The following is a 72,089-nucleotide window of genomic DNA, read 5'->3' on the forward strand; positions in this document are numbered from 1 at the left end:
TTTTCATTTTAGCTATTTATTCCTCTCCTTTTTATGTTTATGTTGTTCTTATTTAAATTAACATTCCATATATGTATATATTTAAACATACAGACCCAGATACACTCAAATAAATACGCATTATAGAAAGGTTTAAACTTGAGCTTTAAAATACAATTAACCCCTCAACATATTATAAGGTGATGCATATGCCATATTGCTTTTACCATTTTAATCTGAACTTCATAAAAGTATGTATGTAAGACTCTAAAGTATTGTGCTGCAACTTGGTATATTTGATACTCTGTGTTGATGGGTTTTGATTTTCTTAGCAATTTTCCACATATCTAAAAAGTATTCACTCATTATTTCAAGAATTCAAAGTCAAATTAGAGAACTTAGGAATTAAATTTAGAGTGACATTGAAGAAAAATACAATCATTGTTGGCATTAAGATTAGGGCTTTATAATGATACAGTGAAGAGCTATCTTATAATATGGTCCAAATGGAATAACTGTAGGGCCCACATATTTGTAGCATTGTACCAATCCTTTGGTTAAAACTTGTATTACTGTAAGTCAGTTTCTCATTACTAACTTAAACATTTAAGGGGAGTAATGGTAGCTTCCCTGAGCAGTGAAATCAGTATACAGACAATCTAGGAAATTCAGGTTAATTAGGAGAAGACAAGTGAAAGGACTGTGTGGGCTGTGAGACCCATAAAGACCTCCATATATTTTTTATTATCACTACTGTAAAAAAATCTATTGACACCCCCATAGTTTATATTTTTATAGAGCATACAAGACACTACATAATGCATTATGAATAAAATATAGTTAGAACCTTATAAAATAAATCAAAATGAAAAAAATTGAATTTTGAATATTACTTCTTATGCCCCCTGGATGGTCTTATATGTGCTCCATAATTTCTCTACTATTAATTTAGACATGCCACTCTGCTACTGAAAGCCCTAAATCTTCTCTGTTGACCTCTATAATGTTCAACTTTAGGGGATAATACCAAACATTTCCCCAAATACTAGTTCCAATTTACATTCCAGTAGTGTATGTACCTTTTATTGCTCCTCATCCTCACCAACACTTGTTAAATTCAGCATTGTGTATTTTGGCATGCTTATATTCTATATGCCACTGTTTTCTTTCTAAAGCATTTTTAATACTAAAGAAAATCAAAATAATATCAACAACAATGAAAGAGCAACCACCAGAGTAGAACCTTTCTGTTCTGAATAGCAAAGTTTCTCAAGGTCTTGTGATTTTAAAGAACAAAGTTTATCAGTTCTCTGTTCCAGATGTTGTTACGCTTCAACGAGTAATGTTTCTTAGTATCATGTCCTTGATAAACAACAGCTCCATGTTGCTGTTTCCGTGAAGGGGGTTTCTTCGTATTACATCCTTGATAAACAGCAGAAGTGATGCCACAATTTTGCAAAGACTCTCACCAGCAGAAACTGATTGTATAGAGTTGCAGTATTGAGAAGGCTTGGCTTTTAAAATTATATCAGAGCCCTTGAGAAAACGTGCTATTGAAAATTGTATCAGACACTACAAGACCAAAATAAATAGACGTGAACCTGGGAAAAATCAAAATGCCTTTATGTTAAAAGAGCCTCAGAAAAAAATGACCAACATTTTCTCTCACTTCCGGTAAAGCTAAAGAAAATTTTGTTTTCCCTGTACTGTATTTCTATCCATTTTTGCATTATTTATACATTATGAGGTTTAATTAATGGGTACATAAAAGTTTACATTTGTCATATCTTGAAAATACTGAACAAATTGCAAAGAAGAAAGGAATAGGAGCAGATGGAACAAAATGACAGCTTTACTTAGAGATTTAGAGGGGAAAGTGAATTGCAGGATATTGCTCATTATGAGAGTGAAATGGGACTAAGAGAACCCCCAATTTAAGCAAACTATCTATCCATCAGCCTGGAGCCCTGTCTGTCTAGTCCGGAAGCAGAGAACGCCTTCAAGTTGTTACTACTTGAGTTTTCTTCACAGGGAAGTAAATATCAGAAGTAGGAAAGGCCAATGTGAATTGTCTGCTTGTGTCCTTTGCCCCATTCTCTCCTCTGTGGTTGATTTCTTTCTTATTGAACAGAAGAACTAATTTAAGGATACTTTTGTTCATCCAATCACGTGCACTGAAAAACATTTCTAAGTCTGTGGTTGATTTTTGACTTTGGCTTATTGTAATTTTGCTATTGATACATGTATTTTTTTCAATTTCAGTGCCGTCAGATTTTGTTTGGGGGCTTTTCTTTAGAATTGACCTAAGAAAGGAAGTATTAGAAGACCTGCAAGGAGAGATGCACAATGTCCCAGGTTCAGATTCAAAATCGTAACGAATTAATTCTATTTAAAATAAGGTATTAATTCACTACAATCCCCCTCAAGACACTTAGCATGGTTGTTCAACGGAGCTTGACTACGAGGTCTTAAATTTACCAGAAATAAAGTACGCGAGAAGGCCTGAAAAAATATGTAATAAATGTTTAAACTGCGTCTTTATTACATGAAAGAGAGATTCGCTGCCTCTTTTTCTTTCTTTTTTTATTCCAGAAGCTCACCCATCCTAGGGTTCTGAATGGGAATTGAACAGACATATGTTGCCATTACATTATAAAGTTCTTTAAAAGGAACATTTCTTTCCTTGAACTGTATTTCGGTTTAACTTGGTGAGTCTCCTCCCTCTAAAGCAGAAAGGACCTCCTGCCTTATCCATCACGCGGGGGCGGGGCGGGGGCGAAGCGTCCTCTAGGAGTCGGAGCCCAGGAGAAGCTGCGCGCGTGGCCGGTCTTCGCGGAGGAACGGCCTTACACACGGACTTCGGAGGCTTCCTTTGAACAGAAGGTTGGAGGTAATGGCTGTCGTAAAATTATTTTCGGGGATTTCTGGACACTTTGGAGTAAGGGTGAGGTAGAGTAGAGACTGCTGCTTTAGAGTAGTGGGAAATGAGTGTCGTTTTGTGAGAGGCATTTCTGTGAGGGAGTTGGTATCTGGATTTTGTACTCCTCCAGGTATTTTAAAAGTCCACATTTTTAAAAGTGGGAGAAGTGGTGATCAGATTACACCTGTGGAAAAAATGCTTCATGAGGTTGCAAAGCGAACTTTTGAATCGGGCATTTTATGTCTGTCAGCTTTGGTAACAGACATAAATGATGCAACACTTGATAAATTAATCTTCCATATTTTGAAAAAAATAAGATTGGGATAATCTCCAATGAAAAATGTAGTTAGTTGGGGGTGTTGGCTTTTATATTACTTAGTTGTGTTGCGTGTCTAACAAATCTTACTGTTTTGATGGAGTTTGTGTAGTAATAATCTGAAGTAATGTGTAACTGAAGATGTAAGTACTTCTGAGAACTGAAGTTTGGTTATTTGTCAGAAGATATTCAATGTCTTAAAAGAATCACTTTTTTATAGGTGTGCGAAGGATGACCTTTGTCTATATCTCTACCTATCAAAAGAATAATATACTCCTGTTTGTACTGTAATATGAAAAATATCTGAAAGATTGTAAGCTAAAGAACAATAGACATATATTAATATAACTAACATAACCAACAATATATCTAATAATAAAGGATGTGTAAGGATGTAAGCTAAAGAACAATAGACATATAGTAATATAACTAACATAACCAACAATATATCTAATAATAAAGGATGTGTAAGGAAAAAAGAGGAAAATTTCTACTTCTTCCACATTTCATTTAGTATAGAATACCTATATCAGCATAAAAATAACTGAGATGAAAACTTTCAAACATGCGGGAAAAAACTACCGTTTCAATAATGTGTAAACGTGTATAAATGTGGAAGAATGTTCAAATATGTGGGTAAGTAAATGTAATTTCAAACACTGTATTCTAATGTGTATGATGACGGAAAATATCAAATGGAGTAGACTCAAATATAAACAGTGAACAACTCAGGGGTTGGAGTATTGATAGTTCCTTACATTTTATGCACCTTTAGATTTTTTTTTAAACCACATAACAGAGATGAAAGGGAAGAATCCATTTTGTTACAGACACTTAGATACCCACACATATTCCATTGTCTTTCACTGGAGGTGAATTTTTCTGTGGATCTGAGAGGGCTAGTTATCTGGCTGCATGTGCTTTTTCTTGCAATTAAAATATTTAGACTATTGTCCACACTTTGGTTTAAGCAGACAATTATTTGTATTTTTATGTCCTCTTGAGAATTCAAAATATGTTTTACACATATTTTGAAATAATCACATTAAGATAGTACATCCATAAAAAGCTGTAGAAAGAACAAGTTAATGCCATAAGCTAAATGCAGGGATAAGAAATGATGTGCAAGTTATATTCCGAAAATAAGCAAATTGAAGATTGGCCTGTATCATATTAGTACAATATATGCAAGAAAAATTTGGAAATATATATGCTACTTTATTGGGGATAGAAGTGTAATTGAAGAGGCAGAACATATCAACCTTCTATGTACATATTACAGTTTTCCATTTTTAAAAATCTTACTTAAAAATCTCATAATTTTCATTACGAGAAAGGTAAAATTTTAGAGATAAAGAAAACTCTTGAAAGTGATTCACAAAAATTATAGAAAATATTTATTGATGCGGAAAAGATATTCAGATATATTCTTGGGAATGATAAAGGTCTGGTTTCAAAATGCATGCACATTTATAAATATTTATAGGAAAAAATTCTGGAAACATATGGAGCAAACCATTACATTTTGACCATTATTGTGGGGACTTGCTTTCTTTTTTGAAAAATCAAAAGATAAACATATACAATATGCATGAGAGATGTTATAACAAGAAACTTTAAAATGAGGAATTATTATCCCATTGATGTGTAACATATGCTCGCAACTCCTAAATTGAGAATGCAAAAAATCTGGAAGCCTTAGACGGTTACTGGCTGGATGGCTGTAGTTCCCACCCTTACCCACTAAGGACCTGGGTGTTGGCAGTTCTGGTTCTAGTCACAAGATGGCACTTGCCAGGTATCCTAAGTCTTCTCCAGGCAACCTTTATCATGAAGTGGACAAAACAATGAAACGTATTTTATACTACATTATGAGAGAGTATGTAGTGTGATTTCAGTTCCTTTGAAAAACTACACGAGTATGACAGAGAAAAAAAAACCACACGAGGACTGATGTGAACATTCAAACAGAAAGCATTACAAAAAATGAACTACACCAAGGGCCCATAGAAGACACAAGGCAATTATTTCCCTTCTTTCCTGTCCCCAAGTTATGAGAGGGATGATTTTAGCATGAACCAAATAGCATAGTAGCAAAGAAAACATTTCAAATAATAAGAACAAAAAGGAAAATAAGCATGGCATCTTTATCATAGATGAGGTTTCATTTCATTGCTGTGTTTCAGAATGACATACCCAGTAAAGTTTTGATAGGGAAGTTTCTTTACTTATTTCCATTTAATTGGTTTGATTTCCTTTCTCCTTTTGGACAACCTAGGTTAATATCAGAGGTGCACATGACCTGGAGAATCTGCATGTGATGCCATTGGAGCCCCCAGAAAGTCCATGTGACCACAGACTCATTGAGCAGGGAGAAAGTTCTCCTGGGCGAGCACTTAAGTGAAAATCAAAACCATCAGATCTGAGGGCCAGACCCTTCGCAATCCACGTGCCATTGGGTAAGTCTTTTCCTATTTCATGAAATATTTCACTTTAAAGACACGTTAAGAATGTGGGGTATAATACATTTTGCTTCCTGCTCTGCAGCCATAGCATTTTAAATTAAAAGCCATATTTCATATTAAAATCATGTTAGGCTGAGAATTTGAGATACAGTTCATTTTGTTCACTGTACTGTAATTAAAAGCCATAGTTTCAGTTTGGGGAGGGAAATCCCATTTGTTAAACCACTATGAAGAAATTGTGCATAGGTTATTCAGGTATCGACCTGACGTTCCAGCCAATGGCCTGACTCTCCAATCCTTGACAGCTATGCTAGATTGTCATCACTATACATTAGACAGCATAGTTACAAAGATGGCTCCTTTTTTCTATTTTCTAACAAAGATCTCTTAAGACCTGCTTGAAGTCTTACAACTTTCCTTAAATAGACATTTGTATACTTTCTTGAGTAATATTTTGTTGTGGTTTAACACATTTAATTCTTTCCCAACAATCCTCACAAGCTCTTAACTCCTAAAGTCATGCTCTTAATGAGGATATTGGTGCTGAACCCCACTATCTGTGTCCATGAGATCTTTGGTTGCTTTGGAGAGGCAGCACTAGCAGCTTAGGAAATGTTGATAGCCCAGCATTCCCTCATGTTAACCCAGTGAGATCCAAAAGGCTCAAAGTATCCAGGAACACAAATAATGTCCTTGACACCGTCAAATCCTTTCCCACATACATTCCTTTCTTATAGTAAGTAGAATTAGTAAAGATAGGTTATTGCACTTATGTTATCATAATACTTCTGTTTTTGTTCCCCTGCCCAAACTATTTATTCTTCTGATTTGTTTCTTGTCTCCATTCTCATTATCCACCTATTTTCTGCTTAGCAAAGTAAACTTCTTATCTGATCCCTTTTCTTTTTGCCATGTTTTAACCTAATCCAGTTGTCACCCATTGAAAACACTTTATTCACGCTATTTTGTGAAGTTTCAGAAGGATAAGAAGAGGCTACAGCAGATGAGAATCGTTCACTAGCCCTAATGCAATAGAGTTAAGAGCTCTTCAGAAAACACTGCTTTATGTAAAACCAGACCAGTGACCTAAGGATTTTTCCAGCATGTTGTGTATCTGTTGATTTCTTGTCTGTATCCAAATGCACTAACTGGGCATGTGCAAATTCACTTTCTTTGTGGTTAAAATAGGACTTCTTTTCCTCCTCTCTCATCCTTCCTGTCTTATCTGTCTCTTGCTATACACATAGACAGGTACTAATCTCTATTTTATTATTGTACCATTAAATATGGTTTAACATATAATATTTAGACAACCTAGGTGACTTATGCATCTTTTTTAACTAGGCTGTCTAGTATGGGGAGACGACAACTTAGCATAGTTGTCAAGGATTTTAAAGTTTTCTCTCCACTGGGCTAATAAAGGTCTCAAACCCACATATTTGAACACTTCAAAACATAACTCTGTCATAATGCCTTCATGACCAACTCTTAAAGGTTAGACATTGGGCTCTGCCAACAGAAATCCACATCACTTCACCAAAGAACCCTGATGTCCTTTATTCAGATTGGACTAATTTTGACCCAGCCTGACCCTTCTGTTAGGTGTCTCTGGAAGAATGATGGCTTCTTCTTTAGACTGTCCAATGCAGACACTTTTCTTTCTCTTCGTTAATTACAGGAAGAGCTGTGTCACACTGCAGCTCTGCTTTTCTAACCTGAATAGTCAGTCAGAGGTGGCAGGAGAGAGGAATCATATTTACTCGTTTACTATGATAATGGGGTTGTGAGGGCCTCACCAACTTTACTTACATCTTATAAATTTTTGTCTTTAAACTTACTATAACATTACCTTAAGAGAACTAACCCTCAGAATGCTCTATTGGCTGTGTGTAGGTTTAAGCCCTTCCTGTGAAACAACACCTCTAAGTTTAAGACAACAGAAGTCTAAATCTAAATCTTAATTTCTTGAATAGTTTATGAGCAAAAAAGCTCAACAGGAGAGGATAGAAAAACTATTTTCCCATATTTAATTAGCAATTGCAAATAACAGAAGCACAAGAACAAGGAGTTGTCGCTTATAAATTAGGATGGAATGAAGTGGGCATTTCTCTGTATAACAAATGATTTTCAGTCTCTGTCCAGGAATAGCCACATCTGAAAGGGAAGGTACAACCAGGCCCTGCAACACAAAGAGACATGTCTTCACTCTACGGCTAAGTGAATGCTATCACACAGGTATGGTCAGTGCAAAAGCATAGTGCTGAAAAACATTTTCTAATTTAAATATAATTTAAATTATTTAATTAACTAATTAAATGATTTAATTTAATAAAGTCCATAGATATGTATGGTAGTTCCTGAAGATGGTTGTAGTTCATGGATGTGTTCACAGCAGGATCGTGAGATTAAACAACACTTACTCTGAGGTTGTATTCACCCATTCACTCACAATTGGAAGGTGAATGACATCATCTTCAGTACCACCAAAGTGACAGGTTTCAAGCCCAGGATGCAATGAGTACTGGTGGAGAAAGAACACAACCTTCTGTCTGGGAGTCAAATGGACTTTGGCTTTTTGTCTTGCCCTCTTCACAGCTTTGTGACTTTGCACATGAGCAAGAGTGCCCATTTCCTCACTACCTCACCAACTATATATTGTATTGTTTCTTTACTACTTTGTAAGTCAAATTAGGGACAAAATTGAGATCTTGTTGCTGTTTATATTTGCATCTCTTTGATTATTAGGGAAGGTGGGCTTTTTTTGTATTGGTCTGTTTTTTTGTTTAGAATGTTTGGGTTTTGAAGAGACCTAGTGAATAACACATCCTTTTCTCCACGGAACAAATTGATACAAAACAAACAAAGGTGCAGTTGGAAGCCAAAAGGTCTGCTTGTACAAGGGGAAGGTAAACTGCGGAATATAGGTTATTGTGAGAGTCAAGTGAGCCTGATAACACCAAATTTAAACTAATCTCCAGAGCAGCCTAGAAGTTTGCAGCTGTACAGGAAGGAAGGAGATACCTGTAGTTGCACCATATGTGTTTACTCACAGAGAAGTAAATATCAGTAGTGGGGAAGAATTATTTCCTTGGAATATTGCAAATTGCCAAATTTATGTCATTTGCTCATTTTTTTACTTCACTGTTTTATTTCTTATTAATTTGTAAGAGCCACTTTAGAGATGCATTTTTAATTGAAAACAGTTTTGTCAAGCTCTGTTTTCATCTTTGGTTTATTGTGTTTTTACTGTAAAGTGTTTTTTTTCAATTTCAGTATAGTCAGATACATATCTCTTTTCTTTAAGGATTTTGGCTGATGCTTAATGTTTAGAAATGACTTTACTTGAAACAGCTAGGAAACGTTCTGAAGGATGAATGAGACCCTGAATAAAAAGACAGACATATCAGCCCCAGGGCCAAAAGAATTAAAATTGTAGACATTTAATTCTCCACAAATAATGTATTAATTCATTGCAAACACACACCAGGGACCCATCGGGAATTTTTAATCGACCTTGACCAGCTGGGTCTTAAAATTTTGTAGACATAAGGTGCCAAAAAAGGCAACAAATATGTAAGAGATAGTCTTAACTGGGTCTTTATTATATGATAAAGGGATTTGATACTTCTTTTCAGGGAATCACCTACCCCTGTTGTTTGAATGGAAATTAAGGAGACACATGTTGCCATTTCGCTTTCAAGTCCTCTAAAAATGAACGTTTTTCCCCTTTAAGCGAATTTCAGTTAACTTAGCGATTCTCCTCCCTCTAATTGAGGGAAAGGCCCCCTGCCTTCCCCATCACAGGGAGGGGGCGGAGCATTCTCCGAGAAGCCGAAGTGAGCGCTGCCAGGCCAGTCCTGGGGGAGGGGCTGCATTTCACGAGGCTGCAGCTGACAAGAAGCTTCAAGGTAATGGCTGTCTTAAAGCTAGTTATTTTCTGGGAATTTCTTTGGGCTGTGGTATTACGGTGAAAAATAGAAAAAGAGATTGTTGCCTGGGAGAGGTGGGAATGGAATATGGTTTTGGAAAAATTGCTGTTATCGCGACAGGATCAATCCCCTGAAAATTTAGTTTCTCCGGATATTTTTTGAAGTCCACAGTGTGGGAATGGGCGATCACATTACAGCTTCTAAATTAAGATTTAGTGAGGCATGCCGTTCTTGTTAATTTTTTACATGGTATTCCATGTTTCTATCTTAGTTATAGGTTGTATTAAATTTCAATTTAGGCATTCATTATGCCACACAAAAAATAACAAAAATGTAAACAAAAGTGATTGTCATATTCAAGCACAAATATAAATGTACACCAGTGTGAAGGGATAAGGATATGCTGTTGAGTGATAATATTTGTAAAAAAAATATGCATTTTCCTTGAGAGAACTAGGCTCTCATGTCAGCAATATCTTTGGAGTGTTCAGATTTCTGGGGATTTCAAAATAAATGTTTAACCAATTTCAGCAATTTGGGAATTGCTTTATTCCATGATCATTTTTATATTTAGAAGAGCAAAATAAAGCTGAAACAGTATACCCATTTGGTTTGGGGCACATAGATATTCATAGACACACACAAATATGCAAACATACCCCCCTTGTCTTTTGCCCATAGTGGAAATTTTCCTGGACCAGATCAATCGCGTAGCCTGGTTTCTGTGTTGGCTACAGCCCTGCATGTGTCCTCCTTGCAACTCATTCTTTCAGACCACAGTTGTGGCTGCTACCAGCAAGACCCATTTTTCTACATCTTTTAAGAGTGAGACAGAGAGAGGGTTTGGTTGATTTCTATTAGTTTTTAAAATATTATTTTGCCTGGTGCATTCATACAATTGAATGTTACATAGCTGACAAATGAAAGTATGAACATGAAGTGATTTGAAAAGATATCTGAGAGGTAGCATTAGGTTAAAAAAGCAAATTGTAGAATGGCAAGCACCATATTATGTCATTTAAAGATAAAGAACTGCATTAATACAGTATGTGTAACAAAATCAGAAAAAATGTAAGGCTACCTTACTAATGGTATTATTTATGTGATTGGCGAGACAGGACAGTCTTTACTATCTCTATTTAAAAATAATTCTTAATAAACAGTTATGTTTTTGACAATTTCAGAAAAAAGTTTGAGGTAAAATGTTACACATTAGAGAGGGGAATTACATTTGAAGTGATTCACAAAAAATCACATTGAAAGTACTTATTGATATGGAAAAACTTTCAAACCATGCACTTGAGCATCGTGAAAAGCTGGTCTGAAGTCATATTAATTCATGTATAGATGTAAAAAGTATATGGAAAGATATTTAGAAAACAATACTAATCATTTTTCCAGAATTATGCCTTCTTTTTATAAATCTTATCTTTTCATTTTCAGTAAGCATGAAAAACTTTTTTGATCAGACCATTGGAAGTAAAGATACTAACATTCCATTATTTTGTGTAATGCATAGCAAAACTCCAAATTTGACCATGGTATATTCTAGAAGCCTGAGAAAACTGCTGGCTTGGCAGGATGTAGTTCCCACCCTTCTAAGAAATAACTGGTAGTAAAAGGATGCAGTTCTGGTATTGGCCACAAGATGACGCCTGCCAGATTTTCCAAATTTTCTCTAGGCAACTGTTGTTAAGGAGTGAGCAAACAAAGCCATGAAACGTATTGTATTAGCAGATTATGAGACAGCATGTAGAGTGTGATTGTAGTGTCATTGGAAAATTACACGTGTCTAAAAGACAGCCCTGCATGAAGGCTTATGTGAGAACTCAAACAGGAAACATTAAAGAAAAAGTAGCGACATAGAATTTGGCCTATAGAGCCCGTAAAGCAGTTATTTCCCTGCTCTCCTGTCCACATCTCTCACTTTTCCTGAGAGATGATTTCAGCATGAACCGAATGACAGCTGTATCACAGAGAGCATTTAAAATAATAAGAACAAAAAGGAAAACAAACATGGCAACTACATTACTACATTACAGGTGAGATTTCAACTCAATCTATGTTTCAGAACGACATGCCTGGTAAGGTTTTGGTAGGGAAGTTTCTGCCATTTCCATTTAATTGATTCCCTGTCTCCTTTTGGACAGCCTGTGTTAATATCAGAGATGCAGATGACCTGGGGAATCTTCATGTGATACCAGTTCTGCCCCAGAAAGGCAGTATAACCATAAATGTGCTGAGCAGGAAGAAAGCTCTGTTGGACAAGCAGCTGGAGTGAGAATCCAGACTCCCAATTCACACGGCCAGACCCTTCACGATCCATGTAACATTGGGTTAGGCTCTTCTTGTTCCATGTTAAAACATGGTTAAGTTGAAAATGTGGAGTAGAGTTTTAAAATTCTGGCTCAGTAGCCATAATATTTTAAATTTAAAACCAGATTCTAGTATTAGGGAAGAACTATGTTAAACTCCTATAAAGAAATTACACAAATAAATATGATGATGTCTACTAATGGAAGGTGTGCAGGTCTCAGCCAACTGCCAGCCTCCCAGGAAAGCCTTGAAAATTGCCCTTTTCCATAGGTAGCCATGACAACCATTCTAAGTATCTGACTCCTGAGCTCATCCTTTTAATGACGTCATTTTGTTTTTGTGTGAGTCCAGGGGTCACAAACCCCAGTATGTGTCTGGCTGCCTTTGGTAGATGGAGCTGTACTGGCAGCTTTAAAAAACTAAGAGAAGATTACTGTAGAATAAACCTCAAGAGGCCCCACAGTATCAAAATATCTAATAACAGAAATGGTGTCCCTGATATACTCCCCAACACATCCCCCACCAACCTCTTACCTTACACACACACACTCATTCCTTATATGCAATAGCTATGATACAGCCTTCATACTGGGGCATTATAGAACTAGTTCTCTTTTCTTTACTTTTTAAATATTTTTCCCCCAACCACAATACATTTCTTTGGTGCCAAGTATTTATTCATCTTTTTGTATATCTTCTCCATTTTCATTGTATACCTTCCTTCCCCTTCAACAGAAGAAATCTCTATAGTTATTCTCTTTCATCTTTGCCTCTTCTTTAAGTGAGTATCCTTTAATATCACCCATTTAAAATTATTTATCCAGGCTTCCTTGCAAGTTTCAGAAGGATGTGTGTAAGAAGCATGGAAGGAAAAAAAACACTATTTAATAGCCCCAAGGCAATAGAGGCCTCTCAGATCACCTTTTTTGTGGTTAAAGGGCAGCCAAACAGACCAATGATCTAAGGATTTTTCTGAATGATTCAGAATTCGCTGATTGATTTCGGGTCTCTACCCAGATGTGCCAATCAAATCATATGCACATTCAGATTGTCAGTGGTTCATTTTGAACTTCTTTTCCCCTTCCTTCTTAGGTTCATATATACTCTTTGCTACACAGTTAGACTGTTATAGAACTTCTAAAAAGTATTTTAACCATGTAATGTATTTTTGATGCTGGCCATCCTAACTGGTATGAGGTGATATCTCATTGTGGTGTTAATTTGCATTTCCCTGACGATTAGTGATGTGGAGCATCTTTTCATGTGTCTGTTGGCCATCTGAATTTCTTCTTTGGAGAACTGTCTCTTCATATCCTCTGCCCATTTTTTAATCGGGCTATTTGCTTTTTGGGTGTTGAGGCATGTAAGTTCTTTATATATTTTGGATGTTAACCCTTGTTCGATATGTCATTTACAAATATATTCTCCCATACTGTAGGATGCCTTTCTGTCCTGTTGATGGTGTCCTTTGCCATACATAAACTTTTTAGTTTGATGTAGTCCCATGAGTTCATTTTTGCTTTTGTTTCCCTTGCTCGAGGAGATGCATTCAGGAAGAAGTTGTTCATGCTTGTATTCAGGAGATTTTTGCCTATGTTGTCTTCTAAGAGTTTTATGGTTTCATGACTTACATTCAGGTCTTTGATCCATTTCGAGTTTACTTTTGTGTATGGGGTTAAACAATAATCCAGGTTCATTCTCTTGCATGTAGCTGTCCAGTTTTGCCAACACCAGCTGTTGAAGTGGCTGTCATTTCCCCATTGTATGTCCATGGCTCCTTTATCATATATTAATTGACCATGTATGGTTAGGTTTATATCAGGGCTCTCTATTCTGTTCCATTGGTCTATGGGTCTGTTCTTGTGCTAGTACCAAATTGTCTTGATTACTATGGCTTTGTAGTAGAGCTTGAATTTGGGGAGCATAATCCCCCCAGCTTTATTCTTCCTTCTCAGGATTGCTTTGGCTATTCGGGGTCTTTTGTGGTTCCATATGAATTTTAGAATGATTTTCTCTAGTTCGTTGAAGAATGCTGTTGGTATTTTGATAGGAATTGCATTGAATCTATAGATTGCTTTAGGCAGGATGGCCATTTTGACAGTATTAATTCTTCCTATCCATGAGCACGGGATGTGTTTCCATTTATTGGTATCTTATTTAATTTCTCTCATGAGTGTCTTGTAGTTTTCAGAGTACAGGTCTTTCATTTCCTTGGTTAGGTTTATTCCTAGGTATTTTATTCTTTTTGATGTAATTGTGAATGGAATTGTTTTCCTGATTTCTCTTTCTGCTAGTTCATCATTAGTGTATAGGAATGCAACAGATTTCTGTGTATTAATTTTGTATCCTGCAAGTTTGCTGCATTCAGATATTAGATCTAGTAGTTTTGGAGTAGATTCTTTAGGGTTTTTTATATGCAATATCATATCATCTGCAAACAGTGACAGTTTAACTTCTTCCTTGCCAATCCAGATGCCCTTTATTTCTTTGTGTTGTCTAATGTCTGTGGCGAGGACCTCCAGAACTATGTGGAATGAAAGTGGGGACAGTGGGCATCCTTGTCTTGCTCCCGATCTTAAAGGAAAAACTTTCAGTTTCTCACTGTTAAGCATAATGTTGGCTGTGGGTTTGTCATATATGGCCTTTATTATGTTGAGGTACTTGCCCTCTATACCCATTTTGTTGAGAGTTTTTATCATGAATCGATGTTGAATTTTGTTGAATGCTTTTTCAGCATCTATGGAGATGATCATGTGGTTTTTGTCCTTCTTTTAGTTGATGTGGTGAATGATGTTGATGGGTTTTCTAATATTGTACCATCCTTGCATCTCTGGAATAAATCCTATTTGATCATGGTGGATGATTTTTTCATATATTTTTGAATTTGGTTTATTAATATTTTGTTGAGTATTTTTGCATCTATATTCATCAGGGATATTAGTCTGTAATTTCCTTTTTCTGTGGTGTCTGCCTGGTTTTGGTATTAGAGTGATGCTGGCCTCATAGAATGAGTTTGAATGTATTCCCTTTTCTTCTACTTTTTGGAAAACTTATCAAGAAAGAAAGAGTGTCTCTTAAGTTGTTTGGCTTCTGCTTTCTTACTGGGAACCCATTCTTAACTGGCTCCCTCCAGATTATAGCACATTGGCTTCTATTCCTTCCTTTCTTTCCATTCACATGTTTGTATGGCATGTGAACACTTCAGTGTAGTTAAAGGCTCTGCCAATGAGGATGAATTTCACAAACTATAGGGTGCTGGTGGCATCCAGATTCTTGACATTTGTCCTTTATTAACTAATTTTCAATGGAAGAGATAATTAGTGAAGATAGGAATTTATAGAAAGAGATATCATAATCAAGTCAAAAGTCAGATGTCTTAGGTACCCTGCAATGTTTTAAAACATTCAGAAATAAAAATTAAAGATATCAAAACAAATTGAATTTCTAATATATTCTTTGTGCATTCCAGAGGATATTTTTATACATGCCTTATGGTACCACAGTCTTCTTTGGCAATCATTGATATGAAGTACAAATCAAATTTCCTGTATGTATCCCCAATACTTGCACCATAAAATACAAACTACTTATATAGGTCTTATTCTAATTTTGGATGCCTTTTTAAGAATCAGGTTTATTGAACTATAAATTCATATACAGTTACATTCACTCAGGTGTATAGTTTGGTGAGTTTTGACAAATACATATAGTAATGTAACAACCAATGCAATCAAGCTATATATTATTTCCATAACTCCAAAATGTTCCCTTCTGCCCTATTGTACTGCTTCCAAGATTTTCTACTTTGTTGTTTTCGAGAAGCTTCATAGTTTTTGCTATTACATTTAGGTCAGTAATTCATTTTGAGAAAATGTTTATGTATTGTCTTAGCTAAGAAGTCAAGATGAATATTTGTGCATATCGTGTCTAATTTTTCCAGCACTATTTGTTGAAAAGGCCATCATTTCTCCATTATCATTGCCAAAAACCTGTTGACCATATCTGTTGATCTGTTTGTATTCTATTTACCTATATGTCTATCTTATGCCAATACTACACTTTCTTGATTACTATAGCCTTAAAATCAGGTAGCATGAGACTTCCAACTTTGTATTTCCTTCCTCAAAATTGGTCTGACTATTCTAGTTCCTTTGCTTTTCCATACATATTTTAGCTATCTTCTAAGTTTCTACAAAAAGCCTGCTAGGACTTTGATTGAGATTGCAATGATTTGTAGATATGTTTGCAAAGAAATTATGTCCTAAAAATAATCTTTCAGTGAACATAGTATATTTTTGTATTTATTTAGATCTTTAATTTCTCCTCTCAGTGTTTGGAAGTCTTCAGCATACATAAAAATTCACACATTTGTTGGATTTGTTCTACCTTAGTACTGACTGTTTTTAATAATATTATAAATGGTACTTTTAAAAACTTCAACTTTCAAATATTATTGTGTAGAAATAAATTATTTTATATCAATCTTGCATCTGGTGATATTGATAAACTTACTAGGTCTAGTACCTTTTCCTTGGTTAATTCATTAGGATTTTCTACATACATCTTTCTTCTGTCTGCAAATACAGTTTTATTTCTTCCTTTCCAATCTGTATGTCTTTAATTTGTTTTTCAGGCATTATGGTATATGTATGTATTGTATGGCTAGGATATCCAGTATAATGTTGAAAAGAAGTAGTGATAGCAGACATCCTTGCTTGTTTCTGATTTTAGAGGAAAGTATCCTGTGTTTCACTATTAAGTATGATGTTAATGCGAGGGTTTTTCTGTAGATGCCCTTGATCAGGTTGAGGAAGATCCATTTAATTCCAGTTTGCTGAGCCTTTTCTTCACATATGTTTGTGGCCTTATGTCAAATGCTTTTTCTTCCTCAATTGAGATTATCTTTTTTCCCTCTTTAGTCTGTTGATACAGTGAAATACATTGATTAATTTAGAAATGTATAACCATCCTTAAATTTCCAGAATAAACTCCATTTGGTCATGATATATTATCCTTTTCCTATATCATTTGCTTTATTTATTTTATGATATCATTAATATACAATTACTTGAACAACATTATGGGTACTAGACTCCCCCTATTATCAAGTCCCCCCCGCCATACCCCATTAGAGTCACTGTCCATCAGCATAGTAAGATGCTATAGAATCATTACTTGTCTTCTCTGTATATACTGCCTTCCCCATGTCCCCCCCGATACATTATGTGTGCTAATCGTAATGCTCCTTTTTTTCCTTATCCCTCCCTTCCCACCCATCCACCCCAGTCCCTTTCCCTTGGGTAACTGTTAGTCCATTGTTGGGTTCTGTGAGTCTTGCTGCTGTTTTGCTCCTTCAGTTTTTTTTTCTTTGTTCTTATATCCACAGATGAGTGAAATCATTTGGTACCTGTCTTTCTCCACCTGGCTTATTTCACTGAGCATAATACCCTCTAGCTCCATCCATGTTGTTGCAAATGGTAGGATTTGTTTTCTTCTTGTGGCTGAATAATATTCCATTGTGTATATGTACCACTTCTTCTTAATCCATTCATCTACTGATGGACACTTAGGTTGCTTCCATTTCTTGGCTATTGTAAATAGTGCTGTGATAAACAAAGGGGTACATGTGTCTTTTTCAAACTGGGCTCCTGCATTCTTAGGGTAAATTCCTAGGAGTGGAATTCCTGGGTCAAATGGTGTTTCTATTTTGAGTTTTTTGAGGAACCTCCATACTGCTTCCACAATGGTTGAACTAGTTTATTTTTCCACCAGCAGTGTAGGAGGGTTCCCCTTTCTCCACATCCTTGCCAACATTTGTTGTTGTTTGTCTTTTGGTTGTTGGCCATCCCAACTGGTGTGAGGTGTTCTCTCATTGTGGTTTTAATTTGCATTCCTCTGATGATTAGCAATGTGGAGCATCTTTTCATGTGCCTGTTGGCCATTTGAATTTCTTCTTTGGAGAAGTGTCTGTTCAGCTCCTCTGCCCATTTTTTAATTGGCTTATTTGCTTTTTGTTTGTTGAGGTGCGTGAGCTCTTTATATAATTTGGATGTCAACCCCTTATTGGATATGCCATGTATGAATATATTCTCCCATACTGTAGGATGTCTTTTTGTTCTATTGATGGTGTTCTTTGCTGTACAGAAGCTTTTTAGTTTGATATAGTCCCACTTGTTCATTTTTGCTTTTGTTTCCCTTGCCTGGGGAGATACGTTCATGAAGAAGTTGCTGATGTTTATGTCCAAGAGATTTTTGCCTTTATTTTTTTCTAAGAGTTTCATGGTTTCATGACTTACATTCAGGTCTTTGATCCATTTTCAATTTACTTTTGTGTATGCAGTTAAACAATAATCCAGTTTTATTCTCTTACATGTAGCTGTCCAGTTTTGCCACCACCAGCTGTTAAAGAGGCTATCATTTCCCCATTGTATGTCGATGGCTCCTTTATCGTGTATTAATTGACCGTGTATGCTTGGGTTTATATCTGGGCTTTCTATTCTGTTCCACTGGTCTATGGATCTATCCTTGTGCCAGTACCAAACTGTCTTGATTACTGTGGCTTTGTAGTAGAGCTTGAAGTCAGGGAACATAATTCCCCCTGCTTTATTCTTGCTTCTGAGGATTGCTTTGGCTATTCAGGGTCTTTTGTCATTCCATATGAATTTTAGAACTATTTGCTCTGGTTCATTGAAGAATGCTGTTGGTATTTTGATAGGGATTGCATTGAATCTGTACATTGCTTCAGGCAGGATGGCAATTTTGACAATATTAATTTTTTCTAGCCAAGAGCATGGGATGAATTTCCATTTATTAGTGCCCCTCTTAAATTGTGGTTTTTAGAGTATAGTTCTTTCACTTCCTTGGTTAGCTTTATTCCTAGGTATTTTATTCTTTTTGTTGCAATTGTGAATGGAATTGTTTTCCTCATTTCTCTTTCTACTATTCATCCTTAGTGTATAGGAATGCAACAGATTTCTGTGTATTAATTTTGTATGTGGCAAATTTGCTGAATTGAGATATTAGATCTAGTAGTTTTGGAGTGTATTCTTTAGGGTTTTTTATGTACAATATCATGTCATCTGCAAACAGGGACAGTTTTACTTCTTCCTTGCCAATCTGGATGCCTTTCATTTCTTTGTATTGTGTGATTGCCATGGCTACGACCTCCAGCACTATGTTTAATAAAACTGTGGAAAGTGGGCATCCTTGTCTTGTTCCTGATCTTAAAGGAAAAGCTTTCAGCTTCTCACTGTTAAGTATAATGTTGGCTGTTGGTTTATCATATATGGCCTTTATTATGTTGAGGTACTTGCCCTCTATACCCATTTTGTTGAGAGTTTTTATCATGAATGGATGTTGAATTTTGTTGAATGCTTTTTCAGCATCTATGAAGATGATCATATGGTTTTTGTCCTTCTGGTTGATGTAGAGGATGATGTTGATGGATTTTCGAATGTTGTACCATCCTTGCATCGCTGGAATGAATCCCACTTCATCATGATGGATGATCTTTTTGATGTATTTTTGAATTTGTTTTGCTAATATTTTGTTGAATATTTTTACATTTATGTTCATCAGGGATATTGGTCTGTAATTTTCTTTTATTGTGGTGTCTTTGCCTGGTTTTGGTATTAGAGTGATGTTGGCCTCGTAGAATGAGTTTGGGAGTATTCCCTCCTCTTCTGATTTTTGGAAAACTTTAAGGAGGATCGGTATTAGGTCTTCACTAAAGGTTTGATAAAATTCAGCAGTGAAACCATCTGGTCCAGGAGTTCTGTTCTTACACAGTTTTTTGTTTACCAGTTCGATTTCTTTGCTGGTCATTGGTCTATTCACATTTTCTGATTCTTCCTATGTCAGCCTTGGAAGGTTGTATTTTTCTAGAAAGTTGTCCATTTCTTCTAGGTTATCCAGTTTGTTACCATATAATTTTTCATAGTATTCCCTCATAATTCTTTGTATTTATGTGGTGTCCTTAGTGATTTTTCCATTCTCATTTCTCTGTTTTTGTGTGTAGACTCTCTTTTTTTCTCGATAAATCTGGCTAGGAGTTTGTCTATTTTGTTTATTTTCTCAAAGAACCAGCTCCTGCTTTCATTGATTCTTTCTATTGTTCTGTTCTTCTCAATTTTATTTATTTGTGCTTTAATCTTTATTATGTCCCACCTTCTACTGACTTTGGGCCTCATTTGTTCTTCCTTTTCTAGTTTCATTAATTGTGAATTTTGACTGTTCATTTGGGATTGTTCTTCTTTCCTGAGGTAGGTCTGTATTGCAATGTATTTCCTCTTAGCACAGCCTTCGATACATCCTGCAGATTTTGTGTTGTTGAATTATTGTTGTCATTTGTTTCCATATATTGCTTGATCTCTGTTTTTATTTGGTCATTGATCCATTGATTATTTAGGAACATGTTAGTAAGCCTCCATGTGTTTGTGTGCTTTTTCATTTTTTTGCATAATTTATTTCTAGTTTCATACCTTTGTGATCCAAGAAGCTGGTTGGCACAATTTCAGTCTTTTTTAATTAACTGAGGCTCTTTTTGTGGCCTAGTATATGATCTATTCTTGAAAATGTTCCATGTACACTTGAGAGGAATGTGTATCTTATTGCTTTTGGATGGAGTGTTCTGTAGATGTCTATTAGGTCCATCTGTTCTTATACATTATTCAGTGACTCTGTCTATTTATTTTCTGTCTGGTTGATCTGTCCTTTGGAGTGAGTAGTGTGTTGACGTCTCCCAAAATGAATGCATTGTATTCTATTTCCTCCTTTAACTCTGTTAGTATTTGTTTCACGTATATAGGTGATCCTGTGTTGGGTGCCTAGATATTTATAATAGTTATATCCTCTTGTTGGACTGACCCCTTTATCATTATGTAATGTCTTTCTTTGTCTCTTGTGACTTTCTTTGTTTTGAAGTCTATTTTGTCTGATACAAGTACTGCAACTCCTGCTTTTTTCTTCCTATTAGTTGCATGAAATATCTTTTTCCATCCCTTCACTTTTAGTCTGTGTGTGTCTTTGGGTTTGAAGTGAGTCTCCTGTAGGCTGCATATAGATGGGTCTGGTTTTTTAATCCATTCATTGACTCTATATCTTTTGATTGGTGCATTTAGACCATTTACATTTAAGGTGATTATCGATAGGTATGTACTTATTGCCATTGCAGGCTTTAGATTTGTGGCTACCAAAAGTTCAAGGGTAATTCCCTTACTATCTAACAGTTTAATTTAACTCACTTACTATACTATTACAAAAACAACATAAAGATTCTTTTTTTTCTCTCCTTGTACTTCCTCCTCCATTCTTTGTATGTTATGAAGCATATTCTGTACTATTTGTCTATCCCTTGGGTGACATCTGTTTAGCCTTAGGAATACTTCCATCTATAGGAGTCCCTCCAAAATGCACTGTAGATGTGGTTTGTGGGAGGTAAATTCTGTCAGCTTTTGCTTATGTGAAAATTGTTTAATCCCTCCTTCAAATTTAAATGATAACCTTGCCAGGTAGAGTATTCTCGGTTCAAGGCCTTCTGCTTCATTGCATTAAATATAGCATCCCACTCCCTTCTGGCCTGTAAGGTTTCTTTTGAGAAATCTGATGATAGCCTGATGGGTTTTCCTTTGTATGTGATCTTTTCTCTCTCTCTAGCTGCTTTTAAAAGTCTATCTTTATCCTTGATCTTTGCCATTTTAATTATTATATGTCTTGATGTTGTCTTCCTTGGGTCCTTTGTGTTGGGAGATCTGTGCACCTCCATGGCTTGAGAGACTATCTCCTTCCCCAGATTGGGGAAGTTTTCAGCAATTACCTCCTCAATGACACTTTCTAGTCCTTTTTCTCTCTCTTCTTCTTCTGGTACCCCTATAATATGAATATTGTTCCATTTGGATTGGTCTTAATATTCTTTCATTCTTAGAGATTCTTTTTTCTCTTTGTGCCTCAGCTTCTTTGTATTCCTCTTCTCTAATTTCTATTCCATATACCATCTCTTCTACTGCATCTAATCTGCTTTTAAATTCCTCCATTGTATATTTCATTTCAGATATGGAATTTCTTAATGATTGAATCTCTGACTTAAATTCATTCCTGACTTCTTGAATATTTTTCTATACCTCCATAAGCATGTTTATGATTTTTATTTTGAACTCTCTTTCAGGCAGATTGGTGAGTTCAGTTTCATTTGACCCCTTTTCTGGGGTCTGTGAGATTTGGGTCTGAACCATATTCTTTTGACATTTCATATTTCTGTGTGGTGCCCACTAGTTCCCAGAAGCTCCAGTTTCTGGAGCTGCTCAGCCCCTAGAGTGAGGTTGGGGATTGTAGGGGAGTGGAGTTGGTGCCTGGAGGGGAGGAAAGATCTGTTTCCTAATTCCCGTCTGTGGTGCCTGTCTCTGGTGTCAGAGCCAGTGGGCCAAGCACACAGGTGTAAGCCTCTGTGCTTTGTGTCTCTAGCTGTTGTAGGCGGGTTGCCAGAACAGTGACTGCAGGTTTATAAACCAGTGTTGGCAGGCTAGGAGGAAGGCACAGCAGGCTGCATGTCACAGTGGGGGTCCTCGGAGATGGGTGGGGGAAAGGCTTGGGTCCTGCTGGATGAAGGCTTTGGTGTGTGTTTCGTGAGGTCTGCTCTGTTCATAAGTCTGTATTCAGTCTGGTTCAGCCTTCTTTCTTGTTGCTGTTTTAAGGTTAGTTGTATTAATTAACTATATGTTCATACTATTTGTGGTTTTGAGAGGAGTTCTCCATCTCACCTCTCACGCCTCCATCTTGAATCCTGGAAAGAGTCATTGGCTTTTTTATGTATCATTTTCTATGTCATTCTATATCATTTTCTATATCACTTCAATATCTGTATAATTGGATCCATGTTTGTTTATGAAAGATACTGATCTACAGTTTTCTATATTTGTTATGTTCTTTTTTTCTAGTTTTGGAATCAGGTTATTGCTAGTATCATAAAATATGTTGAAGAATGTGTTCTCCTTTTCTCACTTCATTGTCATCTAGTTTACATAACATATATTACTTTGCTTGCAGTGGAGCCTGGAGTACTAAAGGATTTTTCTCTATGATCTTTCCCCACTCTAAATTTTTATCAGTCTCTTCACACCTCTGCCCCTAAAGGGTAGGGGTGTCTCTTTGCATGCTCTTGCCTATTTCACAGGAGTAGGCTCCTGTTATTACTAAGTGTTAGGCTCATAGTGAGGCCGGGAGTGCTCTCTGTTACCATGTGCAGACTCAACGTTAGGGAGGCCCAATAAACTGGACATAGAGGGTTGCAGTTTCTCAGTATTCTTTCCTGTTGGCATGACCTCTAATCTGTGACTTGTATCTGGGGTTGGTCATTGGTGAGATATATTCTTGCCCTTCCTCATCAGCAGTTGACCACTGCTTTTTTCTCAGGTAGGACCCTGGGCTCTTGGATTCCCTGTTCCTCCTCAAGGCCAGATGATTTTTGCTTCTTTTTCTTCTCCAGCAGGATCTCTGCTTTTGTTCTGGGAATGGGAGGGTTTCCTATCTTCCCTTCCCCAGGAAGATGGGTTTTCCTGCGACCTGTTACACAGAAGCAATGGGTTGTTACCTGAGTCAAGGAGGAAAGTATTTGCTGCTTTTCCCATAGTGGCTTAAGGTTTTTGCTTTCCATAATAGAAGGGTTTAGATAAATGTGTAGGGCTGTGTGTCTGTCTGCCAGCAACAGCTTATTGCCTCCTGTTTACCTGAACCACTGATGTGGACTCTTTTGGTCTCCTGTCTTGTCCACAGTCATGTTTGTGTGCTTTTGGTTAAGGACTATAAAAAAACAACTTGGAAGTGAGTATACAAGTGTCTTGTATGCCAGATATTCCAAACTACTAACACACTAGCTCATCAAGAACTTAGGAATTCATTAAAATTGAGTTATTTTTACCTGCTTGAATGATAACCATCTTAGTCTCCATGCATTGCCAAAGGTAAAACAGTGCATGTGGCCCTCCTTAAAGGGGCTGGTCACATTTTGGAATTCAGTTTATTTCAGTTCTGTGATGGTCTCAAGCAAAGTTATGATTTTGTATATTATCAGTTTTTTTATCATTGTTAAGTTATGGGTGACATTCTCTTACAGCTTTTATATCCTAAGCAGAAGAGGAATTGGTGCTTTCTAATAATGTATGTGTGGTTGTGTTTTTTCTTTTTAAATATGCCTTAGGAAAAACAAGTGGTTTCTACAAAGCAAAAACTGAAGGAACAAAACAGCAGCAGAATCACAGAACCCAAGAATGGGCTAACAGTTACCAAAGGGAAAGGGACTGGGAAGGATGGGTGGGAAGGGAGAGATAGGGGGGGAAAAAGAAAGGGGCCCTACGATTAGCATGTATAATGTGGGGGGAGGCACAGGGAGGGCAGGGCTGTACAACACAGAGAGGACAAGTAGTAGTGATTCTACAGCATCTTACTATGCTGATGGACAGTGACTGTAATGGGGTTTGTCAGAGAGACTTGGTGAAGGGAGGAACCTAGTAACCATAATGCTCCTCATGTAATTGTAGATTAATGATACCAAAAAAACACACAAGTGGTTTCTAAAGCATGCTTAAGAGTTAATTTTTATATAATAGCTATTAAATTTTTCCATTTAAATCATACTTTAAAGTATAATGCATAACACATGACTTTTTTGTATACATTTTGGATTTTATACATGTATAGATTCATATAATCACTATCACAGTCAAAATACAGAAGACTTCCATTGCCCCCACAGCTTCCTGTGCTATCCTTGATAGTCACACCCTCCTCCCATCTATAATGCCTGGTAGTCACTGATCACATCACCCTCACTATACTTTCCTCTTTTTGAAAATGTCATGTAAATGGAATAAAAAATATTGTGGCAGACCTAATATTATAACCCAACTCCTTGTATAATTCCCACCCCATATGTGTGGGCAGAACTTGTGACTTGTTTTTAATCAATGGAATTTAGCAAAAATGATGGGCTGTCACTCCAATAATTATATTATGTTATATAAATTGATGTTAAATTAAATGCAGAACTAGGTACAGAATTCTCTTTGAAGTTCCAGTGACTCCCCACACATGATTATTTCAAATTCATTAATCAATTCACCCATTCATCATCCAGCACACATTTATAGAGCATTTTCCATTTGCAATGAGGTAGATACAATGTATCTTAGTGATTAAGAGGATGGACTCTGGAGTCAAATTACCTAGATTCAAATCCCGTGTGCCAAATGCTTCAAAGGTACCCTTGTAAAAGTTGATTAATCTCTCTAATGCCTCATATACAAAACAGGAATATTCAAAAATCCCATCTAAGAAGATTTTGTGAGTATCAGGGATATGTTGTGTGTATACAGAGCACTTGACAGAGTACCTGGCACATTGGGCTGCTCGCATCTTTGTCATTGTTTTTAATAATATCACTGTTAGTATGTTGAATGAGTTTTTTATGGTACCCCATGGAATAACCATCTTATTTTTAAATGAGATAATATGTCAAGTGCTGGGAACAGTTCTTAACATATAGAAAACTTTGTATTATAGGTTTTAGATATTATTATATAAAGAATTCTTATATAAATTCATTATAATAATTGTAATAGTAGTAGCATTTATTACTGTTGGTTATCATTCTTCTCTACCTCCTTCTACAAAACAATGAAATCTAAAATATTGGACAAGGAATTAACTTTTCCTTTGCATTTTGTTTGTAAAATGGTGAGGTGGTGTAGCATTTCCTGGTTTATGTGTAATATAGAAAATAGACAAAGTAAATATAAGAAGGTATAATTTTAATGTAATGACCATACTTTATGTGCATTTGGTTTTCTCCAAATGTGAAATGAGAAGACAGAATGAGAACTATTACATTATAGGATGTATAATTGAATACATCTCTTCACTTAAATAAAGCCATATTTACACTGACCTGGCAATCCTCTTTAAATTATATAGTAACATTTTGACAGCTTTTGAAAGGTTAATACTATAGTAAGAATGATACTATTTTTATTGGTGACTGTAAGATTAGCTGTTTTATTCTACATGGTGACTTAGGTAAAACAGAAGTTTACTGTTTCACTAAGTTAGAGGGATTGAAATGAGATAGTTCCATTATTCAACAGAATGGCTGTCTGAATTCTATTGTGGTCAAATTCTTAGAGAAGGAAGGAAAAAAGGGAAAGTGAAAAAAGCTCAAGCTGGCTGTTTACCACCCTTGGAGGTACCTTTTCTAGAATCTTCACAACTATTTCTGCTTACATTCTCTGGCAAGAAATTCCATCACATGGCCATGGCTTACTCAGTAAGAGAGTCTGGAAAAGTAATATTTTAATACTTTACATTGCCACCCTGCATGCAGCTTGGATTCTGCTAATGAAGCAGAATGCAAAGAGTGGTAAGCAACTAGAAGTTTCTGTCCTGGTCATTATAAATATGATACATGGTTGGAAAAAAATGCTTAAACAACCACAAAAAAGTCAATAAAAGATCTAAAGGGAAAACTTCTCGTGGTGGAGAGAGTGCTCTGTATTCACCAAACTCTGTTTCATTTTCTTCCTTGGTCACAGAGATACTACCTTCTTCTGCCTCTACAGTTTTAGCTAGTTGACTATGACCAGCCGTGATGTTTGCCAAACCTGGCTCTTAAAACCGTCCGCAGAATTCTCCAAGCTCCCTCTTCATAGGATTACTAGACAAGTGCAAAAAATGCAGTGCAGGACTTCAAGGCCAAAGAAGATGGTAAAGCCACAGTATTGAAGTTGGAGTCCTTTAATGACTACTTGGAACAGATAACCCTCCCCCGTTTTTGGCCCCTTGATGGAGATTGAACTTTGACATCAGCAAAATAAACTTTTGTGGCTGACCCTCCAAAATTTAGTGGTTGTTTATAACTCAAAATATTACATACTCTAATTATTAAAACCTTCAATAATACACCAGACTACTTATTATCTTCATTAATTCTTTGGTATTTATTCTTCCAATATTAATGCTTATTTAAAGGTGGATTAAAATATATTACTTTTTATATGATACAGAAGCCAAATAAAGCACTTTATCCCCACATATTTTCATTCCCCAAATTATCACTAATGAGATTTAAAATTAGTTAGGTTAAATCAGAAATCTAAATTTAAATTTAACACAATTTTAATAAAATTTGAAAAATGTGTTTCAGAAATACCAATTAAAAAGATATGCAAATTTTCAAAAATTGATTTTCCCCTCACTGAATTTCCTGAATGAAAAATACCAACAACATATAAGAAGAAATTGTCAATTATTGATGAGGGTATGTGAAATGGGTACTTTACTGCCAAACTAGTGATTTTCTATCTTTAGTGTGAAATATCTATGTTTTTGAACAAATTTGAGACGTTACTGAAGCATTTAAGATAAGAACTGTATAAAAAGAGAGACTTACTATGTCCCAGAAACAGAAAAAGAAATAATATAAGGAAGCCACTCTCCCCAAAGTAATGAGGTTTTAGTGCAGTATCAATAAAGATCCTTAGTGAGCTATTGTAATGGTGCTTGACAAGCTGGGTTTTAAAGTTTACCTGCAGAGATATAGGACCAGACAAGGTAAGGAAAAAAATATGTAAGGAGTATTTTAAGCTAGATTTTTATTTTTTAATAAAGTGATTATACTAACCTCTTTTTTATCAAAAAATCATTCACCCAAAGGGTTTGAATGGAAATTAAACAGACACTTGTTGCCAGTTCATTTCAAAAAGAGCATCTCTGCGCCTTAACACTTCATTTTAATTTGACAATTCTCCCTCTAATTCAGGGAGGGGCCTTCTGTCTTCTTCATCACAGGGAGAGGGTGGAGCATTCTCTGAGAAGCTTGGAAGTGAGCTGTGCCAGGCAAGTCTTGGGGGAGGAGCTGCATTTCACCAGGCTGCAGCTGACAAGCTTCAAGGTAATGGCTGTCTTAAATCTAATTATTTTGTAGGAGCTTCTCAAGACCCTAAAGTAAAGATGAGAAAAATAGGAACAGAGGCCTTGAGTGGTGGGAAGGGTGTGTGGTTCTGAGAGAAATGATGGAATTTTGAATGAATTAATCCTTTGGAATTTTTTATCTCCCAGTGCTTTAAAAGTCCACAGTGAGAGAAGGGGTGATCAGATTACAGCCTCTATATTAAGACTTCAGTGCAGCATGGGTGTTTAGGCTAATTTATTGACTTGGCATTCCATGTTTATAATGCTGGAAATTCTGTTAACTGTTTGAATTTATAATCAATTATTAATTTACACAGAAAAATAATGGATAATAATATTTTACAGCTTGGGGGAAAATACTCATATGAATTGATCGACACATAGACTGTGTATGTGTCACCTGTACATGAATGTGGAAAGGGGAACAAATATTAGTTGAATGAAGACACTTACACATATGAATGCATGTATATATGTGTGATTAGACTGGGAGACAATAAACTCCCATATTAGCATTTCTAAGTAGTCAGGTTACTATTTTAATAATACTTTTAGCTTATTTAAGCACCTTTAGAACAGATTTCCCCACTATTACTTTTATAATCATGAAAGAAAAATAAAGCTCAAGCAACATATCCATTTTGTTTCAAACAAAAGGGTTCATAGACACACAAACATGCAAATATGTGCCCCTTGTCTTTTGCCCGTAGTGGAAATTTTCCTGGACCAGATCAATCGCGTAGCCTGGTTGCTGTGTTGGCTACAGCCCTGCATGTGTCCTCCTTGCAACTCATTCTTTCAGACCACAGGTGTGATTTGGTCAGCAAGACCCATTTTTCTGTATCTTTTTAAGCTTAAGAGTGAGACAGAGGATTTGGTTTATTGCTATAAGTAGTTTTTAAAATTATTATATGGCATGATATAACCATGCAATGGAATGCTATGTATCTGCAGAAGAGAAACTGAACTTCTACATGTGGAGATTTGAAATGTCTGAGAAATAGTATAAAGTGAAAAACTAAATTATAGCATAGCCTTTTTCATATGGTATCACTTAGAATTAAATATGTATGTTAGTAAAACTTACATATGCTACTACAATACATGCAACCAAATCTGGGAAAACATATCTGCCACACTATTAACAGGATTATTTGTATAGTTGGAGGGACAGGGATAGCTTTACTCCTCTCTATTTAAAAATGCTATTAATATGTAAGGAAGATATTGAGATAAAATGTTGCATATATAGGAAAAACCTCATTTAAGTAATTCATAAAAATCATGGTAGCAAATACTTATGTAGAATAATGTTCAAACTCCGCTCTTAATTGATATATGTTGGTTTGAAATAATATGCATTCATCTATACATGAAGAAAATTCTGGAAAAACAGAAAATATTCATAGTGATTATTTGTATAAAGTTGTATTTTGTTTTGTATTTATCTTTCTGCACCTTTTCAATTTTAAATAAGCTTCCGGATATTTTTGTAACTAGAAATATTGTAGTTGAAGGCATTATAATCCTATAATGCCTGCTGTGTATAATCCTACACAACAAAACCCTTGGTTTAGAAGACTCCAGAAGTCTGGGAAGACTCATTGGCTGGCTACATGTTTTCACCCTTCTCTCATAAGGATCTGATAGAGATTGAGGCCGTGGGTGTCTGTGCTGCCTTGGGAGGCTGCAGTTCTGGCTCTAGTCACAAGGTGGCGCTTGCCAGGCTCCCTAAATTTTTTCTAGACAACCATTTTTATTAAGAAGGCAAACAAAGCAATGAAACATATTTTGTATTTGTGGACAATGATACAGCATGTAGAATATGATTAACATTCCACTGAAAAAAATATATGTGTAAAAAAGGAAAAATCCACATGGTTATAAGAGGTTTCAAATAAAATCTGTAGTCTGGCTCATAATAGATGTTAGAAAAATCACTACTTCCCTTCTCTCTTGTCCCAACCTCATATTTTTCCTGAGACAGATGATTTTAGTATGAACTAAGTAGCATAACTATATCACAGATAATTAAAAATAATAAGAACATAAAGGAAAATAAACATGGCATCTTCATCACATATGACATTTCATCTCCTTCCTGTGTTGTTTCAGAATGACATGTCTGCTAAAGTTTTAGTAGGGAAGTTCATTTATGCCTTTTCCTTTTAACTGGTTTCATTTCCTGTCTCCTTTTGGATAGCCTATCTCCTTTTGGAGTGAGACTGAGGACAACCAGAACGCAGGGCCAGACCTTCCATGATCCACGTGACACTGGGTAAGGCTCTTCCCATTTCATAAAACATTTCACATTGAAAACATGTCAGGAACTTAGGGTGTAATTTATTTTGCTTCCTGCTCTGAAACCATAGCATTTTAAATTAAAAGCCACATTTCATATTAAAATCATGTTAGGTTAAGAATTTAAGGTATAATTTTGCTCCCTGTTCTATAGCCATGACATTTTGTAATTTTAAGGCATAGCTTCTAGTTTGGGGAAAGAATTTCATGTATTAAACAACTATGAAGAAATCATGTAAGAGCCTATTCAGATTTCTACCTGATGTCCTAGCCAGCCACCTGACTCTCAAAAAATCCTTGATAACTTATCCTATCCAATAAGTGCACATAGCACCCATTCTGAATCTCTGTCTTCTACGTGCATGCTTTTAACAAAGGTCAGTGTGTTTTTCACCTGAGGTTTATTAGAAATCCAAAGTGTTGAGCCCTATCTAGACCTGAATAAAGCTGTTAGGATAGGGCCTGGATATTTAGTTTTATGATGTCTTCCACATAATTCTTATACTTGCGAAATTTAGAGTCCCCCTGCCTTAGGTATAACGTTAGGGCCATAAAAGTCCCAAAGTATCTTATAAATAGAATCCCTGACACACCACTGTAAACTCTTCCACCTCTACCTGCATGTACACAGGTTCACTCTTTAATAATCATATGCAATAATAATGGCAAGTTTTTGAATTTGAAGTATTACAAAACCACTTCACCAATTCTTATCTCCACCTTACATTATGCTACATTTTTCCTTTTGTCTGATGCCCAACTGACCATATATTTTTCTTTCATCTCTTCTCTATTTGCAATTGCTCACCTTCTGCTTTGGCAAAATAATTTTATTTGTTACTTTTCTTCCTTGCCTTTTCCCTGTTTCAGTATCTTCCATATTGTCCCATTCAAACAACGTGTTCAAGCATCCTTGGGAAATTCAGCTGGAGAACAGGCTACACGAGCTGTAAACGCTTTGCAGTTCTGAGACAAAGGAGACTTTGGTAAAAGTATTATTTTTGGTAGGAACTGCCCTAGCAGTGACAAGAGTCAGATACCCCAATCTCTGATAACCTCTTGGCACACAAATCTAAATCATAATGGATGCCGAATATGTCCTGTGCAATTGGAAAGACCAGTTATGGCCGGCAAAAGTTTTGTCCAGATCTGAGACTGTGTCAAGCAGTAAGAGAAAAAAGACATTTTCCCTAGAAGTTCAAATACTCTCACTAGACGAAAAAATTAATGTGGAAAGCACAGAAACAAAGATCCTAAATAAATTTCACATTGAAGCTATTGCCTCCTCCCTAGCAGCACAATTAGAGGTCAGTGCTCTACCTATAGAGAAAACAGCCTATGGAAGGTCACTTAAAATGGCACTAGATATTCTGAATGAGAAAGCAAATTTGAGTCAAGCAAGCAGTTCAGATGATGAAGACGGGACCACTACACTGTCACAAAACGTACCACAAGAGCTTTCTGATTCACCCCCTAGTAAAAGGTCTCGGAGGCGTGAAGAAGATTTATTGAAGTGTCTTGAGGAAAGCGAAAATCCAACGTCACTGTTAGTGTCTTCAGAGGTTGATGAGTCCCTGTATGATGATAAATCGCAAATGCATGCAACCATTGATGCTGTTACAATTGAAATGGAAACAAATTCATGGCAAAACTCCAGCTGGTGCCAGACTTCCACTTCATTTTCAGATAATGATGACGAAAAGGAGAGCAAGAAAAAAATAGTCATTTCAACAGTTATGTCTTTGCATTCCACAATTAAAGAGGAGGATGCATGTGTTAAAGAAGAAAAGTTCTCTCCAACTTCACCATCAGATATCTTCATTGTGCCCAAAGCTTTGAAAGAGGAGGCACAAGACATCTCCCCAGAGACCCTGATTGTTCCCGCTGAATGTCCTACCTCCTCAGAAAATACTGAAGATCCTGGAGAGGGTCCCTCAAATACATGCTCAGATACCAGCCAGAATCAGCGTACTGTGGAATCAGAGATGGGTGCTGCAGCATCCCCCAGGCATTGTTCATGGGACTGTCAGGTTTCACTGAGTGCCTCTAACCATGCCCTGGATTATTCACCCCTTGTGAATAATGAAAGAAATCTGCAGAGATTGGATTTTGAGGATCTTGGGGAAGAACTTCAAGTTTCAGAAGAGTCAACACATCTAAATCCTACTGATGCTTCCATATTAGATGACAGTGAGGAAGATGAAGAACTTCCATGCTTTGTTTTTAATTATGAACCATGTTCATTTGAAACAGGTGTGATAGTCTGGTTTAAATATCAAAAATATCCATTTTGGCCAGCAGTGATAAAAAGCATTAGGAAAAAAGAGAGAAAAGCAAGTGTGCTTTTTGTTGAGGCAAACATGAATGCTGAAAAGAGAGGCATGAGGGTGCCTTTTAGAAGATTAAAGAAATTTGACTGTGAAGAGAAACAAGCACTAGTGGAAAAAGCCAGAGAGGATTACCAGGAAGGTATTGACTGGTGCATGTCCCTGATTTGTGACTACAGAGTTAGAATAGGTTGTGGTTCTTTTACAGGCTCTTTACTTGAATATTTTGCTGCTGACATTAGTTATCCAGTTAGGAAAACAATCAAGCAAGATACCTTCAGGAACTTATTTCCACAGCTGCCAAATGAAAAGGCTGAGCGACCAATGGCCATGACTTCCCGGACCAAGAAAATGTCCTTCCATAAAATTCTCCCTGACCGAATGAAGGCTGCTCGGAACCGAGCCAACAAGAACCTAGTGGACTTCATTGTGAATGAAAGGGGAGCAGAAAATCATCTTCAAGCCATTTTAAATGGCACAAAAGAGTCCAGCTGGCTGAACTCATTTTTGAAGGCAAAGAGGTTTACACGCTGTGTGGAAACATACCTTGAAGATGATGATCAGTTGGATGAGGTGGTGAAATATTTACAAGAAATCTACAAAACTATAGACAAAAAGATGCTGACTTTGATAAGAGATGATAAAGTTGAATTTATCCTGGAAGTTCTACTGCCAGAAGCAATCATTTGTTCAATTTCTGCTGTTGATGGGTTAGAATACATGACAGCTGAAGCAAAGTATCTAAAAGGACCATCTCTGGGATACAGGGAAAGAGAATTATTTGATTCAAAAATCATATTTGAAAAGAGACAGAAACACCAACAAATGAAGCTCTTTGAATCTCCCAAGAGTCCAAACCATAACAGGGAACTTTCATAGACAGCTTAAAAAAAAAACCTCTGAACAATTCTAACATAAGTGTTTTCTAGAAATGGGAAACTGAGTAATGTGTTCATTTTTTGTTTTTGGTGATGTTTAGGTTCTGTGTTATTACATCTTCATTTCCTTTTCTTAAGCTTCTTCAAAACCAATTTAGTTAACACATCTCAGCAGTTCTGCTTTCCCATACATTTTTAGAATGCCTTAATTCCTAAATTATTATTAAGGGAAAGTGCTATTTTGTTTTTTGACATTTTTGTGTCTAGGCTGTATAGTTAAATACAGTGTGCACAATTATTTTAATATTAAAATTGCACTAATACTAGATATTAAGCAAGATAATTAGAAAAATGTCTAAAAACAAGTTCTATATTTTTTGCTTAGTTTTTGTATAATATTGGGTTTTCTCTTAAGATAGTTGAATTATTTTTCCTGCCATACCTATTTATTTTTGGAAAAAAATCTCTGAGACTTACAACCAAAGATAGAGATGGTTTGCTATATATTATAACGGACTGCATTAGCTTTTGCAAGAAAACAATCTGCAATTTGAAAATAAAAGTAAATGGATTACCAGCATGCAGTCTTTACATTTGTGAGTAACATCTCAGCATACAGAAAATAATTTTGGCAACCTTGAACAGGATTGTTTATTTTACATTTCCCTGAAATTCCATTTGTGGGAATGTCTATTATTCAATAGATGAATGGTTTCTTAAAACAGACAGACATTTGGCTGTCTTCGTAACAATGGCTGTATCTTAATATAGCCATCTGACTACATGTGGGAGGCAGAGTCATTGTGTTCATGATCTGGCTACTCTAGATGTATGAGTCCAGGCTGATTGCTTATGAGCCCATCTAGTTTTGTATAAACTGTAGAAAGTGCAAGCGCTTTGCTCTGAGTCTTTATCTCCAAATACATAGTAATTGGTTTCAAACCAAGCAATCTTTATCATCTGTCTTATTCCTAGAACAGTTCCAGTTGATTCCAATAATGTAAGTGCCAACTGGTAAGTCATTCCAGGCTGCTTAGAAAGAGTAGATGAACCAGAATCTGTGAATTTGGGAATGGGTCTCATTAAAAGCCTCCACTTGGCCAAATATGATAATAACATGAGTATGTTTAAAGTGTGAAGCCCATAAGTTGTTTATTCTAACTTGAAACAAGACTTTAGCGAAAACAAATGTTAGGAGAGCGACTTTATTTTAAAAACTTGACATAAAAATAAATACTGAAGGCTTAATAAGAACCTGTGTGCATTTTTACTCTGAGTGAGCCAACTGTCACTCCTGGGCTTTTTTTTCATGTTTACATGGCCACGTGTCAATGTAAAATTTGCAAAAGTTTGGTGTTTCAGTTTTTAATAAAACCATTTTATTTTCCACCTGGGATGTTCACTTCATCATACTTCAGATTGTGCAGCTATATAAGTGATATTTCTGTGGATTTATATATAGAGATAAATACATAATTTGTTTGGAATTTTTGCTTTTTGTAGTTGTCATTTTAACACTTGTTATACATTACCTTATCATTCTGAATAAATACTCACTTTCATGATTGATTTTGTGTTATTTTTTTAAAAAGCCTTCCAAAATCTATAAGGTTCAGATTCCACAGAACCTTACTTGATCCTGTTTGACAAAGACCAAAACTCAGGCATACAGCCTGTACCAATCCACATAGCTTACTCACGATCCTGAGGAGTATTTGACAACAGACTATCACCACACTATATGTGGACCTTATACGCCGAGGAAATGCACTGTATTTACTCTATAATATTGTGTCCCTTTGATACTAATATATTACGTACCTTTGGTTTTCTCAGTGGAGCCATCTTTATCTCTTATTTCTAATATTTTTCTTTACTACCTCATCAATTCACTCATTCATTCATACAATTGTGAGGCAGGAGAGCAAGCAATGTGTGGTTTCAAACTCTGCTCAGAGGATTTAAGGTACCAGATTTAAGGTGACACAGATGACAAATCATTTCTAAAATGACTAAGTTGCATTGCTTTATCATAATAGAAGTATTTGTTAACTTCATGGAGTAACTTCCTGTATTTGAAAACCAGAGCCTTGGATTTCCCCATATTTGTAAGTTCCTGGGTGTCTGGTTATGATAAATGGGTGACATCTGATCCTCCTGGGATATCATTTATTTTGCAGCATTTATTGAAGTGAAGGGAGATGTGCTCCAGGCATGAATCTATTCTTTTTGAATGAGTTGGCCTTTGGAATGTGGGAGTAGATGAGTTTGGCTTCCAACTCAGTGTGGATTCTAAGATACCTTTAAGCCTGAATGGTTCTAAGATTGCCCTCATCTGTATCTCTCGCCCAGATTTGTGTGTCTGATGGAAATGCCCAACCTGTCATCCACCCTAACCTATTGGATTAAGGAAATGCTCATCTCCTTCAATCATAAAGCAGACTGTTGAATATCAGTCCTAGATTCTACTTGTAAGGTTGGCAGAGCTGCGTGGAAACTGCATTCCCATTTACCTGTCTCTATAAAGACAGAGTAGAACTCTTGAGACCTGGAATAATGGTAATTGTGCAAATATTCAATACCTAGATCTGCCTGAACCCTCAGCTTGGCAAAAGCAGCCCTCTAAACCTATAGGAACAAGGATCAGGCTCTTTCTTCCTAGAGATGGACAGTAACTTCATCTGAAGCAGCTACCTCAAAAGACGTTATTTGTTTTACTCATCATCCAGCACTAATATTTTGCATTGCTTCCAACGCATGACAAAGGTTAGGTATCATCACAAGTATAAAGAGCAAAATAAAATTGGTTTAGGTGGAAATTCAGGTGAAAGTATAGGAACTGGGTAATATGTACTAGCATGAACTGGGGTAATACATACTGGAGTGGATTTTGAGGATGTTGAATTAAGGGAAGGGGAAAAATGTAAGTGAATATAGGGGAGAACTTACTGAAGTGGGAGCACACACTGCCTTTATATGCTGCTTGGGTGGCATGTTTAAGATTGGACGACAGACTATAGTAAATGAGATGATGGAGATCCTGGAATTTCCTTGCCAATGTACTGAGAAATTCTTGAGAAGGTTAAAGGGAATAAAGGTATTAGAAATGATTTATTTTGTAATACAAGAGGACCTATCTCTATTTTCCCTGGGAGGGAAGAAGAGATCCTAGTATAATAAGGTGAGGGGCAACAATGACATTTTTAAGAAGCTCAATATTGGCTTTTGTAAACCATGATTGCAAGTAAACTATGTTGCAGTGGAGATGATAGGTTTCCAGAATGTCAGGGCTCATATGGCGGCACAAAACCTCAGGGCAAGTTGGGCATCATTACTGTAATGGGAAGCAAGGTCAGAGTGGAGTCAGTCTATTTTGACCAGAATTCTGTGGAAATGCCTTATGATATTACTCCAAGACTAGATGTATGGACAGCTGATCAGGAATATCACTACTTTTGCATGAAAAAAAAATGAGACCTGGCAAGTCAAAGTATGCCGTTAGCAGCTGTAGTGGAATATCATGGTCCCTCACCAAGTTTTCAGATCTGCTGTGCAAGTTGTCCTGCTTTTCAGGCGATATGAATCAGCATATCTGACAGTGCTTACAGTATCTATAGTGGCTCAAGGTGCACTATGTAGTCATTCTATGCCATAATATGGGAGTTGTAGCAATGAATTCTGGAGGTTTGAACAAAAGTCATACCTCCTGTGTCAGTGAACTTCTTACCATTTACAAAACATCTCGTTGTGTGCTATTGAGGTTTACTAGACATGGAGTGCTTAACCAAGAGAAAAGCAAGTGACTTTATGACAGGAGCTTCCCACTCTAACATGTACTTTATAAGATTCACAAAGTGACAAAGTCTGGCAGGTTCAAGAGCAGTCCACCCTACGATGGAAGTGCTATGTTCAGGATTCAGCTTGAGAAGGCACAAATAAATCAGCAGATTGCACAAACCCCCATACCATTAGACACTGTCACAGTGATGGTCCTATCAACATAATACATGCAAATTAAATAATTTAGATGAAATGGAACAGTTTCTCAAATAATTGGAAAGAAAAATATTTTATAACACTTCTTTTGACTGTACTTGACATTTTAAAGTAGGGCTTCACTTTTTTTTTTACATGAAAAGACACAGGTGTCAGATATTAAGCAATAATAATTTTAGAAATGTATTTTTTTTCAAGAAATAAAGATTAAATTCTACCCATTTTTGCTGCACTGATATAAACTTCAAGATACCTTTTTGCAATAATTCCTAAATTTCTTCCATTATACCTATTTAATTTTGGAAAAATAACTTTGAGACATCAAACCAATGACAGAGATGCCTTCTTGTATATTACCACTAACTTCACTTGCTTTTGCAAGAAAACAATTTGCAGTTAAAAAATAAAGTTAATGCATTATGTGTATGCAGCCTATGTGTGTGAATGAAATCTCAGCATGCAATAAATCAACAGCTTTGACAAAATTTGTTCATTCTACACTTCCCTGTACTTTTATTTATGTGAGTACAAATTTTTCAAAGACTTCTTAAAACAGACAGGTTTTTGGCTGTCTTTTTAACTTACAATGACTAGATCCTCCTAGTATAGCCATATGACAGCATGTAGAAGGCAACTAGAATTGTATTCACGATATGGCTACTCTAGAGTATGTGTCCGTGCTGACTGCTTAAGAGCCCATCTAGTTTGGTATAAATTGTAGGAAATGTAAGCACTTTGTTCAGACTCTTGTATCTCCAAAAATGTAGTCATTTTTATAAGTTAAGGAAGCTTTATCATCTGCTTTATTCATAGAATAGCTCCAATAGGCTCCAATAATATAATGATGACTGGTAAGTCATTCCAGGATGCTAGAGGTAGTAGATGGACCAGAACCTAGGAATTTGAAAATGTGTTACAGAAAAATACTCCATTTGGTAAAGTATGACAGTTATCTGAATATGGTTAAATATATGCCTTAAAAGTTAAAGTTTGAGAGTATGATGAGGATTAAAGATGGCAGTGTGAGAGGTGAGACAGAAGCTTCCTCCTAAAACCGCAAATAATAAGAAAATATAATTAGTACAACTAACCCTGAGAAAGCAACAGGAAAGAGGACTACGCTAGACTGCGTACACCTGGAGAAAAGAGCAGAACTCACAGAACAGGGAAACGTACCAAAGCTGTGGCCCAGCAGGACTCAAGCCCTTCCCCAACCCCAGCTCACCAACAGGAGGAAGAGAAACTGAGCAGGGAGGGAGTGGAAGGCTTAGGACTGCTGAATACCTAGCTCCAGAGATCTGCCCTGCGAGCACAAACCTACATTTCATGGTGCTTTCATGAGACTCGCATGACTACTGGGTTGGAAAGCTGGGACAGGTGGAGTTCTTGGGGAGACTGGAATTCCGGCTGCTTGTGGAAAGCAGGGATCCATATCTGGCTGCTCTGGGACAAAAGCTTATATCTGTGTGCTCGGCCCACTGGGTCCAGCAGTGGAGACAGGCATAGCAGCCGGGATGCAGGAAACAGCTCTGTCCTCCCCCCAGGCACCAGTACCGCTCCCCTGCAACCCCTGACATTCCTTAAGGGGCTGAGCAGCTCCAGAGAGTAGAGCTTCTGGACACTGGAGGGCTCTATATACAAATATGAAATGCCAAAGGAACCTGGTCCAGAGTAAAATTGTTAATACAACTCCCGAGAAAGATTTAAATGATATGGACCTTGTGACTCTTCCTGAAAGGGAGTTCAAAATAAAAATCATTAACATGCTCAGAGGTACAGAAAGATATCCAAGAACTCATAATGATTTCCGGTCAGAGATCCAACTGTTGAAGAACACAATGGAGGATATTGAAAGCAGGTTGGATATGGTGGAGAAGACGAAAAATGAAATGGAATTCAGAGAAGAGGAATACAAAGAAGATGAGGCACAGAGAGAAAAAAGGATCTCTAAGAATGAGACTATTGAGAGAACTGTGTGACTAACCCAAATGGAAGAATATTCGTATTATAGGGATACCAGAGGAAGAAGAGAGAGAAAGGGATGGAAAGTGTCTTTGAGGAGGTAATTGCTGAAAACTTCCCCAGTCTAGGGAAGGAAATAGTCTTTCAGGCCATGGATATCCACAGATCTCCCAACACAAGGGACCCAAGGAAGACAACACCAAGACATACAGTAATTAACATGGGAAAGATCAAGGATAAGGACAGACTACTAAAAGCAGCCAGAGAGAGATATAAGATCACATACAGAGGAAAGCCTATCAGGCTAACATCAGACTTCTCAGCAGAAACCTTAAAGGCCAGAAGGGAGTGGCATGATGTATTTAACGCATTGAAGCAGAAGGGCCTGGAACCAAGATTACTTTATCTGGCAAGATTATCATTTAAATTTGAAGGAGGGATTAAACAATTTCCAGATAAGCAAAAGCTGAGAGAATTTACCTCCCACAAACCATCTCTACAGTCAATTTTGGAGGGACTGCTATAGATGGAAGTGTTCCTAAGGTATAGATGGAAGTGTTCCTAAGGTTGAATAGCTGTCACCAGAGGTAATAAAACCACAGTAAAGAAAGCAGAACAGTTAATTACTAAGCAAATGCAAAATTAAATTAACTATCCCAAAAGTCAATCAACAGATAGACAAACAGTACAGAATATGATACCTAATATATAAAGAATGGAGAAGGAAGAAAAAGCAGGAGAAAAAAGAACCTTTAGATCGTGTTTGTAACAGCATATTAAGTGAGTTACATTAGACTCTTAGATAGTAAGGAAGTTAACCTTGAACCTTTGCTAACCATGAATCTAAAGTCTGTGATCATCCACATCAACAAAAAGAAGGACAAAAACCACATGATCATCTCCATAGATGCTGAAAAAGCATTTGACAAAATTCAACATCCATTAATGATAAAAACTCTCAACAAAATGGGTATTTAGGGCAAGTTCCTCAACATAATGAAGACCATAGATGACAAACCCACAGCCAACATTATACTTAACATCAAGAAACTGAAAGCTTTACCTTTAAGATAGGGAATAAGACAAGGATGACCACTTTCCCCACTGTTATTCAACATAGTACTGGAAGTCCTAGCCATGGCAATCAGATAACAAAGAAATAAAAGGCATCCAGATTGGCAAGGAAGAAGTTAAACTGTCTGTGTTTGCAGATGACATAATATTGTAAATAAAAAACCCTAAAGAATCTACTCCAAAACTACTAGATCTAATATCTGAATGCAGCAAAGTTGCAGGATACAAAATTAATATGCAGAAATCTGTCACATTCCTGTACACTAACAATGAACTAGCAGAGAGAGAAATCAGGAATACAATTCCATTCACAATTGCATCAAAAAAATAAAATACCTAGGATTAAACCTAACCAAGGAAGTGAAAGACCTATACCCTGAAAACTACAAGACACTCAAGAGAAATTAAAGAAGATACCAATAAATGGAAACACATCCCGTGCTCATGGATAGGAGGAATTAATATTGTCAAAATGGCCATCTTGCCTAAAGCAATCTATAGATTCAATGCAATTCCTATCAAAATACCAACAGAATTATTCAATGAGCTAGAGAAAATCATTCTAAAATTCATATGGAACCTCAAAAGACCTTGAATAGCCAAAGCAATTCTGAAAAGGAAGAATAAAGCTAGGGGCATTATGCTCCCCAACTTCAAGCTCTACTACAAAGCCACAGTAATCAAGACAATTTGGTACTGGCACAAGAACAGACCCATAGACCAATGGAACAGAATAGAGAGCCCTGATATAAATCCAACCATATATGGTCAATTAATATACGATAAAGGAGCAATGGATATACAATGGGGAAATGACAGCCTCTTCAACAGCTGGTGTTGGCAAAAGTGGAGAGCTACATGCAAGAGAATGAAACTGGATTATTGTTTAACCCCATACACAAAAGGAAACTCGAAATGGATCAATGAGTTGAATGTAATTCATGAAACCATAAAACTCTTAGAAGACAACATAGGCAAACATCTCCTGAATATAAGCATGAGCAGCTTCTTCCTGAACACATCTCCTCGAGCAAGGGAAACAAAAGCAAAAATGAACACATGGGACTACATCAAACTAAAAAGTTTCTGTGCAGCAAAGGACACCATCAACAGAACAAAAAGGCACCCTGCAGTGTGTCAGAATATATTTGCAAATGACACATCCAACAAGGGGTTAACATCCAAAATACATAAAGAACTCACATGCCTCAACACCCAAAAAGCAAATAACCCAATTAACAAATGGGCTGAGTATATGAAGACACAGTTCTCCAAAGAAGAAATTCAGATGACCAACAGACACATGAAAAGATGCTCCCCATCACTATTTATCAGGGAAATGCAACTTAAAACCACTATGAGATATCACCTCACACCAGTAAGGATGGCCAGCATCGAAAAGACTAAGAACAACAAATGCTGGCAAGGATGTGGAGATAGGGGAACCCTCCTACACTGCTGGTGGGAATGTAAGCTAGTTCAACCATTGTGGAAAGCAATATGGAGGTTCCTCGAAAAACTAGAAATAGAAATACCATTTGACTCAAGAATCCCACTCCTTGGAATTTACCCAAAGAATACAACTTCTCAGATTCAAAAAGACATATGCACTCCTATGTTTATGGCAGCACTTTTTACAATAGCCAAGATAAGGAAGCAACTTAAGTGTCGATCAGTAGATGAATGGATAAAGAAGAAGTGGTACATATACACCATGGAATACTATTGGGCCATAAGAAAGGAACAAATTCTACCATTTGCAACAACATGGATGGAGTTGGAGGACATTATGCTCAGTGAAATAAGCCAGGTGGAGAAAGACAAGTGCCAAATCATTTCCCTCATTTGTGGAGTATAACAATGAAGCAAAACTGAAGGAACAAAATAGCAGCAGACTCGGAGACTCCAAGAATGAACTCGTGGCTACCAAAGGGGAGGGGTGTGGGAGGGCGGGTGCGGAGGGAGGGAGATGGGGATTGAGGGGTATTATTTTTAGTATACATGATGTGGGGGATCACGGGGAAAACAGTGCAGTGCAGAGAAGGCAAATAGTGAATCTGTGGCATCTTACTACACTGATGGACAGTGACTGCATTTGGGTATGGCTGGGGACTTGATAATATGGGTAAATGTTGTAACCACATTGTTTTGTCATGTGAAACCTTCATAAGAGTGTATATCAATCATACCTTAATAAAAAAAAGTTAAAGTTTGAGACTGATTATTTATCCTTACATGAAACAAGACATTTTATGAAAATAATATGAGAAAAAATGCTTTATTTTAAAAACTTCATATGAAAATAAATACGAAGGACTTAACATAGACCTGGCTGCACTTTTTACCTCCTACAGTAGGTCAGTTGCACCTCACATGTGATGTCATTTAAAGATATTTATTTTCACAGTAATGACTACAGTAGCTGAATTATGGCAAGAATGAGACCACTTTTCTAATTTCCCCTTCACTTTACAGAAACTCCTTTAATAAAAATTATACTGCATTTTCTATTGGATAGATGATTATCCTTTTCTCTTTTACTAAGTTAATGTCTTAAGAGGAAGACAGATGTTCAGACAAAATAGTTGCAAATAAAATTGTAGTATGTTGTACACATTTTCAATGTTGATTTCAAAGTGTGACTGAAATTTAAAAATATTTATTCAATGGTTGTTGCTGAAATTGTGGAGTAAAGAAGTCCAAGGGTATTTCAATCCACTGAACCAATGAATAAGTTTAAAAAATCTTATAGAATCAACTTTTTTGAAACTCTGGAATCTAATCAAAAACATGTAGCAGCAGCCCAAAGGTCCACTGATGGATGAATGGATAAGCAAAACATGTTATGTGCATGTTATATGCATAAGGCTATTATTCAGCCTTAAAAAGGAAGGAAATTATATCACATATTACCACATAGATAAACATTGAAGACATTATGCTAGTGAAATAAGCCAGTCACAAAAAGATAACTACTGTATGATTCTACTTCTGTGAAGAACCTAAAATAATCAGATTCATAGAAACTGAAATGGAATGGTGTTTACCAGTAGCTGAGGGAAGAGGAAAAGGAAATTGTTGTTTAATCGATATAGAATTTCAGTTTGGCAAGATAAAAGTTCTGGAGATCTGTTTCACAACGATGTGAATATATTTAACACTACTTCACTACACAGTTGAATATGGTTATAATAGTAAATTTTACATTATGTTATTTTACCATAATTTAAAAAAAAACACAAGAACCAGGGGAATCCTTAAAGATGAAATAATGTAATTTTTGGTAAGAGTGAGTCGAAGAATTTTTATTTATCTGACATTCATTTGCCCCTCACCAGTTTAGAGGTAGCCATGGGGATGATAGCCCACATATCTCATATGGCTTGCTAGTGCCATAGTAACAATAAGGACCTTATTTTAAAAGAATGTGGTTGTGTATTTTGACCTGTCTTGCAGTTCCCTAAGGGATTGTTCAAGGGCTTGCCTTTGTTTTGCTCTCCTCAACTTTCCCAATGTCAGAATAACCTCTCTGGTGGTATTTGTCAAAAGCATGAAAAGACCCATACAAGCCACTATCCAGAACAAGGAATAACAGACAAGGCAAGAAGCAGACCCACTGAAAATCCTGGTAAAGAAGAGGCTGGGGAAGGAGATACTTAGGTGAACAAGGGTTTTGAAATGTTGTTGTTTATTCTGGGACTCTAGAAAGACACATGTATGTCCAAGGTTAGATGCCTACTCATAAAAGACTTGAGAAGGCTCAAACGTTCACCTCTCAATATAAGGCTCAATATGAACAGAAAGTGAAACCTAAAGCTGAGCTGTTAATGGCTTGGCTAAGCACTGAAGGAATACCCCAGCTCAGGCCCAATGTACAAAGACCAGCAGATGTTTTATTTGTTTGCATTCTTTTCTTTCTTTTACTCTCTCTTTTTTTCTTTTTATTGACTCTAGGCTTTTAAGGACATCTCTGTCCAATCACTAGCTGGCCACTAGGATAATGTAACAGAAACTTCAGCAACCACACATGATAAAGAATTCACTCTTTACAAAAATAGAAAAATTAGAAAAGTCACTGTGCAAACAACTACAATACACAACAGCAGCAAAAACAAACCTCAAGAGAGTGACCAAAAGAAGGCTGTAGTGACTACTAATATTAGACTTAAAAATTCTAAGATACAAATAAGGACCTTATATATTGATAAAAGAGGTAGGTAAACAAGAATATGTAACAACTAAAAACAAACACAACTATTAACAAAGCCCCAAAATATATGAAGCAAAAATTGGTAGAATTGAAGAGAGAAATAAATCATTCTAAAATAAAAGCTGTAGCTTCACTCCACTTACAGTAATAGGTAGAACAACTACAGAAAAGGTCAATAAGGAAATACAGTACTTGAACAATGCTATAAACCAACCCAAAATGACAGCTATATATATATAGAACACTCCACCATACAACAGCAGAATACACATTCATCTTAAATTCACATGGAATATTATCCATGAAAAAACCTTATGTTAGACAACAAAACAAGTCTCAATACATGTGAAAAGTCTGCAATACAAAGTATGTTTTCTGACCACAATGGAACATAACTAGAAATCAATAATGAAGGAAAACTCAAAAATTCACAAACATATGGAAATTATATAAAAATACATTTAAATGACCAATGGATCAAAGAAGGAAACATAAGAGAAATTTGTAAGTAACTTGAGATGAATGAATATAAAAACACAATACACCAAACTTACGTGACCCAACAAAGGTAGGGCTCAGAGAGAACATTATGGTCATAATCGCCTAGAATAAAAAAGAAGAAGGTTAAAATCAGTAATATAACTTCATACCTTAAAAAACTGAAATAGAAGAGCATACGAAATGTGAGGTTAGCAGATGAAAGACAATAATAAGGCTTACATCAGAGATAAAAAATAGAGAAGAAAAAACAATAGAAAGAATTAACAAAACCAAAATTAATTATTTGAAAAGAGCTATAAAATTGAAAAAACAATTATATAGACTCAGTAAGTAAAAAAGAAGACAAGAATTACTAAAATCAGAAATGAAAGTGGGTATATTACTACTGAACTTACAGAAATCTGAAGGGTAGTAAAAAGGTACTAAATGACTGTATGCCAACAAATTATATTGGTTACATGCAATCAAAAAATTCCTAAAATATACTAATTATCAAAACTGATTTGGAAAAAATTAGAAAATACAAGTAATTCTAAAATAAATAAATAGATTAAATCAGTAATGAGAAACCTCCCAAGTAAGAAAATTCCATGACCAGTTTTCACTGGTGAATTCTACCAAACATTTAAAAAAGAATGGCTATCTATACTTCTCAGAATATTAAAAAAAATAGAGGAAAGAATTCTTCCTTACTTATTTTATGAAGCCAGCATTATCCTGTTCCTAAAGCCAGACAAAAATGAAGCATGAAAACTGTAAATATCCTCCATGAATATAAATACAAAAACCCTCACAAAATATTAGTGAACTGAATACAAATTAAAAAGATCATATAATATGACCAAGTGAAATTTATCCCAGGAATTGAAGGGTAGTTCAATATGCAAAAATCAATGTCATACACTACATTAACAACTACAAAAATATGTTAATAAAATATATTTTATACATTTAATATGTAAAAAAACACATGATCATTTCTACTGATGTAAAAAAGGCATTCAACAATTTGCAATATCCTTTCATGATAAAACACTCTACAACCTAGGAAGAGAAAAGAACTTCCTTTACCTGATCAAAGGTATCTAAGAAAAATCCATACATAACATTATACATACTCATGAAAAAGTGGGATCTTCCCCCTGAAATGAGAAACCAGACAAGAATGTCTGCTTTCACCATTTCTACAGAATATTATACTGTAAGTTCTAGCCAGAGCCATTAGGCAAGGAACATGAACATAATGGCATCTGTTTGCTATTCTGGGCCATTTGCCTCTCCCTATAAACATTAGAATTATTTTGTCTTTATCCATAAAATAATTTGCTGGAACTTTTATTAGGATTGTGTTGAATCTATATATTAAGTATGGAAGAACTGACATCTTAACAATACTGAGTCTTCTAATCATGTATATGAAATCTCTAATTTTTAAAATCTTGTTTTTCTTCTGCCAGAATTTTTTAGTTTTCCTCATATAGATCTTGTACATATTTTATAAGATTTATGCCTAGGTATTTCTTTTTGTGTCCTAATGCCAATGGTGTATTTTTTTATTTCAACTTCCAGTTGTTCATTTCTGATATATAGGAAAGCAATTAACTTCTGTATATTATCCTTGTATCCTGGAACCTTGCTATAAATGCTTACTAGTTCCAGGACATTTGTGTTCTTTTGAATTAGCTTCATAGACATTGATGTCATCTCTTAAAAAAATAAAGTTTCTTTGCTTCCTTTTAAATGTATATTCTTTTTGTTGTCAATTGCATTAGCTAGAACTCTCAGTAAAACATTGAATAGCAGTGGTAAAAGTGACCATCTCGCCTTGTTCTTGAATCTGGGAGGAAAGCATCTAATTCTCACCTTTAAGTGTTATGTGAGCTGTACAGTTTTTTGTAGATATTGTTTATCAAGTTAGGGAAGTTGCCCTCTAATCCTAGCTTGTTCAGAGTTTATAATCATGAATTTGTGTTGGATTTTGTCAAATGCTTTTTCTGCATCTATTAATATGATCATATGATTTTTCTTCTTAAGTCTAGTGATGTGATGGATTACATCAGTTGAGTTTTGGATTATGAGCCAGCCCTTCTGTACCTGTAATAAATCTTTCTTGATAATGATGTATTGTTCTTCTTTATACATCATTGGCTTCAATTTGCCAAGATTTTGTTGTAGATTTTTGCATCTACATTCATGAGAGATATCTGTCTGTAGTTTTCCTTTTTAGTAAAATAAAAGGGAAAACTTTGGTTTTGGTGTGAAGGAAATGTTAGCCTCATCAAATGAGTGAGGAAATGCTTCATTTGCTTCTATTTTCTGAAAGAGCTATTAGACAAATGGTATCATTTCTTTCTTAAATATCTGGTGGAATTCACCATTTAAACCATCTGGGCTCTTCCTTTATTTGAACATCGGTATTTATAGCTATAAATTTTCCTTTGAGTATGCTTCACTGCATGCCATAAATTTTGGTATGTTGTGTTACATTATCATTCATCCCAAAATATTTCCTAATTTACCCTGTGATTCCTTCTCTGACCCTTTTTTGTTTCAGAGTGTTTTGTTTCATTTCCACATATTTGTGAATTTTTTCCAGTTTTCATTTTCTTATTTATATCAAGTTATTTTCCACTGCAAGCATAGTTTGAATGAGGTCAATCATTTAAATGCATTGAAGGTTGTTTTGTGGCCTAAAATATTAACAGTGGAGAATGTTCCATCTGCACATTTGAAAAGAATGTTTTTTCTTTTATCCTTTCATTTCAGCTTGAAGGACTTCCTTCAACATTTCTTGTACAACATGTCTACAGTGATAAACTCAGTTTTTATCTGGAAATGTTTTTCTTTTTCATTTTTCATGACTAGGTTTGCTGGATATAAAATTATTGGTTAGCCATTTTTTTCTTTCAGCACTTGGAATGATTTGTGATGTGATATGAACTGCATATCTCATTTCATATCCCTTTTAAATGATGATTCCCTTCACTCTTGCTGTTTTCAAGATTTTCTTTTCATCTTTGTCTTTCAAAAATTATAACGTGTCTCAGTGTGGATCTCTTCGAGTTTTTTTTTTCTATTTCAAGTGTGTTGAGCTTCCTGATTGTATATATATTCACGTCTTCTCAAATATTCTTTCTGTCACTTTTTCTCTCCTCTATTTCTGGGATTCCTATTATGCATATGTTGGTATGCTTGGTGGTATCTCACAGATCTCTTAGCCTCTCTTCATTTTTCTTTATTCTTTTTATTTCTGCTCCTTAGACTAGATAACTTCAATTAACCCATCTTCAAATTTGCTGATTCTTTCTTCTACCTGCTAAAATTTGCTGTGGAGTCCTCTAAGTGTTCATTTTATGTGCCAACTTCACTAGACTATGGTGTCCACATTTTGTTTTTGTCAAAAAGCAGTCTAGATGTTGCTGTGCAGGTATTTTTTAGGTATGATTAACATTTAAGTCAGTAGACTTTGAGTAAAACAGAATACTCTCCATAATGCAGGTGGTCCTCATGAAATCAGTTATAGGCCTTAAGAAAAAAGACTGATGTCTCCCAAAGAAGAAGTAATTCTGCCTCAAGACCACAACTTAGAAATTCTGCCAGAGCTTCCAGGATTCAGATGCAAGATCACAAGTGCAACTTTTTCCAGAATTCCCAGCCTGCTGGTTTGTCCTGCAGATTTTGGAATTGCCAGTACCCACAATCACATGAACCGATTACTTAAAATCTTTCTCCCTCACTTTCCAACCTATTAGTTCTATTAATTATTTTTCTCTGGAGAACCATAATACAAGTTCCTTTAGTAAAATTTCCACCTCAGTTTTTATACTTTTCAACTCCAAAGTGTTTATTTGGTTCCTTTATATAATTTATATCCCTTTATTGATAGTCCATATTTGTTGAGGCATAATTCTCATGGCTCCATTCAGTTCCTTTACCATGGTCTCCCTTAACTCTTCGAGCATATTTAAGTTAGTTGATTGAAAGCTTTTGTTTACTAATTCCAATGTCTAGGCTTCTTCAAGAGCAATTTCTATTGCCTTTTTTCCTGTTTAGGGGTTGTTCCTCCATCCCCAAAGACCAGGTACTTGAGTTTCAATGTCACAGAAATGAACACTGAACTCAAAAGAAAGAAAGCAGGCAGAGTTTATTAGAGATAGCTTGTACATACAGGAGCTGACAAGAAAGAAGAATATTGGGTTTATCAAGAGCCTTGTGCATAAGAATTACAAAGGCAGTTTCAGAGGGTGAGAGGTTTGGGAAGAGGGTATTGATTATTTATTTCATGATGTTGTCTCCATTCAGCTTCTGGTTGGCCACTTCATGGTCAGCGGGTGTTGATTCACTGGCTTTCCCAGTGTTTCTCACTGGCTTTGCAAAAATATAGCATAATATTGCAACAAAGATATTTACATTGACACAATCCACCAACCTCAGATTTCCTCAATTTTACTTGAACTCAGGAGTATATTTAATTATATACATTTTTCCCCTGAGCAGCTATTCACCACCACAGTCAAGATACTGAACAGCCCCAACACCAAAAGGATATCTTTTGTTTCTCTTTTAGGAATATACCTCCTTCTCCTCCTTCTACTGTCCTTAATCTGCCCTCTATTTCTCAAATATTATTTTAAAACTCTTATGTTAATGAAATAATAATGTTTATAACCTTTTGTATTCGTCTTTTTCACTCACCATATTCATTCAAGTTATCGTGTGTATAGTTTTCTCAGTTTTATTGCTGAGTATACAGTATTACATAGTATCACTGTAGTACAGTGTTTTTAACCACTTACCCTTTGAAGGATATCTGAGTTATTTTCAGTTTAGACTATAATAAATAAAACTGCTTTGAAAATTTGTGTTAAGATTTTTTTGTGAGAATAAATCTAAATTTCTCTGAGGTAAATGCCCAAGAATGTAATTGCTGGGTCCTATAGTAATTTCATGCTCACCTTTTTAGGTGTCTTCCAAACAATTCTCCAGAATGTATAGACCATTTCACCTTTCTACCAGCAATACATGAGTGATCCCACTTCTCTGCATCCTTCCCAACATTTGGCATTGACACTATAATTTATTTTAGCCCTTCCAATAGGTATACAGTGATACTGCATTGTAGTTTTAATTTGCATTTCCCCAGTGGTTAAGGATACTGAATACTTTTTCATGTGCTTATTTTCCATCTGTATATTCTGTTTGGTGAAATGTCTATTCATGTCTTTTGCCCACTTTCTGATTGGATATATAATTTTTTATTGCTGAGTTTTGATAATTCTTAGTATAATCTAAATACTGGTCCTTTGTTGGATGTGTACCGTGCAAATATGTTTGCCTAGTTTGTAGCTTTTCTTTTCATCCTCTTCACATGGATTTTAAGAGTGAAAGCTTTGAATTTTAATGAGGTCTAGTTGATCATTTTTTCATTTTTTTGTTATGGTTTCAGTTACTCTAAAACTAAGAATTTTGTTTACCCTGAGGTCCCAAAGATTTCCCCATATGTTTTGTTTTTCTCTAGAAATTTTTTATTTTATGTTTTATACTTAAGGTTATGCTCCATTTTGAGTTAAGTGTTTTAATAAGTTGTGATACTTAGGTGGAAGAGTGTTTTTTGCTTATGGGTGTGCAATTGTTTCACACCATTTGTTGAACAGCCTATCCCTCCTCTACTGGGTTGTTTTTACAGCTTTGTCAAAAATCATAGCTACGTGAGTCTATTTATGGGTTGTCTATTCTGTTCCTTTGAGTTTCTATCTCTCCACCAGTAGACTAATATCTTAATTATGATATAGATTAGATATAGATATAGATGAGATATAGATAGATAAGATGTAGATGTGGATAGATATATAGAGATAGATATAAACACAACATTGGGAAGAGTGGTGGCATTTTTCTTTTACAAAATTATTTTGGCTATGCTAAATCTTAAGCCTTTGTATATACAATTTTGAATAAGGTTGTCTATGTCTACAGAGAGCTTACTGAAATTTTTTTGGGAATTACAATAAACCTATAGATAAATTTGGGAGAGGTTATATCTTTTTATGTTGACTCTTCCAATTCATGAACACAGTATGCTTCTCCATTTATGTAGGTCTTATTTCTTTCATCAGCATTTTCTAATGATCAGCATACAGATCCTGTACGTTTTGATAAATGTAAATTGAAACATTTCATTTTGTTTAGAGTTATAGTAAATAATATATACATTGAAAATTGTGGTTTCTCCATGTCCATTGTCAACATATAGAAACACAATTGATTTCTGCATGTTGATCTTTATCCTGTGACCTTGCTGAACTGATTAATTACTTCTAAGTAGGTTTCAAAGACGTACACAATACCTTTACATTAATAAGTGGTAGTGGCCATATTGGCATAGGATTAAAAGTGTCAATTCATGAAGGAGTCTGGAACCTATAACACTAGACAAAAACCACATTCACTAAGTATTATCACACCAGAATCATGGGGCTCAAAATAGAAATGGAAGTTAAAAGGACTTAAATATACTGTATAGTAAAGATAGGCGCTCAGGTAAGACCAAGTGACTGGAGCTGCCGATCACTGCCAATTTCTAAGCTTAGAAGATAACAATGTCTCAAATGATACCCTCAGATAGAGGAACCTATTTTCATGGATGGATCTTTCCAGTCATCCTATAGGTATTTAAGTAATATAGTTCCATAATTGACCTCTAACAGGACACCACTTTCACTGAGTTTATGGTTAGGGTTTTTTTTTATTGAAGTATAGTTGGTATACAATCTTATATTGGTTTCAAGTATACAACACAGTGGTTCAACAGTTAAGCATATTATTAAATTCTTATCCCCACTGGTGCAGATACTATCTGTCAACATAGGAAGATGTTACATAATCATTGGCTATATTCTCCATGCGGTACTACTATCTCCATGACCAACTATCTTATGACTGAGAATTTTTGTGCCACTTATCTCCTTCCCTCCCACCCCCCCCACTCACTCCACCCACCCTGGCATGATAACCACCAGTCACTTTTCAGTGTCTATGGTTCTACTTCTATTTTGTTCATTATGTTTTGATTTGTTTTTAGGTTCTACAAATAAGTGAAATTATATGGTATTTGTGTTTCTCTGCCTGGCTTATTTCACTGAGCATAATACCCTCTAGGTCAATCCATAGTGCCACAAAGGGCAGGATTTCTTTATTTTTTATGGCTGACTAATATTCCATTGCATATATATATCACATCTTCTTTACCCATTCATCTATTCATATACACTATGGTTGCTTCTATATCTTGGCTATTGCAGCAATGCAGCAATAAACATAGGCATGCATGTATCTTTTTGAATCAGGGATTATTTTTCTTCAGGTAAATACCTAGAAGTGGGATTGCTGGGTTATATGGTATTTCTATTTTTAGTTTTTTGAGGAACCTCTATACTGCTTTCAACAGTGACCAAACCAATAGACATTCCCACCAACAGTGTAGTAGGGTTCCCTTTTCTCCACATCCTCACTGACACTTACTTCTTGTCTTTTGGATAGTGTCCATTCTGATTGGTATGAAGTGATATCTCACTTTGATTTTGATTTGCCTTTTCCTGATGATTAGTGATGTAGAGCATCTTTTCATGTGCCTAATGGGCATTGGTATTTCTTGGAAAAAATGTCTGTTCATGTCCCCAGCCCATTTTTTGATTGGGTTATTTTCTTTTTTGTGTTGAGTCATATGAGCTTCTTATATATTTTTCATGTTAACCCCTTATCAGATAAATTGTTTATGAATACTCTCCCATACTATAGGTTGTCTTTTTGTTCTGCTATACAAAAAACATTTAGTTTGATGTAGTCCCACTTGTTTATTTTTTATTTTTTTTCCTTTGCCAAAGGAGATATGTTCAGAAAAAAATTGCTTATGCTTAAGTTCAGGAGTTTTTTGCCTATGTTTTCTTCTAAGGGTTTTATGGTTTCATGACTTACATTCAGGTCTTAGATCAATTTTGAGTTTACTTTCATTATGATGATGTTGACTGTAGGTTTGTCATATATGGGTTTTATTATGTCGAGGTATAGAGGTATATACCCTCTATACCCATGTTGTTGAGGGTTTTATCATTAATAGATGTTGAATTTTGTCAAATGCTTTTTCAGTTTATTGAGATGATCATGTGGTTTACCCTTTTTTTCTTAATGTGGTGTATGAAATTTATTAATTTATGAATATTGAACCATCATTGAATCCCTGTAATAAATTGCACTTGATCATGATGGACGATCTTGTTGATGTATTTTTGAATTTGGTTGCTAATATTTTGTTGAGGATTTTTGCATCTGTGTTTATCAGGGATATTGGTCTATAATTTTTTTTGTGTGTGGGGTCTGTCTGGTTTTGTTATTAGAGTGATGCTGGCCTCATAGAATGAGTTTGGATATATTCCCTCCTCTTCTACTTTTTGGAATACTTTAAGGAGGTTGCGTATGAGTTGTTCTTTAAATGTTTGGTAGAATTCGACTGTGAAGCTATCTGGACATGGAGTTTTGTTTTGGGGGAGTTTTTGATTGCCAATTGTATTTCGATGATAGTCGTTCTGTTCAGATTTTCTGTTTCTTCCTGGGTCAGTCTTGGAAGATTGTATTTTTCTAGGAATTTGTCCATGTCTTCTGTTGTTCGGTTTATTGGCATATAATTTTTCATAGTATTCTCTAATAATTATTTGTATTTCTGTTGTGAATATTCTTTCATTTCTGATTCTGTTTATGTGTGTACATTCTCTTTTTTCTTCATAAGACTGACTAGCAGTTTATTTATTTAGTTTATTTTCTCAAAAACTAGCTCCTGGTTATATTGATATTTTCTTTTGTTATATTCTTCTCTATTTTATTTATTTCTGCTCTGATATTTATTATGTCCCTCCTTCTACTAACTTTGAGATCATTTGTTCTTATATTTTTCTGATTTCTTTAATTTTTATTTTAGACTTTATTTGGGATTGTTCTTATTTCTTGAGGTAACCCTGTATTGCTATGAACTTTCCTTTTAGAACTGCCTTTGCCACCTCCCACTGATTTGGGGCTGTTGTGTTGTTGTTTTCATTTGTCTCCATGTATTGATTTATTTGTTTTAATGTGGTCATTGAGCCATTGATTATTTATAACAATGCTGTTTAGACTCCATGTGTTTGTATGCTTTTTTGTTTTGTTTGTGTAATTTATTTCTAGTTTCATACCATTGTGGTCTGAGAAGCTACTTGATACAATTTCAGTCTTTTTAATTTATTGAGGTTCTTCTTGTGGCCTAGTATGTGATTTATTCTGCAGCATGTTCCATGTACACTTGAGAGAAATGTCTATCCTGCTGCTTTTGGGTGGAGTGTTCTATAGATATCTGTTAAGTCCATTTGCTCTACTGTACTATTCAGTGCCTTTGTTTATTTATTTTCTGTCAGGTTGATCTGTCTATTGAGATTTGTGGCATGTTAAAATCTCCTAAAATGAATGCATTGCAACCTATTTCCCCCTTTAATTTTGTTAGTTATGCTCGTACATTGGGTGCAAAGTTATTTATAATGGTTATATCCTACTGTTGGACTGATCCCTTTATCATTTTGTAATGTCCTTCTTTTTCTGTTATTACTTTTTTTGTTTTGAAATCAATTTTGTCTGTTGTAAGTACTGCTACTCCTGCTTTTTGCTTCTTATTATTTGTATGGAAACTATTTTTCCATCCCTTCACTTTTACTCTGTGTATGTCTTTGGATTTGAGATGAGTCTCTTGTAGGTAGCATATAGATGGGTCTTGTTTCTTTATCCATTCTGCCAATCTATGTCTTTTGATTGGTACATTCAGTCCATTGTCATTTTTGGTGATTATTGATAGATATGTACTTATTTTCATTTTATTAATTTCTCTCTGGCTGTTTTTCATAGCTCCTCTCTTTTACTCTTCTCTTGTTATTGGTGGTTTTCTTTAGTGTTGTAATTGGATTTCTATTTTTGTATTTTATTTGTGTGTGTGTGTGTGCATGTGTGTTTGTGTGTGTGTGTGTGTGTGTATCTTTATCATAAGCTTTAGTTTATAGTTACCAAAAGTTTAATGGTAGCTTCCTTACTATGTAATAGTCTATCTTAAATTGCTGATTACTCTATTTCAAATGTAATCTAAAGGTTAAAAGTACTTTTTTATTATTCTTCTTCCTCCTCGACACTTTATGTATTAGATGTCTTAATCTGCATTTTTTTGTGTATCCCTTGACTGATTTTGTGTATAGTTGGTTTTACTCCTTTTGTTTATTTTAATTTCATACTTGCTTGGTAAGTGATTGGCCTACTACCTTTACTGTGGGTTTCTTTTCACTGGTTGAAAAGATTTAGGCTTAGGAACATTTCCATCAACACAAGTCCCTTTACCATACCCTGTAATTCCTGCATAGTGGTGCAGAATTCCTTCAGCCTTTGTTTATCTGGGAAATTTTTAATCTTTCCTTCATATTTGCATGATAGTCTTGCTGGGTATAAGATTCATGGTTGAAGGTCCTTCTGTTTCAATACATTGAATATTTCATGCCACTCCCCTTTGGCTTGTAAAGTTTTTGTTGAAAATTCTGCTGATAGACTATGTGGTTTCCCTTATAAGTATTATTTTTTCTTTTTCAGGCTGCTTTCAATACCCTATTTTTATCCTTAACCTTTGTCATTTTAATTATTATATCTTGGTGTTGTCTTCCTAAGTTTCCTTTTGCTAGGGGCTCTGTGCACTTACAGGACCTGGGTGTGTATTTCCTTCCCCAAATTGAGGAAGTTTTCAGCAAATATTTCTTCAAAGATACTTTCTATGCCTTTGTCTCTCTCTTCTCCTTCTGGTACCCCAACTATGCAAATATTGTTTCATTTGGAGTTGTCACAGAGTTCTTTTAGCATCCTCTTGTTTCTAGAGATTCTTTATTCACTCTGTTCCTCAGCTTCATTGTTTTCTGATTTCCATCTCATTGATTGTCTCCTCTACTTGCAGCAATCTATTATTCATTCCCTCCATTGTGTATTTATTTCCATTACTGTATTCTTCAGTTCTGAGTGTTTTTTCAACGCTTCTATGTCTTGAAGTCCTCCCTGAGATCATGAATACTTTTCTGTAGAACCATGAGCATATTTATGACTATTACTTTCAAATCTTTATCAATATTGGTAATCTTTTTTTCATTTAGCCCTCTTTCTGATGTCTTATCCTGTACTTTTGTTTGGAGCATATTCTACTGCCTCTTTATTTTGTCAGTTTTTTTGTGTGTTTCTTCCTTTGTATTAAATAGATGTGTTATGCTTCCTCATCTAGAGTATAATGCCTTGATGAAGAAGGTGTCCTATGGTGACCATAGCTCAAGACTTTTATTCACCAGTGCCTAGTTCTCCTTTGCAGTGGAGCTCCAGTTGCTGTTGGTGGGCTGTGGGCAGGGCAACCGTCTTGTCTGTCTGCAGGCAATGGCTTATCTCAGTCTGACATGGGTGGCAGCTCATCTTAGCTGGCCCTTTGTGAGTACAGCAAATGTGCTTATGCTGAGATCATTGTGAGCAGGGCCACCCTCTGTTTTCCCTGCAGTAATGGTGGCACTGCTGGGCTAATGGGGCAGTGGAGCAGGTGCAGTAGCATGGGGTATGTGGGCCAGGGTTGGGGGGAGCATAGGTACTTGGCAGCAGGGTGCAGGTGCATGGCACTAAGCTGGGCAACCAGCAAGGAGGAGGGAGGGCTCTGAGTTGCCTCCTACAGGTACTTCCCTAGTCAGGCTGAGAGAGGGCCAAGACAGCAGGGAAAGCCTACCTTTGCTTGCCAGGCAGCAAAGTCTCCCTCTGCCTGCCTGGCAGTAAATTCTGATGTTGCTGGGCCATGTGGGCCACTCAGGTGGGCATGTGTATAGGAAAGTGCCTCTGGGCTGAACTGCCAGGGAGGGGGATGGAGCATTTGGGGCTCCCATGAGCACCCAACTCACTGGGCTGAGTGAGGACTGGGGAAGCATAGTCCACCTGCTCCTTCCCCTGTAGAGAGAGCTCCATTCAATCCTCACCCCTCTGGCACCCTCCTCACTGCTGGTAAGTCTTTCCAACTGTGTTGGCTGTCAGTGGGACCAATGGATCATGCTTGTCCTCTACAGGTGTCAGGAGTCTTACCCTCCCCAGAGTGCTCTAATTGTCTCTGGTGTCCAGCCCCATTAATCACCAACGCCTGAAGCAATGTGGACTAGTGTTCCCAGAGATGATCTGCATGGCCAGGTGGGCAGACTTCCTGTGTACTTATCTCCTCCACACTCCATTCCTCTCCCTCCTGCTTGTGGGCTGAGGTAGGTGAAGGGCTGGTATCTTGATCTATCATGGCTCTGTCACTTTACCCTTCTCTATGTGGTCTCCTCTTCTTCACGAGGTGTATATGGTATATTCTGCAATCTTCAGGTCATTTTCAAGGTTACCTGCATTTGCTGTAGTTGTTTCTTTAGTGTGTGTGGGGGGGAGGAGATTTCCGCCTTGCCTTCCAATTCTGCCGCCTTTTCCTTCCCCTCACCCCATGATGAGGTTTTATTGTCTAAACAAGATTCATAAACTGTTTGGCATTACTGACACCAAAATGTTGTCTATATACCCTCTTTTCATCAAATACCATTAAAATTGCAATAATCTTTGGCAATACCGTGTACTGTGTTCTGGGAACATAATATTTCCATGGGATAATTATCTTAAAAATCTGGAAGTTGGTTCTGTTTTCTATTCATACCCATGATGAGCTTCCTAGAATGCTAGTTTCAGAACCACAGGGATTTTGGTCTCTTTTATTTCTGCTCCATATCTAGCTTTGAGTAGTGCCTGGTACATAAAAAGTGCCCAATTAGTATTTGTTAAATGAATTGACTGAAGGAGTAGTATGGAAATCGAATCATTTGAGACCTATTCTTTCTTTATATGGTTAAAAAAAGTGGGGCTCATGAAAAACTTAGCATTCAGCTCCTTTGATTTCTGATGCCTTAAAAGCACATGAGCAAAAGGCAGGTATTAGTCAAAGGGTACGAGCAATTATGCAAGATGAATAAGTCATAAATATCTATTATATGACATAGCGCCTATAGTTAATGATAATATGCCATATACTTAAAATTTTACTAAGAGGATAGATCTTATTTTAAGTGTTCTTATCACAGAAATTATAATATAAATAAAGAGGATGGAAGGAATCCTTTGGGGGTGGATATGTTTATGACAGATTGTGGTGACAGTTTCATGGTTGTATACTTATCTCCAAACACATCAAGTTATATACATTCCAAATGGTACAGCTTTTGTATGTTAATCATACGTCAATAAAGTGACTTTTGTAAAAGTATATACTAATTCCAATAAAATACATTCTGGGATGTAGCTATTTAAGTAAGCTCAGCACTATCCAGGCATCAGGAATACCTCTGGCCAAAATTAAATAGGAAAAAAAAACACAGTGGAGGCATTTCAAAATCCTTGGATTTTACTTTGACACAAGAGCAAAATCATTTTTATTAAATTCTTTGGACTTTATTTATTTATGGGAAATTCATAAAAGGAAAGGAGGATTTTTTTCTTTCAAATTTGAAACATCTATGTTGTGGCCATTTTTTATTAGTATATCTAAATGTGATCTTATATTACAAACTCTGATGAACTGTATCGATCAACATAGATGGCATAAATTATGATGGGAAAATAGGAGAAAGAGTTAGAATAGGAGACTAGGACTACATAGACAACAAGGCTATCTTTGTAAATGGATAATTTGTTGCTACTCATGCGGAAAATCTTGCTAATGAGAGCATGGAAGCCAGGTGGCTAGACAAAATTCACAATCAATTCATGTTTGTAGTGCTAGTAGCACGGGGATTAATAGACAAGAAAGCTTAAACAGGCTGGATGGAAAGAAAAGGCACTTTTTGTAACATCTGTTGACAGTATAATGCAGCTACACACTTGGCTTCCACTAAGTTTAATGTTTAAGCTATGTGATTTAAAAAACAAAAGCCTTATTAAGTATTGGAATGAGGGTGAATGGGAGATCCTTCATATCCAGGGCTACTTGTTTACCTGTTGAAGCATTTCAGAGTAACACTCCTGATATTTCTCCCTAACTTTCCTTCCCTTGGGAAGGATGATTGGTGGTGAGCTTGGGAGAAGAAACCGAGTATGCCTGGAACAGTCCCTTCTTTTGTCTGTGGATTTGGGTTAATTCTGGCTTTCTCTATGCCTTAAGGTAAGATGAAGCTCTTCTTGGTGCTGGGGAGATGGTGAAGACAGTGATTTTCTAGCAGTGTCAAAGACTGGATAAGTAAATTAGTCTAGTTCAGGCGGGAATTATTTGCAAGCATTCAGTTAGATATCAAGAATAAAGCTAGCCTTTTCATGTTGACCTTCTACCACCCCAGTCTTACTTTTTAATTGGTGCTAATCTAATGGAGCTTAATGGATCACCTTAGTCCCAAAAAGAAGAAAAAAAAGTAGTTCAAATTTCATGAGTTTTCCAGAATAACTTAATATAAATATAAAAAATTAGCATGAAGAGAAATGTGGGAAATAAATTTTTTTATAGATTGTTCCATTTCTGGAACTTTAGGAGATACTTCAAAGTTTAAAATTTAGAAATCACTATTCTAGACAGTGATAGTATATATTTCTTTTTCTGTGAGATTTTCCTTGAAAGGCCTTAGTCATTTCTGTTCTTTGATGAGCAACAGGAAACATGGGCTGCAGTCTGAGATACTTGCATTTATATATCATGTTTATATAAATATGCCATAGTATTAAAAGAAAACATTTAATTATATTTGGAATTTTTGGATAAAAAAATATACTAAGTGAGAAGTTTTTAAAAATAGTCCCTTTACATTGGGAAGTTTTGGGTAAATTATTGGCACAGGATAGTTATTATACAATAAGAGAGCATTTGTTTATCCAGGTTGACAGTACAGCTGATAAATATGTGATTGAACTATTTAGCATAGTAAAATGTAAATTCTTTTAAGCAAGGTAGAGTTTTATGTGCCATATTTGTGGGAAACAATTCTGTTGCATTATTGGGACATTTACATTCACAGGGCTTGTTTATTGAACAATGGAGTATATTTTATACATCTTTACTTTCTGGTGCTTCTCACATCTAATGCCAGCCTTGGCTATTGGCTTCTGGGTATGCTCAACACTTATGTGTAATTCTCTGAAGAAAAGGGTATCGTGGGCTATGTGTGTGTTTGTGAGGTAAAAGTAATGGTAGAAACATAGAAATGTGAATGTTGGTTCTGGTTCCAGGGTAATATAAAATAAGCACATCACCCATCTCTGACACTGAATACAATTATAAAACTTGAACAGAAAGCATAAAACTATATGAGAACTTTGATATGTAACTGACGGGTCCCCACCAGTAAGATGGCAAACTTCCGGCTTCTCTTCGGGGTCCTCAGTTCCCGCCGGCGCCACCTGAAGCCCAATCACCTCTCGCCCCCCTCCCAATCCCAGCACCTAGCCAACAGCCACCAGCCCCATAGAAGTGACACCTCAATCAATTCATGCCCCCTCCTATATAACCCAGCACCTTTCCCTAATAAAGCGGAACTCTCCGGTGAATTGCTGCTATGTGTCGCTCCTTTCCTTTCATTGGTGCCGAAACCTGGGAGACGGGACACCCCAACTGGGCCCCGTCTTCCCCCGACACCAGCAGCAGCTTGCCCTCGTCCTCTTTTTCCGGCGCTGGCTCCTCACACTCACCACTCCTCTCTGGCCTTTAGGTAAGTTTTCCCCCCGAAGTGGGCCACTCTTCCCCGAGCTATCGCAGTGCCATTGACCGTGATCGTCCGGCAAGGCCCTGACGCTCGGGGATGAGGAGGGAACGCTCCCCGCCTCAGGCCTTCACGGCTGCGGCGGACCCTCAGGCCCCTCCTCCAAAAGCCATAAATCCCCGCCTCAAGCCTTTACGGCTGCGGCGGACGCTCAGGCCCCTCCTCCGACAGTCATAAATGCATTCACCATCCCTTCCATCAGTGCTGAAAGTTTTTAAGCAAAATTTCCCCGAGGTGGGCCACTCTTCCCCGAGCTATCGCAGTGCCATTGACCGTGATCGTCCGGCAAGGCCCTGACGCTCGGGGATGAGGAGGGAACTCTCCCCGCCTCAGGCCTTCACGGCTGCAGCGGACCCTCAGGCCCCTCCCCAAACAGCCATAAATCCCCGCCTCAAGCCTTTACGGCTGCGGCGGACGCTCAGGCCCCTCCTCCGACAGTCATAAATCCCCGCCTCAGGCCTTCACGGCTGCGGCCGACTCTCAGGCACCCCCCTCCAACAGCCATAAACGAGGTGACTCCTTTGTAGATGAGAACGCTCCCTTTCCCCCCCTCCTCCTTCTGCTCCGTCCGCCGAAAACGCCTAGCGCTAGGTACCTCTTGACTCTGGCACTCTGCCTTCTTAGGGAAGTCTGGGTGACGACCCACACTTCCCAAGAAATTCCGACTCGTATACGAGTTTCCGCAGACCACCAAGGATCATCGGGGACGCCCTTTGTCTCCTTGTGTTCTGCTTCCAGTCCGAGGATCTCCGTTCATCTTCCCGTTTGTCTCCTTCTCTGTCCTTTAGCCATGGGAGCCTCCTCATCCCTCCCTGAAAGTTCACCTCTTGAATGCCTGCTTAAGCATCTGCCTACCCTCTCCCTGATGCCTGATATAAAACCAAAACTTCTCCGTAAATATTGCTCCCAAGATTGGCTGACATACCCCCTAGACAATAAAAACCAATGGCCTGCAGGGGGAACTCTTGATCCTAACATCACTCGCGATCTTTTTAACTACTGCCAGCACCTGAAAAAATGGAAGGAGATTCCCTATATCAAAGCTTTCCGCCTCCTCCTCTCCCCGCCCCCTCCCAAGTTCTCTTAGCCTGCAAGCCGCCGCCCCCGCAGAAGCCTCCCGTTCACTCCCTTCCCCTTCTTCTCCTACAACAGCCCTTCTCCCTTCCTCCCCAACCATCTCCTCCCCCATCTCACCTCCTCCACCTTCATTCCCTGCAGATTAAGCCTGAGCCTTTCAGCCCCCCTTTAACTAGGTCCCAAGAGCCTCCTCCGTCTTTGCCCTCATCACCTGTTTCTCCCCTGTTAGGGACCGCCTTTGTCTTCTCACATGTTTGTAGGGAGAATGGGAAAGCACCTTCCCCCATGTCTGAACGCAGCATGGGAAGGCACAAGCTAGAGAACAACCGGTGCAATCCTTAGAAGTTATCTGTCCACAAAAACATATCTTGCCAAGACTCCTCACTCTGAAAATAGGGAGACCTTGAAGATGTGTAGAAACACCACCCCTGCTTCTAAATATGCCCTTCTCCCACTTGCAGATGTGGCAGGAATGGAGAACAAAGAACATTCTGTTTACGTATTCCATAAGCAATTAACTAGAGCCCTGCTGCAGCTCAGTTAGTAGAGCATGGGACTCTTAATTCAGAGTCATGAGTTCAAGCCCAACTAGAGCGGCAGAAGTAAGCAGCTGGGCTGCTAGCTGGCGACATGTGGGTCCGGTTCTATCTTTCTTTATTTTCTTTGTCCCCCTTCTGCACTTCAGGACCTGCTCGACTAGGCACGGCTAGACCGCGTCACTCCCCCACAGACTGAGCCAGAACCCTTCAGTCCCCCTCAGACTCAGTCCCGAGAGCCTCCCAAAATTATCGCCCCCCTCCGGGAGGTAGCAGGATCCGAAGGCAGCGTGTGCGTTCACATCCCTTTCTCCTTAAGAGATTTAGCCCAACTAGAGAAACGCCTAAGTTCCTTTTCCACTGATCCCATGACATACATCAGGGAGTTTCAATAGACCCTCCAGTCTTACAGCCTCACACATCATGACATTTTCATGCTCCTGGCCAATACTCTCCTCCCTGAAGAGCGTAGACGAGTTTAGGACTTCGCCCAAATGCGGGCTACTGAAACCCACAGGACTGACCCCACCTATCCCCCTGGCCCCACTGCTGTCCCCGAACAAGACCCACACTGAAATTATAACACCGCCATGAGTCTCCGCTCTCGAGATATTTTTGCCTCCTGCTTAATAGCAGTTCTGAAAAAGGGCAGCTTGTAAAGTACTCAATTTTCAAAAGCTCCAAGACATAATTCAAAAGAGAGATGAAATCCCCTCCGAGTTCTTAGACAGACTCACTCAAGCCCTATTACAGTATACCAGCCTGGACCCAGAAACACCTGAAGGAAGACATGTCCTTATGACATACTTCCTAGCTCAAGGCTACCCCGACATTAAAGCTAAACTCAAAAAGTTAGAACAGGGCCCCGCTACCCCACAGACTGAGATCCTAACAGTGGCCTTTAAAGTCTTCCATAAGCGGGAGGAGGAGAAAGAATGCCGTAAACAAAAGGCTGATCAGGCCAATTTCCAGATGTTGGCCCAGCTGATAAAACCACAACCTGGGCGCCCCTCTACAAACAAGCCCCCCCAAGAGCTTGTTTCAAGTGCAGAAAAGTGGGACATTGGTCAAGGGCGTGCCCCTCCCCCAGATCTCCTATCACCCCATGCCCCAGATGCCACAAAAAGGGCCACTGGGGGTCTGATTGCCCAACCACCCGAAGGGGAGGCTGGACGAACAACCCCCATCCTAAGCCCGCCGTAGTGGGGCTGGCAGAAGAAGATTGATGGGGCCCGGGGGCTTCTCGCCCGACCATTTCCATCACCAAACAGGAGCCCAGGGTTATTTTAACAGTAGACGGTCACCCCATCTCCTTCCTCCTAGATACAGGAGCCACCTTCTCAGTCTTGTGAGAATACCGGGGCTCTACCACGCCAGCCATTACTCCTATAGTCAGAGTAGGAGGTAAACAGATTTTCCCATTAAACCCCCCACCCACCCTTTTATGCACAATCCAAGACAATCCCATACCTTTCTCCCACTCCTTCCTGGTTATGCCCCAGTGTCCCATCCCTTTACTAGGACGAGACATCCTTTCCCTCCTCCACGTTTCCATAACTATATCCACTCCCACAGCCCCCAGTACTCCCTTTCTGATGGCCCTCATAGCCGACGACCCCCCTCTACCCAATGAAAGCTCCGGTTCTGCCCTCATACACCCTGTAAATCCCAAAGTTTGGGACATTACAAGCCCCTCCGTGGCCCTATGTCCCCCTGCCTCTATCAAATTATGTGACCCCTCTCAGTATATCTGTCAGGCCCAATACCTCCTAACCACTTCAGCCCTCATAGGCCTCCAACCCATCATTCAAGCAGACCCACTCACTCCCCATTTAATACCCCCATATTAGCTGTTAAAAAAACCAACGGATCTTTCTGCCTTGTCCAAGACCTTCGCCTCATCAACATAGCCATTGTCCCTATCCATCCCTTAGTTCCAAATCCATACAGCCTCAGCATCCCACTTCTCAGTCCTAGATCTCAAAGACCCATTTTTCTATCCCTCTAGACCCCTGCTCCCAAGATTTTTTCATCTTCACCTGGACGGACCCATACACAAGACATTCTAAACAACTCACTTGGTCAGTTTTGCCACAAAGCTTCCGAGATAGTCCCCATATTTTTAGACAGGTCCTAGCTCAGGACCTCAAACAGTTTCATCATGATCACTCCAAGTCTACCTTATAATACATAGACAATCTTCTACTCTGCAGTCTCTTGTGGGAACAGTCTCAACTTGACACTGCCTCCCTACTTAACCTTCTAGCTTCCAGAAGTTACCGAGTATCCCCCGTCAAAGCTCAAATCTCTTCCCCTCCTATCACTTACCTCAGATTCCTTCTATCTCAACAAAGAAAGTCCATTACCTTAGACAGAAAATGGCTCCTCTCTGACCTGCCCATTCCCAAAACCAAGTCAAAAATCCTTTCCTTTCTAGGCCCTTTCTAAGCCTAGCTAGATATTTTAGAACGTAGATCCCTAACTTCTCCCTGCACCCTGTTGGCAAGACCCCTATACAACCTCAGCAAGAGCCCCCCTAAAAAACCATTATCCTCCTCACCCCGACACTCCTTCATTAAGCTCCGTCAAGCCCTTGTGGAAGCCCCAGCTCTCCATCTTCCTGATTTGTCGAAGCCCTTCTCATTATACATTCATGAGAGGTCCAGTCAAGCTCTAAGAGTCCTAGGCCAATATTATGGCCCATCCTTTGCCCCCCAGTAGCTTATCTCTCCAAGCAATTAGACCCCACAGTTCGGGGATGAGCCCCCTGCCTACGAGCATTAGCCGCTAGACAGCTCTTGCAGGAAGAAGCTCATAAACTGACATTCAGGGCGCCCCTTACCATTCTGTCCCCACATCACCTAAAAGATCTCTTAACCTACAAAAGTTTACAGACTCTCCCTCCCTCCAGACTCCTGACCTTACTGTCCTCTTTCCTCCAAAATCCCGTTCACCCCCTTTGCCATCCATACCCGAATCATGACTTTTTCCTCCTTTACTGCTCTCTCGCCTTTTTTTCCTCATTCCTATTGTCTTCCCCACCACCCCAGCCTCCTTTGTATGGCGATTCAAAGTCAGAGAGACTTACACACAGCATCAAACAAAAGTTACTGCCCTCATTGCCACACCAGACTGCCCTCTGAAAAGCTGCTCTGAGCCTTTATACCTCCACTTTCCTCCCTCCACCGAAGTGTTCACTAGCAGCTACCCTAATTCTCCCTACCTCTGCTTCCTCTATGACCAAAAACAAGCCTATTGCAGGCGATGGCCAGATACCTACGGGAGATGTCTCTACTAGTCTTGCACCATTCACTACATAGGTAACTTCCAGTACCCAAAGTATTACTCCTCCAACCGTTTCATGAAATATCCCAACGGCTCATTCTCCTTATCAATCCCAGATCCCTGGGACTCTCGATGGGCTGCCAGAGTCACAGCCTCAGTTTACTACGGGGAGTCCTCGACCCCCCACAGTACCCTTCATATCTCTCGAAAGTATGTTCCCTCTCATTCCCAGATCTCTCAAGTTGCATCAGATAGCAGACATTCCGAAAAAGTCATTACCCAAACTCTTGATAGTGCCTCTTCATCTTCTTATCCCCACCCCTCTTCCCATTTCTCCTACTCTTCATTACAGCTCATTCAGGACACCACCATCTTTCTCAACCACACCCTTAACACAGCCAATTGTTTCTTGTGTGCATCACTACAGCGCCCACTGCTGGCCGCCGTGCCCCTTAATATTTCTAACTACTCCTTCCATGCAGAAAGACAACCCCTCTGCCCCCTGGCAGACATACCCCTATAGGAACCAGAATACGCAGATAATCTCACCATCCACCACTGTGTAAGCCCAACTCCACCCCCCTCCAGCGCACTTCACTGCCTCTCTATCTACACCCCTACCTCCAGCTCTAAGACTTTTATGCAACCGGGACACTTCTTTTAGTGTAATAGCAGTCTTTTCAACTCACTGCCTCTCAAATCCGATACACCCTGCATTCTCGTCACCCTAATCCCACAGTTAACACTTTACAGCATGGCAGAATTTCTTGAGCTCCAACCTCCCTTGCCCTCGCGCACAAAAAGAGCTGCTTTCCTTCCCATCACGGTCAGTAGCTCTTTGATCACCTCAGCCATTGGGGCAGGGTTTTCGGGAGAAGCCTTGGGTCACTCTCTATAGGCAGTTAGAGATCTCAATGCCAAACTTGAGGGAGCCCTGACATCCACTGCCGATTCTCTAGCCTCTCTCCAAAGACAGGTCACTTCGCTAGCTAAAGTCACCCTTCAAAACTGGCGGGCCCTAGATCTGCTTACAGCCGAGAAGGGCGGCACCTGCGTCTTCCTCTGGGAAGAGTGCTGCTATTACATCAACGAATCTGGCATTGTAGAAACTGACATTACCAAACTCACCGACCTTGCCTCCAGTCTCCACTCTGCTTCCAATTCCAACCCATTCTCTTCAATACTAACAAACCCCCTCCTCACCTGGCTCTGGCCCATTGCAGGCCCCATAATAATCATTCTTCTCGCCTGTCTCTTCTTACCCTGTATAATAAAGTTCATCAAATCCCAAGTCGGAAAAATCTCTAATCAAGCTTTTAACCAGCTTTTACTCAGGAACTACCAGCTTCTGGCCACAGAAGATCCCTCACCCTCACGTGACCTCCTCACCACACGCTGAGATGGACCCCTCTCTCCACTGGAAACTGTTCCTGGAAACAATGGCCGCAGACGCCTGGCTCCTGACACCCATATCCTCTTGGCCAACCTATGGTTACAGGGAACCTTCATTGATTTCCAAACCTGAAGAAGTCCACATCTACTCGTCCTTACTGCGGGGAGTCCTATCAACCCTTTCCTCCCAATCCTCAAGCCCTCACTCCCTTCTCCGCCCCTGTTCAGCAGGAAGCAGCCAGAGAGAAAGCAACGTCCACAAACCCATAGAGGAGAAAGGGGGGAATCAAGGGTCCCCACCAGTAAGATGGCAAACTTCCGGCTTCTCTTCGGGGGTCCTCAGTTCCCGCCGGCGCCACCTGAAGCCCAATCACCTCTCGCCCCCCTCCCAATCCCAGCACCTAGCCAACAGCCACCAGCCCGGTAGAAGTGACACCTCAATCAATTCATGCCCCCTCCTATATAACCCAGCACCTTTCCCTAATAAAGCGGAACTCTCCGGTGAATTGCTGCTATGTGTCGCTCCTTTCCTTTCAGTAACAACAGCGGGCAAATTTGAAAGAGCGACCAAATTCGAAGTATCATGGAACTGACAGTGAGTTTAATATACATTTTTTAATTTTTGTGTGAAACCCAAAAGTGAGCACTGTGGCATAGAAACTAAGAGTTCTAGAGAACTCAAGGAGTTGGAAAGGAACCTAGTGTTCATAGAGATCACAAACTGTGGAGTAAATGGAAGTTTTCACCCACAGGGTCCAGAATTTCCTGTCTGGCCTTAGTCTATTTACATACCAATAGGTGTTTACCAGAGCAGAGCCTCCAGTCAATCCCAGGCAAGGAGTGGAGAGAAAAGAGCCATTCTCTCCTCCCCTCCATTCCTGGTACATAATTGGTGTGGTGCCAGTCGGTCACCATGACCTCACCCATGGAGTTTCTGCCAGAAAGGGCAGGCAAGGGGGCAGAGAATGCACCCTGCAGCCAGAGGGACAGATGGAGTGAGGACTGGCTTGCAAATTCCAGCAAGCTGTGAGCAATAAAAACTTTTTCTCTCAACCTGCCCTTCCCCTGGTCCTCCTCTGGTTTCAGCATATTCATAGGGAATTTGCTCCTGGAGGGGATTCCCCTTCCTCCTGGAGCTACATTTGGCTTAGAAGGGGCAGGGTCCAGTGAACCTGAAATCTGCCCTTATGGGTGTGATGTTTCAGCAGGCTGCCCCTATAGATGATGGGGAAATACCCTTGGACTTCCCTATGGGTGGTAAGGGAGCACCTGGAGACTCCCCTAAGGGTAGTGGGGATTCACCCGGGGACCCCCCTGTGGATGGTGGGGATTCAGTTGGGGGGGTTCCCCCTGTGGATGGTGGGGATTCACCTGGAGATTCCCCAGTGGGGATGTCATCTTGGGTAAGGTGCCTCCTAGAGGAGTGAGCCCCTCTCCAGAATTGGGGAAGGGTGAGGACACCAGAGGCAGTGGAGTTGGCACTCTGTAGGGTAGGGGATCCCTTAGGGAAACAGAGTGGCCACAAGGTGGCAGGAAATATGGGGTAGTTGTTTCTTGTGGCATTGGAAAGGGTTACCAAGGAGAAAGATGCACTTCAGCATCAAAAGGCAGAAAAGGAAGACAAGTTGTGGGGTGCTCTGAAAGGGGAATGAAAGCTATTGAAAACTGAAGTCCTGCTGGTGAGACACATACTAGTGGTATGGGAGGGGCAGCAGAAAAATGTGAGCTGCAAGAGGCTGTGAGGGAGGTGAAAGAAGGGGTAGTGTCTTCAGCCCCCAAGATGGTAGAGGAGATATCAAGGGAGGAGCCAGGGGAAGATAAGGGGGTGGGGCCAAGGAAGGAGCTGTTGCAGAGGGCATCACCTGAGGCACCTACCCCTCCTATATTGAAAGCCTGCCTGTTGATAGTTAAAAAAATGAAGACACAGCAACCGCGAGTTCCTCAGGGAGAGGAGCAGCCCCCTCCCCAGGTTGTGGAGCACTCCATATTCCTCCTCTACACCCAGGTTGAGCTGGTGGATTTGATCACCCAGTTCTGCATGAAGCCCTTGGAATCTCTGCCCACATGGCTTTTGCTTCTTTGGGATTTAGGAATAGAGGGCTTTGTTCTGTTTGGGTCAGAAATGGGTAAACTGGCTTCCTTGACAACTCACCCCTCTTTCCAGCAGAGGTTACAAAATGCCCATCACACCCCAGGGAATCATGTGCTTTTGGATTGGCTGACAGAGGCCCTCGAGGGGCAGTTTGGCCTAATCAGGGTGGACTACCATACTTCCCCACTAGCTGGCAAATGTATGCAGAGCTCCAGCAGGTTTTACAGGAGTTGAGCATGAAAAACATCATCTACAATATGCACCTCGGGGACCCAATGAGGAATTGTTCACCATCGGGATGAGAAATCTGGTGCTCCGTACAGCTCCCCCATCCCTTTTTTAGTCACTAGTGACTATTCTTGCCCCCTACATACGGCAACCCATAGTGAGGTTACTTGTACTATAGCAGATCTGGGGGAGGTTGAAACAAGAGCACAGAAATAAATATGGTCTGCTGCTGAAAGAAGAGGTTCAAATGGCCCCGTGAAGGTCTCGAGGAGCCAGATGTGGGTTGATTTGATAAAGGAGGGGTCAGTGAAAGAAGAACTTGATGGACAGCACAATAGAATCTTGCTAGAGCTATAGCACCAATTAAAGCTGGAGCAGCAGTTCCAACTGCTAAGGTCCAAGCTGGAGGCAAAGCCCCATGTCCAGCCCATGTGTCTGCAGGACTTCCTGGGGCAGGACATGCAGAACCTACCTGGACCCTGGCCGGATAGTGATTTTGCGTCATGGTTTGACTGAGGGGAGTGTTAAGGCACCCACTTTGGGGAACTGGCTGGGGCCTCTTGTGAAAGAGGCCCCATGTTGAGCAAGTGATCAGTCCCCAGTGAATGTGTAGTATATCCTGGCTTTGGAGGCATGGAAACCAAATGCTCCCTGATTTATTGTGACCCTGAGAGGTGTCCTGGGGACCACACTCTTTTAATGTTTGCAGGGGTGGGGCTGTCAGAGTGTAACAAGCCTGAATCCCCTTGGGAATAGGGGAATCTAATGTTGTACATGATGTAATGCTCACCTCGGATTCTTACAGATTGCTGTGGCATTATTACATGGGGTTTTGGGTCTTGTAGGCTACTAAAGAGTGTTTATCCCACACTTGGTACAAATTCTGAGGTCTTTGTGCCCCTTGGCATGCAAGGGCATCAGCTGGGACTGGGATAAAACATGCAGTTACCTCTGCCATTGCAAAACAGACAAGTTAGACATCTGCTTGCCTGGGGCCTGTGGGAGAAGCTTGCCGGCCATTTGCCTTGGCATCCACAGGGGATGATGAGACAGATGACTTGGTCCAGGGCAGAAGACAACGTGAGCTGTGGTCCATTACTGGTATGACAGAGCCCCACAGTAACCTGAAGACTACATGGCCTTGGACATCTTGACACATGCACCAGCAATGGCTGGCCCTTCTGGCACCTTGTGGACAAGGCCTGGAAGCTGGCCTCCTGTGTGTCCCAAAGGTCAGGGTAGTTCACCCAAATGGCTGGAAGGTAAAAGCACTTTGCAGGGAGTGTTGTCTTATTATTGTGGTCAGTGCATGTACTTCCAGCACCACTATATCCTGTCACAGGGCCCTCTCTTGCGTGCATCCTACCTGATGGACAGGATTTGTCTATGCTGGTGTCATTAAACATGCGTTTTATCGCCCTTAAGGTTATTTTCTTCTACAGGCTTTGTGGGTTGGGCGTGCCTCCTAGCACAGTTGCTGCTTGCTAAGTCTGCCCAGAGATCCTGCCGGTTCAGCTGCTGGCCTCCTGTGCAATGTGCTAGCTATGGATTTCATATGAGTCAGACTTTGAACCCTGCTGGATCTTCAGGCTTGAGGACTATCATGATTTTATTGCTATCTGTATCGTGATTTCTGTGGTTATTTTTTGTTATAGTCTGGTTACAGTGCTTTAGCTTTCTTGCACAGGGGCCATTACAGAAGATTAAGGGCACATGGATTGTGAGGTGAGAATTCTGGAGGGGTGGATTGTGGGGTAAATGGAAATTTTCATCCAGAATGTTCAGAAATTCCCACCTGGCCTTAGTCCATTTACATACCAGTAGGTGTTTACCACAGCAGAGCATCCAACTGATCCAGAGTAAGGGGTGGAGAGAAAACAGGCATTCTCTCCTTCCCTCTCTTCCTGGTACCAAATTGGTCTGGAGGCAGTCAGTCATCACAGCCCTGCCCATGGAGTTCCTGTCAGAAGGGATGGTCATGGGGGCAGAGCATGCAGGCCACAACTGGAGGGGATAGATGGAGCAGGGGCTGATTAGCCAACTCTAGCAAGCTGTGAGCAATAAAAACTTTCTCTCAACCTGCCCTTCCCCTTGTCCTCCCTCAATTTCACCAGATTCATTAGGAATTTGCCCTTGAAGGGGAATTCTCTTCCCCCAAGAGCTACACAGATATATCCCTTTTTCTTTCCATCTCTGATATACACCTCATATCATAATACACAAAAATATTTTAAATACAACATCAAGTCAAATATAAAACCTAAAACTATAAAACATTTAGAAGAAAACAGATCTTTGCGACCTTTGTGACCACAAATCTTTGTGACCTCAGGTTGGGCAAAGATTTCTTAGATGTGACACCAAAAACAATATTCATAACAAAACTGGTCATTATCCAAATTAAAGCTATTCTCCTTGAAAGACATGGGTAAAGAGAATGAAAAGACAAGTTACAGAGAGATAATATTTTCAGTCTTACACCTGATGAACACATATCCAGAACATATAAAATAATCTCAGAATT

At 38.3% G+C, this 72,089-nt stretch overlaps 1 protein-coding gene across 3 annotated transcripts; it reads left to right on the top strand.

Moving 5' to 3' along the window:
* The first annotated feature begins 7,810 nt into the window (after positions 1–7,810).
* PWWP3B (PWWP domain containing 3B) lies at positions 7,811–34,936 on the top strand. Of its 3 annotated transcripts, none has more exons than XM_073227749.1 (5): positions 7,811–7,915; positions 27,757–27,859; positions 28,590–28,688; positions 30,083–30,157; positions 31,051–34,936. In XM_073227749.1, the coding sequence occupies exon 5, from the start codon at positions 31,263–31,265 to the stop codon at positions 33,384–33,386; it is 2,124 nt and encodes a 707-aa protein (XP_073083850.1). In that variant the 5' UTR covers positions 7,811–7,915; positions 27,757–27,859; positions 28,590–28,688; positions 30,083–30,157; positions 31,051–31,262; the 3' UTR covers positions 33,387–34,936. The 3 variants fall into 3 exon arrangements, with proteins under 3 accessions (XP_073083850.1, XP_073083851.1, XP_017508494.1); XM_017653005.3 differs by lacking the exon at positions 7,811–7,915 and adding an exon at positions 9,503–9,588; XM_073227750.1 differs by lacking the exon at positions 28,590–28,688.
* The last annotated feature ends 37,153 nt before the right edge of the window (positions 34,937–72,089 follow it).

The sequence above is a fragment of the Manis javanica genome, chromosome X (assembly GCF_040802235.1).
Source record: "Manis javanica isolate MJ-LG chromosome X, MJ_LKY, whole genome shotgun sequence".
NCBI classification, from domain to species: domain Eukaryota; kingdom Metazoa; phylum Chordata; class Mammalia; order Pholidota; family Manidae; genus Manis; species Manis javanica.

Bases quoted from the DNA above. Each gene is read 5' to 3' on its own strand.
- PWWP3B (XM_073227749.1), top strand. From the start codon at position 31,263: ATGGATGCCGAATATGTCCTGTGCAATTGGAAAGACCAGTTATGGCCG.